The sequence below is a fragment of the Micromys minutus genome, assembly GCF_963924665.1.
Source record: "Micromys minutus genome assembly, chromosome: X".
Taxonomy (NCBI): Eukaryota; Metazoa; Chordata; class Mammalia; order Rodentia; family Muridae; genus Micromys; species Micromys minutus.
The window spans coordinates 38,821,599-38,893,687 of NC_137970.1; the positions used below are offsets into that span (position 1 = coordinate 38,821,599).

A 72,089-nucleotide genomic window follows, 5' to 3' on the forward strand; every position below is an offset into this window, starting at 1 on the left:
AATGTCTGCTGAGAGGTTTCAGTGGATGGAAAAAGATGAAGAGACCCACAGCCAAACAACTTGGAAAAGCTGTGGAAGAGTGGGGAATAGGATTTGAGAGAACTAGAGGTCTCAAGGACACCTATAAAATCAACTAAACTGGGATTTACATGGATGCTCACAGAGACTTAACCACTAACTAAAGAGCATACATTGGCCTGGACCTAGGCTCTCCATGCATTTTTATCAGATGTGAAGCTTGATCTTCATGTGGATACCCGACAAATTGAAGCAGGGTCTCTCAGTCATTCTGTTGTTTGCCATTAGATTCACTTCCACTAGCTTGGCTGTATGGTTGGGCCTCAGTGGGAGCAGATGTGCTTATTTCTGCGGCAAATTGGTATCCCAGCTCAGGCTGGTTCCCAATGGGAGTTCCCTTTCTCTGAAGAGAAGGGGATGGGTAATTGGGGGGTGATTTAGAAGATAGGACTGGGTGGAGGTACTGTGAACAAGAGAAACAGTGAAAACATGAATAAATTGAATTAATGAAAAAGAACAAAATCCTTAAATTAGCATAAAAACCATTATTATGAAATGTGGTGGAATTATAATACCACATTCCTGGATTGCTGACCCTAAACAAAAAGAATTACTCTTTCTTCCTCCATGCCCATCCCCTTTAGTATTCTCTCCCTCTCTTTTCCCCTGTATTCTCCCCAAATTTTCCCTCCCTATCTCCTCAACCCTCATTTCCCCGTTCTCCCACTTTTCTTCCTCTCTCTTCCCTTCTCACTCCTCTTCTGCCTTCCCACTTCTCTCTACACTTCTCCCATCCTTCTGTCTGTCTTTTCTCCCAATCCCTGTCTCTTCCCTACTTCTTTTCTTCCCTCCATTCTCTATAGGTCAGGAAGTATACTTTCCTCAGGAACTGGTATTCTATATACCCTGATCTGTAGTTCTAAGCCTCTGAGATGTTGAAAATTTCAATCAGTTAAGGTGGTGCATATCACCCACCCATTGCATATTTTGTTATAGAAGCTAGCATGGACTTGCATTATTCTGCCCCTTACCCTTCAAATAGACCACCACTCACATGGCCACTGAAAATTATATATCCTATTATGCTATTTAGTATTTTCCCAACATTCTATGTTTTTTTATTCAGTGTATTTTCACTTAATAACTTTCATACTGAGGTGGAAAGAATGAATGGGAGAGAGAGCACCTTCATGGAAGCAAGTGAAGGTAAAGAGGGGATGGGAGTAGGGAGAAAAGGGAAAACATTTGAAATGTAAATATAAAGAATATCCAATAAAATAAAAAAATACTCTCATCCACATCCTCTCAACCTTAACCAATAAATGGGTATTGAATATCATAGTGGTTCATATACTTAAACAATATAAAAGCAACAGCTAATGATTTATCATCGCGGTTTGACCAATGACTTCTAAAGAATAAGTGATTGGTAAGTGGTGAGTAACAGTCATTAAGAATAAATTTTAAGTCATAACATTTATTTTTTACACATTCTTTGCATAAGCCAAGAATAATATTCAATTTCATGTAACTTTATGAAACCACATAGTAAAACTAGTGACAGTAAACTAGGTTTGAACATCTTTTAATCCTTCTAACTATATGTATACTTTATATTATCAAGAAAAAAATGTGATACATTTTCTTGAGGACAGGAAAACTTTAAGTGTCAACAGGGGTGGTAGAAGCTGCTGGTGACTTTTCTGGGGAACCTTCAGCAGATTGGTCAGTGGCATCAGTATTATCTTCATCTCTGGCCTCAGCTCGCTCTTGCTCATCTTTCAAAGCCTCTTGGTAAAGAGCCGAGATGGCACAAGGTTTTGTTTTGTTGATCTTGGCCAAATACTCCAGGACTTTCATCTTGCTTGTTTCAGCATAAGCTTGGGGACCCCACAGGAACTCATAGCGTGGGGGATCACTGTCAGCCACCTGCCGGTACTCCAGGTACTTGAGCTTCACCAAATACTGGGTCATGAGCTTCCGGGGCTCGCCAAAGATGCGGTGCTTCTTCCCTGGATAGATTTGCTTCTTCTTGAGGATTTCCCACATGTCTTCTTCACTGGTGCTGTTGCCCTGAATGAAGATGATGCCCAGGATACTCATCAGGAAACCGGTCTTGGGTAAGCCTTTGCCTGCACGGATCCGCCCATTGTTGGGGAGCTTCAGCTTGCTGATGAGGTTGTAAGAAGGCTGACTGGAGTTGACTTCCCTCACTTCCACTGCAAAGGCATCCTCGAGCTTCTCAGAGGCTTTCCTGAGGATCTCAGGAAAGTCTTTTTCATACTTCTTGGTGATAATCTTCATCATTTCTTCCTTGGTAGTGAGCTGCTTCAGATTGTAGTTGTGGAGCAGGGACTGCAGCAGTATTATCACCCGCCTTGCGATCAGATCTTGGTGCAGAAAAGGGCGATCCTTTTGTATAGTTGGCTCACTTTCCTCATGTGAACTTCCATCTGATTCTGAGGAAGAACTACTCAGAATAAGTGTGGCACCTGGTGTTGCGTTCTGACTTGCCTTGGGAATGCTGAAAGACTGAGCCTTAGGCTCGCTTTGGGAGGTGGCAGAGGACTCTATTGCTGCCTTTGGTGTCTCTTCTGCTGTCGCCTGATCATCTCCACCAGCCTGAGCCTCACCTTGGCCCTGGTGGCTTTTATCACGGGCATGGAGCTTACTTTTCTGACCACGAGGCATGGTGACTCTGGTTAAGATGAAATACAGGACGTGGTGGATGGGTGCTAGAGATGCAAACACCTGCATGGGACAAAAAAAAAAAAAAAAAAAAAAAAAAAAAAAAAAAAAAAAAAGATGATATGAACACACAGACAGTATAGCTTAAGGTTACCTGTGCAGGTTTCCATGAACACAGTGCTTTATGAATCCAACATACTCACATTCTAAAAAGCTGAGAAAAAAGGTGGACACTTTTTCAGCCTGAGACTTCTCTATCGTGCCTGTGTTGTGCTTGCCTAATAAGTCAGCATCTTTTTTCAGATTCAGGGAAACTCAGTCCCTCTCATCATATCACCCACTGAAGTTTTGAGCTAATTCCTGTCCAGATAATAATCTTTAACATAGCTCCCTGAAATACTCACAAATCATTGTAGTGTGGGTTTAGTTCAGCTCCTTTCCAAAAAACAAAAACATAAACAAAATCTGTCACTACTGTTTTATAGCACTAGAGTAAGCCAGTGTCTCTTCCATCAGTACTGCCCAGTCAATTCAGGTTACCTTTAATGGAGGGCTTCTATAAGCCTTCCTGCTTCCTTACCTTGATTTCTGGGCATATTTAAGATACTTCTCTATGGTGATTTGAGGTCCTTCTACCCGCATTGGTTTCCTCATATCCCCAGGTTAAAAAAATATATATATTGGTTTTTGTTTGTTTCGTTTTTTCTTTTTCTATTTTTTTCTTTTTGTTTTTTTTTTTTTTGTTTTGTTTTGTTTTTTTTTTTTTTTTTTTTTTTTTTTTTTGATACTCCCAGGACTGATAGCAGAGATAGGCCTCAAGCTTCCTAACTCTCTTATGATGGGTGATTTCTTCAGAACTCATTAGACATTTTGACTTTTAATTTTCTAAAGAACATGGTACTCTTTTGCTTAATGGAGGCTGCTTTACTTTGAGGCTAAACTCTATATACAACCCACATGTTTATGATTCTAGGCTACTCAAATGATCTTAATGCAATCTTTACCTCAATAACTTTCCTTGCATTTCCTCTTATGAGCATGGGGTTTTTAACTACCGCTGCTCCCTAGTTTTATGTACTGTGTAATTCAAGAAACCTTAGAAGCAAAATGAGTTTGGGTCTTTACTGGTCCACTTACCTGAGGACTTCTCAAGTGTGAGGACAGTGGAGCATGAGAAATGGTTCTGTGGTTACAAATCCATTCTGCTTTGACCGAAAACCCCAAGTGGCATTCTCAGTACCTAAGAAAAATAAGTTTATAATCACTAGTAACTGGAGCTCCAGGTTATCTAGCACCCTCTTCTGGCTCCTGCCATTAACTGTTTCCATATACATATAGTCACATAGAGATACACATAATTTAAAATGAAATAAACCTTAAAACAACAACAACAACAAAAAAACCCAAAAAACATCGAAAAACAAAACAAAAGGAACACTGAGAATAAGGGTGCAACTTGGGAATCCCGTGGATGGGAGTGAACACGCAACTTTCCAAAATGGGAGATTCGACTTCCTACTTTGACCAAGAACGTAAAAACTGTAAGCTACCGCAACCCCCTCTGCCCCTGTTCTACCCCACTTTAGTTTGTAAAGTAAGGACTATCATCCAAGCTGGCAGAAAAGGAAAACGTCACTTATTAAAAGGGCATAGCTTGCGGGTTTGAAGATTATGAACTAGGAACACTTTTCTCTGAGTCTGGCCATAACTTTCAAAGAGGGCACGCACAGGTCGGGCCAAAAGAAAGACGCGGCCCAGTGAACAGAGCATCTTCTGAGGTAAATCTCTGAGAACAGGTTGCCTCTTGTTTAAAAAGAAAACAAAGCTCCTACCCCAGCCCCGGGGGGGGGGCCTAGATTAAGAATTAAATCCAAGGTAGTATGTCTATGGTAGAGTGTTAGAGGTGTTAGCATCTGAGGGCATCCAAGCCTAACACCGATGGCACAACTGACTCTTGCGAGGGCTCTGGAAATGGAGAACGCCCCGTTGTTCGTTCGTGTAACTCTTGGGGGCAAAAACCTTTCTCGGGAGCAAAAAAACTTTTTTCGGGGAACGAAGAAGAAAAATAAAGCTTTAGGGAGTCTCTACTCTACTTTGGGCATTTCTCAGTCTTATTCACCTTCTTACCTTGACTCCGGCGAAACTTGGGCCTATTTCTGGCTTCTGTTAAGTAGAGCTTTATGCGTCTCCTCAGCCACGCATGGAGTTTTAAAGCTTCAAGGAGGAAGTGACCTATGTCACCAAGGAAAGCAACCCGAAGGGAAGAGAGGCACACTACATAGGCTTCTCTTTTGGCGCCGCCTCTGGTGTGGGGTGAGTGGGCTCCCTCACTCTCATAGAAGTCTGAATATTTGATACACTGTAGTGCTTTAGGTTGAGTCCTCAGCAGCTCTTGCACTTAAGACTTTAAGATGTTTATTTCTCAGATGTTCGTTAGGGAAGTCTACACAAAAGATGAAACTTGGTCCTTTTCTTCTAAATGCAGGTAATGGAAAGTCTCTGTACCTTTATAATTGGCTGTTTTTAGTAGCTATCCAGGTTGCCATCTTGGGTCGGCTTTTTTTTTTTTTTTTTTTTTTTTTTTTTTTTTTTTTTTTTTTAATAATAGATTTCTTTACAAATGGCAAATTTCTCCATACTCTTGTGAATACTGGAGCAAATATGTTTCTCAAGAGTTTTGAGTGATAGGGAAGCTAGAGAATAAGGTAGGTAGGCTTGGCTTAGGAAATGCCATTCGGGGTACTTATTTTTTTCTTTTTATTTGTCATGCACATTCAATTTTTATTGTTAATTCTCAGTTAATACAGGAAAATGATGAATTATTTTGTTAACTACTGTTTTTCCTCATAAAAATCAAGATTTATTATTATTATTATTATTATTATTATTATTGCTATTATTATTTTGATTTGGTTTATGGGAAGAAAAGCACTGTTTTAAATGAAACAATGTTTTCGGTAGGATCATTACTAAGTTAAATATAATTTAATTATTCTTACCAAATAGAATATATTTAATAAACTGACTTAAGGAACAAATCCAGGCTGAGAGTAGCCTAAAGATCAATATATGTTTTTTTTTAAGTATTGCAAATTAAATCCATATATATATGTCCATATATATGTAAATATTTGCAGCCTATAATCCTTGAGAAATAGAACTATCCATAAAATGTTCAAAGAAATTTGCTCACTTTAAGTTTAACTTTAATTTGAAAATGTAATACCATAATTATTATATTTATGTTATTTCCACCTTTACTTCCACTTAATCCTTTGAAGCAAAGTAACATTATCTTGGATATCTGTTTTGTTATGAAAAATGCGTTACTTATTATTTACTTCCCTCATTTATCTTGATGTTCTTTTTCTCTAGTGTGGATCCAATCCCAATACTTTCAGCAAATGATATTTTTAACAAATCAACTGAAATATACTTAAAGCTATTGAGGAGCAAAATTAATAAAGATCTGTAGGTTAATTTCAAGGTGGTACATGACTGGACAGTGCAAAGTGGGTGGAGACAGAGTTCTGGTAATGAGAGAGGAGGTGGAAAAAGCAGGAGATTTGAGAGGAGGTAACATGGAAGCAGACATGGATGTTTTTCTCAGTGCATATCTATATAGATAAGGTTATTATGATTATTTCTAAATGTTTCTATGGGTCAATTTATCTTACCTAGGTGGGCAGTTTATATCATTGTTAACTGGTTGTAAGTTTTCTGAAGGAAAGGTTGTGGGTTGAGAATTTAACATATATACCTGTTTGATAAGTGAATGATTGTGGAGTCTTGCTTTTACTGGGCAGTGGAGGACAGTGTGTGAAAGCAACATGCTGGGGCAGTCATGGACCATCCTTAGACAGACAGCCAGGGGCAGGTGGAGTGGACCATGCCTGGGTCAAAAGAAGCCAGTGTCAATGAGAACTTAGAGGTGGTGTGGAGTCACTAGGATACAGATACGTCACAGTGCCATGTGGCCCTATGAGAGCTTGCACTAGCATAGGATAAAAGCTTGCCATATTTAATAATTACCACTACAAAATCAGTATATATATTTAACTGTGGCTTTAGTGGAATAACAACACCCTATATGATTTCCGATTAGTGGTATATTATTGCTCCATCACTACCTAAATAACATGAGAATCTTAAAGTTTATGTTTTACTTATCACCCAATTTTGATAAGCATTTCAAATATTATCAGTGTCTACATTCCTTAATACTGACATAGACAAAACAGGATATTGTTTTGTCTCTCTACGTTTGTGTTATATTATTTATTGTTTACCAGTCCCATATTTTGTCCTGCAAATTTTATTTATTTTTTAATTATTTTATTTATTTATATCCCAAATGTTGTCCTCTCCCAGTTTTTTTTTTTTTTTTCTGACAGAGTTCTTCCCGCAATTCTCTCTTTCTTTTGCCTCTAAGAGGCTGAACTCCCAATAGACCCTCACCCTGGGACACCAAGTCTATACAGGCTTTTTTTCCTTTAATTCAAAGTATCAGATTTGTTGTTGTTTTCTTTATAGATTCATATAATTTTGTTGTGTATATTAAGTACATTTTTATTATCTATTCATCTGTTGATGGATAGCTAATTAATTCCCTTTCCTTGTTACTGTGAACAGAGCAACAAGAAACCTGAATGTGTGAGTATCTTTTTAGTTAGATGTGGAATCTTTGGAGTATGTACTTAAGAGTGATGTGTACCTCAGCCATGTTTTCCATTATTACTTTTGGGGTCTTTTTATGTTGCTCTAGCTAATATTTAACTCATTATGTAGCCCAAAAACTCACAAATTTTTCTGATTTTATTGACTTTAACATACAGCTTGAATTACAGGCCTCTGCACCAGCATGCTCAGTTCATAAGTTTAACATTGATTGCAATGTGGTAGTATTAGGAAATAGACTTTGGAAGATAATTGTACTATTTGAAATTATGTCAGAAGGACTTCTATAATGTTTTTTATAGTGTTCTTTTTTTAAGAGCAAGCCATAAAATTTGAGGACATTCACTTTTGTCTGGAAAGGAGACCTTACCAGATTACGATTTTGCTAGCACCTTGATCCTGTAAATTCTAGCCACTAGAATATCAAGAAAAATATTTATTTTTAAAGCAACATAGTCTAAGATGTTCTGCTATAAAAGCTCAATTATATCAAATTAATAGTGTAAGATCATTGGAATATATGACCTTTAGAAAGCCTAATCATAATGACTGGCAAATATTTTGTGTTTAATGAAGTTCTGGTGAAGTAATTTTTTACTCAGATAAAAATCAGCATCATATCTGGGTATTTATTTTAGATCAATAACAAATTATCTGAGATAATTCTAAAAGCCAAAAAATGAGTTTCTACTTTTCAGAAATCCCAGTTGAGTGTACACATGGGACAGCTGCTTCAGGTATATTATAGTGCATTGAGATAAGACAAAGATATCACCAATTCATGGCTATTGGGTGCTGAACTGTTACTTTCTCTACAATTCATGTTGAATTTTCACCATTATTAAATCTGAGTAATATTGAAAGATAAGGACTTTAAATAATTAAAAGCTAATACTGAGGTACTGGACTGATCTTATATGAAAGTATTGCTGTGCAAAAAAGACACTCATTAAGGAATCATGAATACAGAATATTTGTTTTCTCTTTAAACATGTAATTTTGACAAATATTTTATTTTATAATATGTAAAAACTTTGAGAAAAATTGCAGATACAGTGGAGCATTATACATGCCCACGCCCTTGTTTTCCTTGTGAACACTTCACAGTAGATGCTTGTACATTTGTCAGAATTGATGAATCATTATCAATGAATATTTAACTAAACCAAACAAATTTTGTGCATGGCCATGATTTTATATAATACCTTTTATTTCAGCATGTATATCATGTGACAACCTCTATTAGCCTTTGTCTGATATTTTTCTAGTGGATTTACCATGATTTGGAGCTTGAAAAACAAAATGATAGAAGTCAAAATAAAAAGATACTCAGGATGAACATGCACAAAAATGCTACCATGTGAAGAGAGAAGAAAAAGAAAAAAGAAGATAGAGGTCTTATAGGAAGTCCATAATGATACCAACTTTATCATGAACTTCTAGCTTTATATAACTGAGAAAATAAATTTATTCTTTTAGGTCACTCAGTTTGTATTATTTTTAAGGAGACTAAAATTTGAATATGTTATCATGGTACATATTTATTTCTAGAATCAGTGTGATTATACAACAATTTATAAGAATATATTTTTAAAACACAACAATTAGAAATTAACTAGACAATGGTGGAAGGAAGGATAAATTTGAGAATCATATGGATAAAAGAAATAATGGAGGAAAATGAAGGGAACATGAGAGAGAATATGGACATTCTATAGTATATGTACTATCATTAGAATATAAAATGTGACAGGAACTGTGTTTCTTTGTACCAATGTTAATCTTGCAAAACTTGGCTTTCTTGCAAAAAAAAAAAAAAAAAAAAAAAACAAAAAAAAAAACAAAAACACACACACATAAAACACTTGCCTGGGCCTTGAATAACAGTACACAAAGCTCCTGCACATGGGGCTGTGGAACATTTCTTAGCAGGAACAATACCTTTATTCATGGTTTAAATTTTTGGAACCAATTTTAATGGGATTTTTATCCATTTGTCTCAGAAAATACATGTACTTCATTGTGTGGCATATATACTGTATTCATCTTCAGTAGGATATAAAAATGGACTCTAACAATTTCTATCACTGACAAGATTTCCTCTTGGTGTACTCAGATTCCAAGAGACATTTATGATGTATTTTCTGTTCTAGTTTAAACTTTAAGCTCTGTAAAACACTAAGTCATATTTGCTTATCAACTCACTTTACTCCAAGGGGCTCATCTTCTGAGCATCTGACCTTGCTCATCAGTCCTACAGACTCATGCAAACAACCATGCTGTAAATTACTTGCTATTGACAGAACTGAAAATGTCCAGTGCTCTAAATTACCTCAATCAGATAATGTGTAGCTATATTGAACCAGAACTTCACTCTTCCTAACACTTTCTCTTGCATGTCCTTCTTTGAGACTCTTCTATCCTCTTTCTTTTTTGTATAGGTGCTAGCAAATTCCAAATCCCTGTTGGCAGAGGTGAATCTTTGTTGTCATTGACAGTAATATCTGTGGGGAGGTGTTATCAAAGGGGTGATATCCAAAGAATGATTGAAGAAATAATGAAAAGACAAGAAACCTGGATACGGGGCTTAATTTATCACTTGTGGGTGGATCTTTGCTGTTTTCAGTTTGTATCCCAACAGTAAAACTCCTAAAATAGTAGAGATACTCAACTTTTAAAAATGTGTCATTTCATAGATCCAGCACATAATGATTAGTGCTGGTTGTCAACCTATCAGGATTTAGAATTATCTACAAAACAATTTTCCAGGAATACCTGTGAGAGATCATTTATATTAAGTTATCATCTGTGTATGCCAATGGGGAATTATCATGATTAGATTAACTGAGTTAGAAACACTCACTCTAATATCAGGTGGCAACCTTTCTGGGGCTTGGATACTATCCTACATTATCTGACTAAAGCTAGCTGCACCATAGCACTGGTCTCCCCCTGCCACTAACTGCCAGTGTAATATGCCCAACTCCCTCAAGTTCCTGCTGCCAGGACATCCTCATCATGATGGACCATAGCCTTGAAATGTCAGTCCAAACAATACATTATCCTTGAGTGTCTTGTTTTAGCGTATTTTACTACAGCAATAAGAAAAGCAACAAATATGATGGATAACTTTGAGTGTAAATGAAGATTTTAATGTACTTAACTTGAAATTCACCTCTCTTTAGAGACATCCTTTAAATCTCCAGTTTGCTTTTGTCTGTATTATGAGTCAGTGTATATCGAAGCATTCATGTAGTGATACCAGGAACACAAAATGGGATTAAAATAGATGAGGTTTTCTCCACTTTTATCTCTGATCCCAAGGAAGTTTTGAACAATTTTCTCATGTATTTCCTCCTTTGTTCAAAACTATTAATTAGGCTAAATTCTCAGTACAAGTTAAAAAAAGAAAACAGAAAAAAATCAGATGCATTGAAGTTATGTGTTTTTTTTCCTGTTTCTGTTTTTATCTTTTAACTTAAGTTTGTGTTATAAGATATTACAGGTGTGGGGGTATGGGGATGTGGAGACATCCCCTTTGGAGACAGGGGAAGTAGGATGGGATAAGAAAGTGTCGGAGGGCAAAACAGGAAGGGGATAATGGCTTGACTGTAAAAAAAACAAAGATTAAAGATAGCAAAAAAGGGAAAGGCGGCTCGAAAAGGCTGAGCAACTGGTGAGTGGGAGACCTAGGCTGCGGGGGAGCAAAGGGATCTCTGCGGAGTGCACACGGAAAGGGCACCCCCTGCCCTGAACTGCCCTGTCCTCCCCAATCCAGTGACCGGGAACAGATCTTAGGAACTTCTGTTCCCACCCGGAGACGACTTCAGGACACAGAGCAGAGCCTGGCCCACCTGCCAGCCAGAAAGGCGGCTCGTACAGGCTGAACAACTGGGACTGGGAACAGATCTTAGGAACTTCTGTTCCTACCCGGAGACGACTTCAGGACGCAGAGCGGAGCCTGGCCCACCTGCCAGCCGGAAAGGTGGCTCGGAGAGGCTGAGCATCTGTGACCAGGAACAGATCTTAGGAACCTCTGTTCCCACCCAGAGGTGACTTCAGTACGCAGAGCAGAGCCTGGCCCAGCTGCCACCCGGAACGTGGGCTTCCAGGGAGTAGAGAGATCTCTGCAGAGTGCACACGGAAAGTGTACCAGGGACACAGACCAGATACAATAGAAAGGCAAGAACATATCACTGACAACAAAATGGCAAGAGGAAAGAGAAAGAGTATATCCCAAGGAAACCAAGACAATCTAGCAACACCAGAACCCAGCTCTCCGATAGTAGCAAACATCGGAATTCCAAACACTCTAGAGAAAGAAGACACAGACCTGAAATCATGCCTCAAGACGCTGATAGAGTTACTTAAACAAGAAAGGGAAGAAAAGCAAAAATATACAGAAGCTTTTAAAGAAGAAACAAGAAAAACACTCAAAGAACTCAAAGAACGAGACGAAAACAGAACCAAAGAAATAAAGGAATGGAAGAGGGAAATTAAAACAGAAATTGACACAATAAAGAAAGCACTAAAAGAGATAACCCTAGAGTCAGAACACCAAAAAAAGAAATCAGGAGTCACAGAAGCAAGCATTTCCAATAGATTACAAGAGATCGAGGAGAGAATCTCGGGGACAGAAGACAACATTGCAAACATAGACAAAACAGCCAGAGAAGATGCAAAAAACAAAAAGCTCCTAACCCAAAATGTCCAGGAAATACAAGACACAATGAGAAGACCAAACCTAAGGATAATAGGAATAGAAGAGGGAGAAGAGTATCAACTAAGAGGCACAGTAAATATCTTCAACAAAATCATAGAAGAAAACTTCCCTACCCTCAAGAATGAGATGACCACGAGCATAAAAGAAGCCTTCAGAACTCCAAATAGGTTGGACCAGAGAAGAGATACCTCCCGACACATAATAGTAAAAACATCAAGTGCCCAAAGTAAAGAAAGAATACTAAAAGCAGTAAGGGAAAAAGGTCAGGTAACATATAAAGGCAGACCAATCAGACTCACACCCGAATTCTCAACAGAGACTATGAAAGCTAGAAGAGCCTGGACAGACATCATGCACTCCTTAAGAGAGCACAAGTGCCAGCCCAAGCTGCTATACCCAGCAAAACTATCAATCACCATCGATGGAGAGACAAAGATATTTCAAGACAAATCAAAATTCACACAATATCTGACCACAAACCCAGCACTACAACGAATTATAGGTGGAAAACCCAATACAAGGAGGGAAAATACAGCCTAGTAAAAACAAGAAAACTCCTAAACAAGAAAACTAAAAGAAGAAAAAAACACAGACACAACTCAACCCAAAAAAGCAAAAATGGCAGGAAACAGAAACAATTATTCCTTGATATCTATTAACATAAATGGTCTCAACTCCCCAATAAAGAGACATAGACTATCAGACTGGATACATAAACAAAATCCAGCCTTTTGCTGCATACAGGAAACTCATCTCAGAGACAGAGACAGACACTATCTGAGAGTGAAAGGGTGGGAAAAAAACTTCCAAGCAAACAGCTCCAAGAAGCAAGCTGGAGTGGCTATTCTAATATCAAATAAAGTAAATTTCCAACCAAAAGTTATCAAAGATAAAGAAGGACACTTTTTACTCATTACCGGGGAAATCTGTCAGGAGGAACTCTCAATCCTTAACATATATGCTCCAAATAAAAAATCACCCACATTCATAAAAGAAACTCTACTAAAGCTCAAAAAATACATTTCACCCCACACAATAATAGTGGGAGACTTTAACACCCCACTCTCACCAATGGACAGATCAGGGAAACAGAAACTGAACAAGGACACTGCAAAACTAGCAGAGACTTTGAACCAACTAGAATTAATAGATATATACAGAACATACTATCCTAAAGTAAAAGAATACACCTTCTCACCACCCCATGGCACCTTCTCGAAAATTGACCACATAATTGGACACAGAACGAGCCTTCATCCATATAAGAAGATTGAAATACTCCCATGCATCCTCTCAGATCACCATGGTCTACGGCTGGTCTTTAACAACAACAAAGACAACAAAATGCCCACATACACATGGAAACTAAACAACGCTCTGTTAAAGGATAGCAGGGTCAAAGAAGAAATAAAGAAATTAAGGACTTTCTAGAATTCAACGAAAATGATAACACAACATACCCAAACCTATGGGATGCAATGAAAGCAGTATTGAGAGGAAAACTCATAGCCCTAAGTTCTTCCAAGAAGAAACTGGAGAGAGCTCACATTAGCAACCTGACAGCACAGCTAAAAGCCCTAGAACAAAAGGAAGCAGATATACCCAAAAAGAGTAGACGGCAAGAAATAATCAAAATTAGGGCAGAAATAGACCAAATAGAAACAAAAAAAAAACCATTGAAAAAATCAACAAAACAAAGAGTTGGTTCTTTGAGAAAATCAACAAGATTGATAAACCCCTAGCCAGGCTATCTAAAGGGCAATGAGAGAGTATCCAAATTAACAAAATCAGAAAGGAAAGTGGAGACATAACTACTGAAACTGAGGAAATTCAAGAAATCTTCAGATCCTACTACAAAAACTTATACTCCACAAAATTGGAAAATCTGGAGGAAATGGACGAATTCCTAGACAGATACAAGGTCCCAAAGTTTAACCAGGACCAAGTAAACCATCTAAATAACCCCATAACACCTAAAGAAATAGAAGAAGTCATCAAAAGCCTCCCAACCAAATAAAGCCCAGGTCTAGACGGGTTCAGTGCAGAATTTTATCAGACATTTATTGGGGATATAACACCAATATTCGCCAAACTATTCCAAAAGATAGAATCAGATGGAATATTACCCAACTCATTTTTTGAGGCTACAATAACCCTCGTACCTAAGCCACACAAAGACCCTACAAGGAAAGAGAACTTCAGACCAATCTCACTTATGAACATTGATGCAAAAATACTCAACAAAATCCTTGCAAACCGAATCCAAGAACACATCAAAACCATCATTCATCATGACCAAGTAGGCTTTATTCCTGGGATGCAGGGATGGTTTAACATAAGGAAATACATCAATGTAACCCACCATATAAACAAAATTAAAGACCAAAATCACATGGTCATCTCACTAGACGCTGAGAAAGCATTTGACAAAATCCAACACCCCTTCATGTTAAAAGTCCTGGAAAGTACAGGAATCCAAGGCCCATATTTAAACATAATAAAAGCAATATACAGCAAACCAACAGCCAACATCAAACTTAATGGCGAGAAACTTGAAGCAATCCCACTAAAATCAGGGACTCGACAAGGCTGCCCACTCTCTCCCTACCTATTCAACATAGTACTGGAAGTCCTGGCTGGAGCAATTAGACAGCAAAAGGAGATTTAGGGGATACAAATCGGAAAGGAAGAGATAAAAACATCACTCTTTGCCGATGACATGATAGTGTACTTGAGTGACCCCAAAAATTCCACCAGAGAACTCCTACAGCTGATAAACAAGTTCAGCAAAGTGGCCGGATACAAAATTAACTCAAACAAATCAGTAGCCTTCCTATACTCAAAGGACAAACATGTGGAGAAAGAAATTAGGGAAAAGGTACCCTTCACAATCGTTACAAAAACTATGAAATACCTTGGTGTGACTCTAACTAAGGAAGTGAAGGACCTGTATGACAAGAACTTCAAACCTCTAAAGAAAGAAATTGAGGAGGATCTCAGAAAATGGAAAGATCTCCCATGCTCATGGATTGGAAAGATCAACATCTTAAAAATGGCCATCCTACCAAAAGCAATCTACAGATTCAATGCAATCCCCATCAAAATTCCAAAAAAAAAAAAAAATTTTTTTTTTTAAAGGCCTCTAGCCCCTTTAATGTCCATCTCCCAAACTATGAGATTTGGTGCCAGCCTCCATATTTCCCCACCGCAGCCCAGTGGAGTGAGTAGCATTCTGGAAAGGACTGGGAAGAGTTGCAGCCTTGTAGGTCTTTAGTTGGCTTCTCCAGGATCTAGGTCTGGGTCAGAGGACCCCACACAACCTTGCTGAGCCGCACAATTTCCTGGGATAGAACTTCCATGTCCTTGTGCAAGTGCATGTTCTTGGTCAGTTGCTCCTCCAACTTGTTCTGCAGCTTCTTGTTCATTTCCCGAAGGTTCTCATCGCCTGGCTTCACTAGGTCTCTCAGGACACTGCCCAGCCCACTTCGGTCTGTGTGGCCTTCTGCCACAGACACATCAATCCGGCTGTCCATGATATAGGTCTCAATGATGGCGCTTTTCCGGCAGAGGTCTTCGGCCATAGAGGTGCTGCTCACCTCCAGGTGTTTCACCTTCTCTTCCAGCATCCATTTCTCTTGCTGTGTCTCAGCCAGCCTCTGAAACAGCTCAGCCACTTCCTCATCTGACAGCTCTGCTTGCCGAGGGGGCTGGCCTGAGGACTGCTGTATAGAGACCTGGCTGGGATGGCCGAACTCTCCTTTTCCTTCAAGATCTCCCGGTAGCTGAAGGAGGAGACGCTACTGCTGTCCCCTGTCTGGGTCCTGCTTGGTGAGTTCATCTCAGAGAGAACCAGCTCCTCAAGGCCTGTGCGGCTCTTGCTATTGGTGAGGATCTCCTGCAGCCGCTCCTGCAGCTTATCAGCCCGTTTCCGCTCCAGGTGCAGCTGCCTCTTAAGGTCTTTGAGCACAGCACTGCCTTTCTTTTCCAGGATCCACTGTCCATCCACTGTGTCCTTTACCTCCTGCTTCAGGTTGCTGATGGTCTTTACATGGCCATCTCGTTCCTCCTGGGCCTGCTGGAGCTGGTCCTGCACATTCTGAAGCTCTTCCTCCTTGCCCTTCAGCTCGGCAGCATGCTCCTCCCGGCACTGCTTGAGGGTTTCCTCTTGTTCCTGTTGCTGCTGCAGCAATGTTTCCTCAGCTTCCTTCAAGCGCCGTTCAAACCAGCCTTTGGCTCCATCCATAGAGTGTACCTGAGCCTGAAGTTCTTCCACTGTGTGCTGAAGATTTTCTAATTCCCTTGTTGGAGCCTTCTCCTCGCGAATCTGCCCCCGGAGCTCCTCCTCCTGCCGTTTCTTGTCCTCATGCAGCTCACGAAGCTCCCGCTCATAACGGGCTCGCACCCCCAGCATCTCCTTCTCATGCCGTAACTGGACAGCCCCCAGTTCTTCTTTGTGCTGGGTCTTCTCCTGCAGTGTCTCCATGGCTAGCTCTTCCAGCATGACCTTCCTTTTCTCAGCACTCTTCCGAGCTTCCTGGAGATCCTGGGTCAGCTGCTCCTTCTCCTGCCCCATTTCTTGAAGTTGTTCCAGCAGCCGGCTATTGGCCCTTAACGATTCCTGGAGCTGGGAGTTGAGGTCGTCCTTCTGTCCCATGAGCTCTTTGTATTCAGCCTGCCGATGCTCTAACTCAGCTGCCAGTTCAGTGTTCTGTTCCCGAAGCATATTCAGTTCTTGTGTCTTTGCTGTCTGGATCTGATCTTGTAGGGCCCGCAGTGCTGCTGCATGCTCCAGGCGCTCCCCCTGCCGCTGATCTCTTAGCTCTGCCAAGCTCTGATTGGCAGCCTCAAGTTCCTGCTGTAGTTTTTGGGTGCGAGCCAACTGGGCTTTCAGATCAGCTTCCTTCCGCTGTTGTAATTCTTCAATTTTGTTTCTGCTGTCATTAAACAGTGTTTCCTTCTCTGTCTGCAGACGGCAAAAACTTTCTTGTTTCTTTTTCAACTTCTCAGAGAGCTTAGCAAGTTCCTCCTGGAGTCTAGAGGTTTCAGCTTGCTTTCAGCTCTCTAAGCCTTGTAGCTGTTCCCAGAGCAACTTTTTTTTCTTCTCTCTCCATTTCCCACTTCAGCTCCACTTCTGCCAATGGCATGGGGGCCAATGAAGTGGGGAGTACATCTCCCGGGGGATCCCCTTGGCCCTCACTGACAACGGAGGGCCTTACAGCCTCTTTCCCATAGCGTTCCTGCAGTGCTGCCATGTTCTTCTGCAAGGCTGTGTTCTCTGCCTGCAGCCTCAGCAACTCCCCGTCCACATGTGGTCCAGCTGTTCCAGCTGTCCCTTCCTTGAGTTGTCTGTTTTCCAGTTCCAGCTGCTCCAGCTGGCTGCAGAGCTTGCTGAATTCGGCCATAAGTGTACTGTTCTGCAAACGGAAGTCCTCCTCCTGGCTGTGCAGCTTTGCCTGCAGGATCTCATTTTCACTCAGCAGTACCTCCACTTCCTGAGCTTTCTTGCTCTTGCTTAGTGCCTTTTGAGCTTTGCTGAACTCCTTATCCAGGTAGGCGACCTTCTGTCGAAGACTGGAAAGTTCAACACGATTATTCCGAAGTTCATCTGAAAGCTGATAGTTATTTGTCCGGAGTTCCAGGAGCTGTGTCTGCATCCGTTGAAACTCCTCTTCAGACAGAGCTTGCGCCATGTTCCTCCCCCCACCCCCTGCAAGCTTCATGGAATTGGAAAGATCAATGTGCAATTTCATATGGAATAACAAAAGACCTAGAATAGCAAAATCCATCCTCAACAACAAAAAAACATCTGCGGGAATCACTATCCCTGACCTCAAGCTATATTACAAGGCAATTGTGCTGAAAACTGCATGGTACTGGTACAGAAATAGGCAAGTGGATCAATGGAATAGAATAGAAGATCCAGAAATGAGCCCTCATGTATATGGTCACCTGATTTTTGACAAAGGAGCAGTAAACATTCAATGGAAAAAGGACAGCCTATTCAACAAATGGTGCTGGTCCAACTGGCACTCAACATGCAAAAGAATGAAAATAGACCCGTTCTTATCTCCTTGTACAAAGCTCAAGTGTAACTGGATTAAAGATCTCCACATTAAACCAGATACACTGGAACTATTAGATGAGAAAGTAGGGAAAACCTTAGAACACATAGGCACAGGAGAAAATTTCCTGAACAAAACACCAATGGCTCAAGCTCTAAGGTCAAAGATTAACAAATGGGACTTAATGAGATTGCAAAGTTTCTGTAAGGCTAAGGACATCGTCAAGAAAACAAAACGGCAACCAACAGAATGGGAAAAGATCTTTACCAACACCACATCAGATAGAGGCCTAATATCCAAGGTGTACAAGGAACTCAAAAAGCTAGACACCAGAGAATCAAATAACCCTATTAAAAAATGGGGTACAGAGCTAAACAAATCATTTTCAGTTGAGGAACACCGAATGGCCGAAAAACATCTGAGGAAGTGCTCAACATCCTTAGCCATCAGGGAAATGCAAATCAAAACAACCCTAAGATTCCAACTCACACCAGTCAGATTGGCCAAGATCCAAAACTCAGATGACAGCAGATGCTGGCGAGGCTGCGGAGAAAGAGGAACACTTCTCCACTGTTGGTGGGGTTGCAAGCTAATACAACCACTCTGGAAATCTGTCTGGCGATACCTCAGAAAATTGGATATAGTACTACCTGAAGACCCAGCTATTCCACTTCTGGGCATATACCCCAGAGACACTTTAATACACAACAAAGATATATGCACCACAATGTTCATAGCGGCTCTATTTATAATAGCCAGAAGCTGGAAGGAACCCAGATGTCCTTCAGAAGACGAATGGATACAAAAATTGTGGTACATATACACAATGGAATACTACTCAGCCACCAGAAACAATGACTTAACCAAATTCTTAAGAAAATGGCTGCATCTAGAGAAGATCATCCTGAGTGAGATAACCCAGTCACAAAAGAACAGACATAATATGCAGTCACTGATAGTGGGATGCTAACCCCAGAGGCTTGCACTCCCCCAGAAACAACTCACAGACTGTATGAAGTCCAAGAAATAAAGAAAACAAAAACTATACATATATTCACAAAACAAGAAGACTTTGACTATTTCCATGTTGCGTTTTGTTTTGCATGTACTTTACGCTTATTGCAACTAGTACGTTTTCAATGCATACTGTCAAGCCCTTGAAAAAAATCAAGTACTGACTAAAAAACATATTCACATGGTTTTATGTAAAATTTATTTTAATGTCTGAAAAAACAGTACTGACAAAAATGTATAATTTTAAGCAAAAAATGTTTAAAATCTTTACATTTATCTTTGTTTTGCAAAATAAAGTTGTTTAAAAAAAGATAGCAAAAAAAAAAAGATTTTTACATCATCATCATATTTTATCTAGGTGAAGGTTAATGGTGCTTTGTGTCTTAGGATACAGAAATTCAGGCTCAAACATGTGAAACTTAAAAAGCAGGGAATGAAGGAACTGCCACATCCTTGTCATTGCTGGTACCTCTATCATGTTCTATATGTAAAGCACCTGTATAACAAACTGTTGAGGGCAGATAGAATCATCAAGTCAATCTGAAGAGTAAAGTGTGTGCTGACATCAGTCACCACCCTAAAGTTTATCATAAAATAGTGGTTTTCTTATAGCCGTCAGGTGCCAATGTGTTTCTTCTTCCAACTGTGCACACTCCTTAGTCCAATCAGGAACTAGCTGCCTATAATCTTCCACTATAGGAAACATGAGCAAAGATGGGTCATGTTTATATTTGGAGGCTTTTAGTCAGGTCTGTAATCCTCATGCAGAATCTTGCTGCTGTGAAATTAAAAGCCTTGTCAACACTGTACCATTTGTTGAAGATGCTTTCTTTTCTTCACTATGTTGTTGATAAGTCTGTCAAATATTAAATTGTTGAAGATACATGTTCTCAACTTTGGGGAATGGATTTTGTTCCATTGGCCTACATATACATTTTTGTGCTAATACCATATTGTTTTTATTACTATACATCTATAATTTGTCTTGAAATATGGAATGGTAATCTGTCCAGTATTGTTCTTTTTGTTCAAGATGGTTTTTGCTCTCTCTGCTCTTTTTTGATTCCATATAATTTTTAGGATTTTTTTCTCTTTCTGAGAAGAATGAGATGAAGATTTTGATTAGATTGCACTGAATCTATAAATGGCTTTTGGGAAAATGGTCATTTTCACAATGTTGATTCTACCAGTCTATGGGCATGGGATATCTTTCTATTTTCTAGTGTCTTTATCTTTTTCTTGGATGTTTTAAAGTTTTCATTACAGAGGTCATTCATCTCCATTGTTAGACTTATTTCTAAATAAGTCTAACTTATTTCTGAATATTTTATTTTCTTTAAGACTATGGTTAAAGAAATGTGTCTATGATTGTTTTCTCTCTATGGTTGTTATTGATGTATAGAAAAGCATTGACTTGTGCCAGTTTATTCTGTATCCTGCCACATAGCTGAATTTATTGTTTCTAGATTTCTGTCTAGTAAAAGCTTGGGAATCTCAAATGCATATTATCATGTCACTCTAAAACAGGGGTAGATTTTTTTTCCTATTTGTTCTCCTCAATCACCTTCTCTTGCCTTATTACTCCAGCTACTGCCTCAATCATAGTACTGAAAAGAAATGGGGGGGGGGGACAGGCAGGAGCTAGCTTTTTGGCAGCTACAGTGCCAAAAAGTTGACCAAGTATGTTGGGAAGAAATGGAAGAGAAAGAGAAGCTAAGTAGTTTGAACATTATGAAAAGAAGCAGAACTAGAGGTAACCTGTTGGTGAAGAACAGCCTGATGTGAGAGGTCTGTGCTGACACCTTAGGCCATGGTGACCTCATGGGTCATGTCTATGTCCATAGTCCTACTGTAACCTGAACCTGTGTTGATGTCATTGCCTTAGGTTAACAATGAAGGCTATGCAAATGTCTGTGGCCTGTTCTACTGCCTGAAGACATGTTGATATCTGATAAGGGGCTCTACTCCTCACCTGCCACATTAGAGTAGTACCCTGGACTCAGGAGAGATGACCCCACCTCTTGCCTTGCTTGTGTGGAGATGCTGAACCAGATGTATGGAACAGGTATAACTGACAGGCTAACCAACTCAGCTAACACTCAGGCCCATGTCCAGGGCTTTGAATTGGCCCACAACACCACCCACCCCATCTATGAGCTAATGGAAATGGTAAGGAGCTAGTCATGCAGATCCTTCTGCCAGTATTCTTTTCTGGCCCTTGCTCTGATCCAGGGTTTCGTGTGCATGTCCAAACCACTTCTCCAGCTGCCATGTTTTTCTGAAGCTGGTGGCAAAAATCCCCTCTCTTGGGCCAGTTCCTCGGCAATCGCCCTGATGTGGTAGGGCTCAAATCTACAGCAGCCGCCAGTGTACCTGATCCCCCAGGTTGTAGGCCTCTCTGGCATAATTTTGAATATCCCATATGGTGGCAACTCTTGGCTCCAGGCTAAAGGGGAGATCAATAAATCTCTGTTTGCCACAGTCAGGGCAGGCCAGGGGCTGACTCATCAAGTAAGCTTTCAACCGAGCAGCTTCCAAACCCTTCTTCATGAGCTTCACTATCTGTAAGCTGGTGCTGAGGTCGAAGTGACAGTTCACACCAACAATGGAGGCGCCTGGTTTCACCAGATGCACTGCACACTCACCAGGAGACATGCCATGCAAATTTCCTTCAAACCAAATGCACATGGTAGCCGCAATAGGCTTACCGGATGTTTTTGAGGCCTCTACTGCCCACTCGGCCTCTTCAACATATTCAAAATACTCCGCAGTGAGGAAATCTGCATTCTTCTTCATGAAGACTTAGAGCGGCTGGTGAAATAGTTTTTTTAAAATAGTTTTGTAACTTCTTTCTCACACTTGCAGCTAAGGTATGAAGGTATCTGGCTCATGCCTCTTGCCACCAAAGCTGTCCCCTTCGTCAGCCACTTGCCGAGCAATGTCAAAAGCAGCTTCATTGACCTTCTGCCCAGATATCTTCTCTGCCATGTAGTTTCCTGTATTTCAGCTTGTCTTCACTTGCATAGAAAGTGAAGGTCTGCATGATGTTCGACCCAGCTCTGAGGAACTCCCAATGAAGCTGGCGAACTGCCTCCAGGTGCTCCTCAGCAGTTTCCAGGGTCCAGGGTCCAGCCTTGACATAGCCTCTCTTTTCAAGTGCGAAGAAAAATCCTCCGTCTCCAATCACGGCTTCCCGGGCATTTAAGCGTTCTAAGTTTCCCTTTTTGGCCTTTTTGCCAGCAACCGGAGTCATTCATCCAGAGTAGTGAGTGGTCCTGAACATAGCTACAGACTGAAGGAAGGCTGCCCCCAGCAAAGTCTGTCGGTTTGAGGTCTTTTGTTGAAAAAATATTTGATTCCATAGGATGGTCTGTTGTATCTGTAACTGGGGCCAGTTTTCTTCATCAAATTCTTCCACAGGGTGGTTCTAAGTATCCTGGCTGAGTATGGTAGTTTCAGGCAGGCCTGGTAGAAGATGATAAAGGCAGCAAAGATAAGAATACCTGCAACAAATTCTTTCAAAAGGTGTAGTGCCTCTAAGAAGAGCACAACGGCAAGTCTGCACAAATCAAACCCTCAAGAAAATCCAACACAGAGCTCTCCCTGTTGCCTCGCCTGCCCCTTATTAATGATGTGTCTCCAAATACTCTTTGGGACCAGTATTATCATAATTGGAGTACAGATGAGATAACTGAGGTTTATTTTAAGACTCTAGAGACATTCATATTCTAAACAAGAATGTCTTATTTGTAACACACTTCTCAAGGACAAAGTTGAAGCCAGTTCAACCCAAGAAACCCAAGATAGCCACCAAAGGACCCTAGGCCTCAAGCAAATTGCCAGAGTAGGAAAGGAGAGGAGAGTAGTACAGTTGAAGTTGTAACCAGATCAGAAGTCCATGTTTGTAGCCTGGGGAAGAATGGCTATTCAGCCTGGGGCTGTGAATCACTGTCCTCTTCACACTTCTGTGGAGACCTGCCTGATACAAGACTCTAGATCTAGGGGTTGTGCAGTCTACTACTAATTGTTTCTTGCAGATAATACAGGCTGGATTTGTCTGCAATTTTATGCTGGTCAGATCTGGCTTCCAGACACTTTAAAAAAATTCTCTCTTCCTGTTACTACTCTGTGTTCTTCCATCCCCAGGAGTGGAAGATAATGTGCTATGTCCCAAATTGTTTAAACCAAGGAAATGAGAAAATTTACAAGAGAGATAAGCCATGCAGTGCACTACAAAATGCTACTCTCAAATATGCTGACTTAGATGATGTCAGGTTTTATTTTGATATGAAGGGAATGGAAGAAATAAGGAGAAATTTTTGGTGTTCCCTCTAATAGCTCAAAAGACAAACGAGAAAAACAGAAAACAGGACATTAATCTTCAAAAATATCTTCTCCTATCTCTACCAGAACAAACAGTAGAGAGTCTGCAGATAGCTATCTATCTAGTAACAACTTGCTAAATCTACTGATGGCCTCACATTAGACTTGATAAATGCTTAGCTATCTAGGGAATAATTTTTAGTGGGTTTATTTTGTTGTACTTATTTTTTTTAAAGATTGTTTTGGGGAGTAGTAAAGTAAATTAGTAAAGCAGAAAGTATCCATACTTTCCCTTAAGTTTCTTCTATTAAAATCACATTGTGATACTTTAAAAAATGGCAAGTGTATTTTTAAAGTAAGGTTTTATCATGTAATGACTCTAGCTTGCCTGGAATTTAATAGGTAGAACAGGCTAGAAATAACTTGAAGTGGCCCTACTGAGTGTCAGGATTACATGTCTCCACCACTATCCAGCCAATATTCATATATTATTGATTATAGTATATATAGAGTTCATTGCTTGTGGTTTAGTTTATAAGTCTTGTCAAGTGTCTGGAACACCATACCCTTGAAATCATATAGTATGTTACTGTTCAGATTGGCTTTTATCTAGCAAGATGCATGTAAAAACTTTTTTTTAATGCCCAAAAACGTGTCTGTCACAGTATTTCTGTGTGACAAAAAAAAGATTGTTAACAGGTATCAATGTTGCTATGCAACATTTGCTTTGTTCTAGAAGTTCCATATTTTTAGAAAAATTGGCTCAAAGCAGTTCATTTTCTCAGGATCAGACAATAACATGGTTTTTGTTAGGATTGGGGGGGTTTATAAATTTGTATATTTGTCCAAAGTTCCGTATGAAACCTCTAGTGCATTTGTAAAGTATTTTGATTTCAGCACACAAAGTTTTGTATTTGGTAATAAAGTAAAGGAAAGAAAATCTAATAAATCTGGTGATTTTTTTAAAGATTTGTTTTATTACTTTAATTGTGTTTTGTGGGGGGGTTATATTCACATGAATGCAAGTGTCCACAGAGGACAGAGTTGTAAGATATTCCTGGATCTGTAGTTACATGCAGTTGTAAGCCTCCTGTTGTGGGTGCTAGGAATTAAACTCAGGTCCTCTGAAGAACAATATGTAACCACTGAGTCACCTCTCCAGCCCAACAGTGACTTTTTCAATACACACACATGTACACATGTATGCTATGTCAAAAGACAGGTGGAGAAACATATGAGTAATTTATTTATGGTATCTAATCACATCTGATTATCTTATTCTTATCCATGTTTAAAAAGCAACTTCATGGATATTCTTGTACATGTTTGTGGGTTTATTGAATTTTAGGTCATATTTCTGCAGGATACCTTTCACCTTAAACTATATAAGCTTCAGGTGATGTATCAGGTCTCTTTTTTCTTACTTATCTGATTTACCATGACATTCTTCACAGTAGTAGCTTCTTTACATAGACTGTGGATTCCTGCTAGTTGGCTCCATACTAAATATATAAGGAGATGCTGCTTTTTATTCTTTCTCAACTGTTTTCTTCACTACTAACTCCAACTAATGAGTAAGTTTTATTTTTTTTCCTACTCCACTTCTTTGTCCAAACATGGATAGGAAATGTGTAGCTGAATATTGTTCTCTGGATGAAGGACCCCACTATATTAGGTATACTGGGGAGAAATATTGGATGCCAGGTATCCCAGGATATTGATAGTATTCCCTTTTCATTCTTGCTGCTTATAATACAAAATAATTTTTCAGGAATCTGAAAGACATATGAGATCCAGGAACTCCCTACCTTAGTCCTTTTAGGATAGCTGGGTTTACCACCCATCTGCCTTCTTCACCTGTGAAGCAGGAGACTTCATTGAGTATCTCCTGTATACTTGGCAGTCTACCTGTTGTGGATGGGTGGCCATAATTTTATGCAAATGTTGCTTCAGAGTGTCTGTCTCACAGGTGAGAACACAGGTTTGGTAGATCTGTGTTTGCCCAGGATCCATTCAAATGAGTTTCCTATTGAGTTTATATAGAACACTAGCTACCAATCAAGTATAGAGGGCAGTGGGCCTACATTCAGGCTTTTAAAGTGATAAAGTTAATCTTGGTAAATCTATATATTGTTCGTTTGCCTGGCCATTTCTCGAGGGGTCTACATTTGTCTTCATATTTGTTTTTCCTCCTTTATTGCTAATATTTCTTTCCAAACTCAAGGAAGTAATATAAGTATATAAGAATCTTATGTCTCTCCAATTTAATATTTCTTTTTGTTCCAGGATAATTCTCTTCATTTATTAGGTTATTGAATGGTTATAGAATTATAATCATTTTTTGTCTTGAAAATGAAGACATTTTCTTTTTTTTCTCTTTTATTGGATATTTTCTTTATTTACATTTCAAATGTTATTACCTCTCCTGGTTTCCCCTCCAGAAGGGTTTGCTTGAACCCTGCCAGCACATGCCACAGGTCACTCATGCTGAATCCTGATAGTACAGCATTAGCTAGGTAGACAGAGCAGTTATTGGACTGTGACATCCTGACCTTGGCACAGGAAAGTCTTGTCAATCTGTCTTTGGATGTTCGTCTGTATGTGACAACTGTTTATCCTTTCCATTCCCAAAGCTAGTGGCAATATAGGAGCTTAGCGGCAAGTTGTGCTTTATTTGACAGATTAAAATAGATTAGGAAAAACAAGGCCAAGTTGATATTTAGAGAAATTTTATGTGTTATATTCCATGCCAGTTGTATCATTTATTTTTTATTTATTATTTTTTATCAACACATTTTGATTTGGCTCCTTGTTTGGAGTCTTACCAGAACCAACAAAGGGGCTGACATACCAGTTTTAAAACAAGGTCAGCGATGTGGCTGATGCTGCCCTGCTTAGTTAGACATTCTGCTGCCTGAATGCCAGCCTAGGCTGTGTTCCTGCAGTAGGGCAAGGCCAAAGCCTCATAGCAGTTATAAATTTTGACTTTGTAAAAAGTCATACCTTTTATTTATTTATTTATTTATTTGTTTTTTTTTCTTTTTATTATTTTATTTTTTTTTTATTTTTTTAACTTTATTTTAAAAAAACAAAAATAAATGTACAGATTTTTAAGCCTTTTTGCATAAAGGTATACAGATGCATTTTTATAAGGTTGTAATTAAGTATTTGTGGGTACATATACATACACATATGTATATATGTAACAATAATATAGGAAAAGAGGTTATTAATTTGAGGAGATAGGAGAAAACTGGGAGGGGCTGTAGGAAGGAAAGGGGGATGTGATACAGTTCAATTTTAATTAAAATACATTCTTTTTTTCTTTTTTTTTCTTGATCTTCACATAGTCTGTGGGTTGTTTCTGGGGTGTTCAGAGCTCTCTGGGGTTAGTATCCCATTATCAGTGACTGTATATTACGTCTGTTCTTTTGTGACTGGGTTATCTCACTCAGGATGATATTCTCTAGATGCATTCATTTTCTTGAGAATTTCGTTAAGCCATTGTTTCTGATAGCTGCGTAGTATTCCATTGTGTAAATGTACCACATTTTTTGTATCCATTCATCTACTGAAGGACATCTGGGTTCCTTCCAGCTTCTGGCTATTATAAATAGAGCTGCAGTGAACATTGTGGTATGTGTATCATTGTTGTATGTTGGAGGATCTCTGGGGTAAATACCCAGAAGTGGAATAACTGGGTCTTCAGGTAGTACTATGTCCATTTTTCTGAGGAACTGCCAGACTGATTTCCAGAGTGGTTGTATCAGTTTGCAACCCCACCAGCAGTGGAGAAGTGTTCCTCTTTCTCCACATCCTCGCCAGCATCTGTTGTCATCTGTGTTTTGGATCTTGGCCAATCTGACTGGTGTGAGTTGGAATATCAGGGTTGTTTTGATTTGCATTTCCCTGATGGTTAAGGATGTTGAGCACTTCCTTAGATGTTTCTCAGCCATCGATATTCCTCAACTGAGAAATTTTTAAGTCTGTACCCCATTTTTTAAATAGGGTTGTTTGATTCTCTGGTATCTCGCTTTTTTGAGTTCTTTGTATACCTTGGATATTAGGCCTCTATCTGATGTGGGGTTGGTAAATATATTTTCCCACTCTGTTGGCTGCCTTTTTGTTTTCATGATAGTGTCTTTAGCCTTGCAGAAACTTTGAAATCTCATTAAGTCCCATTTGTCAATCTGTGACCTTAGAGCTCAAGCTATTGGTGTTCTGTTTAGGAAATTTTCTCCTTTGCCTATGAGTTCTAAGGTTTTCCCTACTTTATCATCTAATAGTTTCAGTGTATCTGGTTTAATGTGGAGATCTTTGATCCACTTGCACTTGAGCTTTGTACAAGGAGATAAGAACGGGTCTATTTTCATTCTTTTGCATGCTGAGTGCCAGTTGGACCAACACCATTTGTTGAAGAGGCTGTCCTTTTTCCATTGAATGTTTACAGTTCCTTTGTCAAAAATCAGGTGACCATATACCTGAGGGCTCATTTCTGGATCTTCTATGCTATTCCATTGATCCACTTGCCTATTTCTGTACCAGTACCATGCAGTTTTCAGCACAAATGCCTTGTAATATAGCTTGAGGTCAGGGATAGTGATTCCTGCAGATGTTTTCTTGTTGTTGAGGATGGATTTCACTATTCTAGGTCTTTTGTTATTCCAAAAGAAATTGCACATTGCTCTTTCCAACTCAGTGAAGAACTGGGTTGGAATTTTGATGGAGATTGCATTGAATCTGTAGATTGCTTTTGGTAGGATGGCCATTTTTACAATGTTGATCCTTCCAATCCATGGGCATGGGAGATCTTTCCATTTTCTGAGGTCTTCCTCAATTTCCTTCTTTAGAGGTTTGAAGTTCTTGTCATAGAGGTCCTTCACTTGCTTAGTTAGAGTCACACCAAGGTATTTCATAGCTTTTGTGACTATTGTGAAGGGTATCTTTTCCCTAATTTCTTTCTCCACATGTTTGTCCTTTGAGTATAGGAAGGCTACTGATTTGTTTGAGTTAATTTTATATCCAGCCACTTTGCTGAACTGGTTTATCAGCTGTAGGAGTTCTCTTGTGGAATTTGTGGGGTTGCTTAAGTACATTATCATGTCATCTGCAAAGAGTGATGTTTTTACCTCTTCCTTTCCAATTTGTATCCCTTTGATTTCCTTTTGCTCTCTAATTGCTCCAGCCATGACTTCCAGTACTATGTTGAATAGGTAGGGGGAGAGTGGGCAGCTTTGTTGAGTCCCTGATTTTAGTGGAAGTGCTTCAAGTTTCCCACAGTTAAGTTTGATGTTGGCTGTTGGTTTGCTGTATATTGCTTTTATTATGTTTAGGTATGGGCCTTGGATTCCTGTTCTTTCCAAGACGTTTAACATGAAGGGGTGTTGGATTTTGTCAAATGTTTTCTCAGCATCTAGTGAGATGATCCTGTGTTTTTTTTTTTTTCTTTGAGTTTGTTTATATTGTGGATTACATTGATGGATTTCTGTATGTTAGGGTTAGGGTTAGGGTTAGAGGGGGAAGTGGGGGATTGCATGCTGGCTCACAGCTGGCTCACTGCTGTTTCTGGTGGCAGGTGATTGGAATGTGGTTCCTCACTCCTTGTCTTCAGGCTGGGAATAGCCAGATGCAGGGTTACTGGTTCCCTGGAGCAAGCTGAGGCAGGGAGGGGGAACCATGGGACTGCACACTGGCTTACCCCTGGCTCACTGCTGATCCTGCCAGTTGTATCATTTAAATATCCTTAATATTTTGTTGAGTTATAACCGTTTTAAATGAGAATATTATTTGACAATATCTAAGGCAACAGGAAGTTGAAGAACTCAGAATTCCATTATTTGTACTTAGCTTAAGTATACCTAATCTGAAAGTTGTTTCCTTTTCTTTTTCTTTTTCTTTTTTTTTTTTTTAACTTAATCACTTCACATACCATTCACTGCCCTCCTCTTGGTCATGCAATTACACAATACTTCTTTCCTTTCCAACTCTACTTCTTATCTGAGATGGTTTCCCCCCCCCCTGCTCTGTCCCCACCGTGTAGCCTCTCACCCTGGTACATTAAACTGTGAGGCTAACCATATTCTTTCCTGGTAAGGCCAGACAAGGCAGCCCAGCTAGTAAAACATATTTTACATACAGGCAACAGCTTCTGGGATAGCCCCCACTCCTGTGGTTCAGAATCTACAAAAGATGATTCAAATTTATCTTAACCCAGAGATCTTTTACTTCAACTTTCATACTTCGATTGCAAACAAAACCCCACTGAGTTCCTTGTTGTTTGGTGCATATAAAATATAGTCATGGGAGGAAATACAGGGTTCATTTTCCCAGTGTAGGGGAATGCCAATGTGCTGGGGTGGGAGTGGGAGCATCTTCATGGAAGCAAGGGAAGGGGGATGGGAGTGAGGGTGAAGGGGATAACATTTGAAATGTAAATAGAGAGAATATCCAATAAACATAAAAATATAGTTTTTGTCTCGAAGGGAAGTAACCTATGTGTGCCTGTTTATCTGAGAATTTCATTCAGCAACTCAGTATCTTCTAGGACCAGTCCTATCTGCCTATATGTGATACCTTTATTCAAAAAGTCCTTATTTTTAAAAGTTAAGAAAACTTTTCTTTACAGATTAAAAAAAAAAAAAATACCACAGCCGATTATAATGTAGAGCCGTAGAGCCCATCCCGATGAATATATCTACATTGTGGAAGAGGTAGCTACAAGATTATAAGAGCCAGAGGAACAAAGACTTTGCTGTGAAATTCTGTCTCCCATGAAAGTTAGAAACTATATTCATTACATCTAATCATTGTACACATACTCATGATCTGAACAAGGACAAGAAACATGAACATGTAACATGAATGTTGGAAAGTTCAGGAGGCCTCACCTGTAAAAGAACTACAGACTACTAAGAGATGTTAAGAGTGGGAGAAATAATTTTCCTCAGAGAAAAGAATACTGAGTGGTTACCTAATACCAAATGATTGCCCCAGAAAATGTATACCTAAAAATAACATAATATACACTAAGCAGGTTTTATTTATACTTTTAGGAATATGCATATTACATTCTAAGTGTATATGAATATACATGTATGTAACCACAGTTGATTTAATAAGAGGTCATGAATTTGAAAAAAAAAGCAAAATGGAGTACATTGGAGATTTAGGTATGATAAAATAGAGAAAAGGAGTAACATAATTGAAAAAATGTTTGTTAAAGAGAGAATAAGAAACTACATTGGTGAGGCATGGGGGATCTTGGAGAAATTGAAGGAAGGGGAAGCATAATTATAGTATATTGTCTAAAAATAATTTAAAAAATTAAAACATCAAAAATAGAGATCACTATATATAAACACCAAATAAGACATGATTTGAAGAACTAAAAATGAATCATAATAGTCTTTACAACTAAAGACCAAACCCATGAGATGAAACTTAGAAATTAATTGTTAGCAAAATTGACTCTTAACTCATGATCTTTTTACATGGTTTCTTGTTTAAATCTGGAAAGAACTTGATTTTCAATACATTGTAATAAGTGATGCCTATTCTAGGTCTAAAATCTATACAGTCATATGTATACACACACACACACACACACACACACATGTATATAAAACAGATAAAGTTCTTCTACACATGATTATTGAGTCATTTTTATACTTTTATACCATAAACACATATTTCTTATAAAAATGGTCGTTTGTAGCCATATTTGATTGAAAATACTCATCACACTAATATTTGGAAGATTGATACAGAATCAAAAATTCCAGGTCAGCAAGACTGTCTCAACAAAAGAAAAAACTAAACAAAACACCCAATTACTATTTAAAAATTAGAGCTGAAAATACATAAATTTAATTCATTTCATTAGGATTAATCTTTGATTCTTTAATAATGTCATTAAAATATTTTGTTTACTATCACTTCTTTCTAAATTTTATTGTGTCTATTGGTTTATGACTGACTATGCCATCATGAGGCTTCTTCATGTACTCTTAGGTTTGTCTAACCCACTTCTCTTTTTTTTTTTTTTTTTTTGTCTAACTCACTTCTGTCCTCCCCTTTACCAACTTTCTATCTCCACCCCCAATTCAAATAGTAACTCACAGTTTCTGGCTCATTGTTATTTTAGACTGATTCTGTTCTATTATCACAGGTTTTTTATTTGTTTGTTTTGATAGTAAAACAATAGGTCCCATGTATTTTTTTATGCACACATTATTTTCATTAAACCTTATCCTGTGCTCATTTCTACACCATTATCACTCCACTGCCAGCTTGAACCTCTCCTTCCACAACATTCCCCTCTAAAATCTACTATCCCACTCCCTAAATGAATCTCCCTACTACTAGCCTGTTAATAGTTTCCTCTCTTCAACAGTTTCTCCGGGTATACAAATTAAAACACCATATTTGAATAATGCATATGAGAAACACATAATGTCAGTTTAGTGGAGCCTGGTTGACCTCACTTAGTATAACTTTTATTCTACTTCCAACAATTTATGTACACATTGTTGTTTAATATGATTCAGGTATTCTGTATGGCTATTGTTTTATTATGTGCTAAGTGGACTTTCTTTTCTGGACCTGTTGTTTTGTATGCCTCTTGTAACTTTATAGGCATGTGGTTTGTTAAGAATATTTTCTTCCATATTTTTGTTTAAAATATTTTTCTGAATCTTTAAAATGGGATTCTTTCCTTCCTCTACTTACATTATTCATTTGGTTGTCATTATTTTGTTTTTGTTACATTGTTTGTTCCTGTTTAGTGCCAGTGCGTTTTAGAGCTATCATTTTCTTTGACCAATATTTCCCTGTCTTCTATTGTATTTTAAATGCCTGGGCTTTTTTTAATTCCATCTCCTGTATTCTGTTGTTGAAACAAATTACAATTTCTTTTTCATTTTTAGAATCCCTTAATTGAGTTTTCTTTATGAGTCTATCTCTTTCTTAACCCTTAGAAGTTTAATTCATTTCTTTCATCTGTTTGTTTCTATTTTCCTAGGTTTCTTTAGGGGGTTCATTCATCTCTTTTTAAATATTCCTGTTACATGCATTTTATTGGATATTTTCTGCATTTACATTTCAAATGTTATCCCCTTTCCTCAATCCCATCGCCTCTCCCCCTCCATTGCCTCCATGAGGGTACTCCAACTCCCAACCACCATCTCCCAACTCAGCACATTGGCACAACACAACTTCACGGGACCAATCTCTCCTCTCATTGATGCCAGAGAATGTTTTCCTTTTCTGCAAATGCACCTGGGGCCATGAGTCTCTCCTTGTAAATTCATTGGTTGGTGTTTTAGTCCCTGGGAGCTGTGGGGGTTTAGTTAGTTGATAATGTTGTTCTTCCCATGGGGTTGCAGACCCTGTCAGCTCCTTCACTCCTTTCTCTAGCTCCTTCATTGGGGTCCTCCTGTTCAGTATAGTGATTAGATGCAAACATGCTCCACTGTATCAGTGTGGTTCTGGCAGAGCCTCTGAGGAGGCATCCATATCAGGTTCCTGCCAGTAAGCACTATTTGGCATCAGCAATAGTGTTTGGGTTTAGTGGCTGCATATGTGGTGAATCCCCTGGTGAGGCAGTCTCTGGATGATCTTTTCTCCAATCAATGGAGGAGTGTTCCTCTTCCTCCATATCCTCCCCAGCATCTGCTGTCATCTGAGTTTTTGATCTTAGCCATACTGACTGGTGTGATATGGGAATCTCAAGGTTGTTTTGAATTGCATTTCCCGGATGACTATGGATGTTGTCAGAGATTCAATATCCCTCAGTTGAGAATTCTTTGTTTAGGTCTGTACTCTATTTTTAATAGGATTATTTGATTCTCTAGGGCTTAAACTTCTTGAGGTCTTTGAATATATTAGATACTAGCCCTCTATCAGATATAGGATTGGTAAAGATCTTTTCCCAATCTTTTGGTGGCTGATTTGTTCTTTTGATAGTGTCCTTTGCCTTATAGAAGCTTTGCAATTTCATGAGGTCCCATTTGTCTATTCTTTATCTTAGAGCATATGCCATTGGTGCTCTGTTCAGAAAAATTTCCCCTGTGCCTATGTGCTCTAAGTTCTTCCCCACTTTCTGTTCTATTAGTTTTAGTATACATGGTTTTATGTGGAAGTCTCTGATCCACTTGGACTTAAGCTTTGTACCAGAGATAAGAAATGATTGATTTGTATTCTGCACAGACTGCCAGTTGAACCAGCACAATTCCTTGAAGATGTTCTTTTTCCATTGAATGTTTTTAGCTCATTTGTCAAAGATCAAGTGACTATAGGTATGTTGGTTCGTTTCTTGGACTTTGATTTGATTATATTCCATGGATCTACCTGCCTGTATTCTGTTCCAATACCATGCAGTTTTTATCACAATCTGTAATACAGCTTGTTGTTAGGGATGGTGATTCCCCTGTAAGTTTTTCGTTTTTTTTTTTTTTTTTTTTTTTTTTTAGTTTTTGCTATCCTGGGTTTAATATTAATATTATTCGAGGTGAATTTCCAAATTGTTCTTTCTAACTCTATGAAGAATTGAGTTGGAATTTTGATGGGGATTACAATGAATCTGTAGATTGCTTTAAGCATGATGGCCATTTTTATGATGTTGATCCTTCCAATCCATGAGCATTGGAGATCTTCCCAACTTCTGTGGTATTTTTCATTTTCCTTCTTTAGAGACTTGAAGTTCTTGTCATACAGATTTTTTACTTGCTTTGTGAGGGTCACCCCACTAATGAGAGTGGGGTGTTGAAGTCTTCTACTATTATTGTGTGTGGTGTAATATATGCTCTGAGTTTTAGTAGTTTCTTTTATGAATATGGGCATATTTGAGTTTGGAGCATAGATAATCAGGAATAAGAGTTCAAATTGATACACTTTTTCTGTGATGAGAAAAAAAAAGTGTTCTTATCTTTTTTGATGACTTTTAGTTGAAAATATATTTTATTTGATAGTAGGATGGTACTCCAACATGTTTCTTGGGAACATTTTCTTGGAAAGTTTTTACCAACTTTTTACTCTGCAATAGTGCCTGTCTTTGTTGCTGAGATGAGTTTCTTATAAGCAGAAAAATGCAGGATCCTATTTACCTATCTAGGCTGATAGTCTGTGTCTTTTTATTGGGGAATTGAGTTCATTGATGTTAAGAGATATTGAGGAATAGTGATTGTTGTTTCCTGTTATTTTTGTTGTTAGAGGTAGTATTAGGTTTGTGTGCTTTTCTTCTTTCAGGTTTGTTGCAAGAAGATTAATTTCTTGTTTTTCCTAGGGTGAAGTTTCCCTCTTCATGGTGGAGGTTTTTTTGTTTGTTTGTTTGTTTGTTTGTTTTGGTTTGGTTTGGTTTTAATTATCCTTTGTAGGACTGGGTTGGACAGATATTGTGTCAATTTGGTTTTTTTCATGGAATATCTTGGTTTATCCATCTATGGTAATTGAGTATTTTGCTGGATAAGGTAACCTGGATTGGCATTTCTTTCTTTTAGGGTCTGTATGACATCAGTCCAGGAACTTCTAGCTTTCATAGTCTCTTGTTGCAGTAAATATTAAAAAATAAAAAAAAAATTGGTTTATCTCTTTACTGGCCCTGAGGTCTTACTCCTCAGGCCCTGAAAGACCCCTGAAGGGAGACCCTCACTCAAATCTCAGGAGAGGCGCGCACCCAGCGAGGCACTGAGACCAGACTTGCTGCAATCGCACAAGGAAGTTTATTGAAAGTGAAACAGAGCGAGATCTCAGGCCAGCATGCTGGGGTCGAGACTCGTACACCACGCAGGGGTAGAGGAGTTCGACCCCGGCCTGAACTTGTGACGGGCTTATAAAGGCAAAAACCACAAAAGGGAGGACAGGAGGAGAATGAGGAAATTCAAAGGGGAAGAGTCATACATTTTTTATCAGTTAAACCATGTGTCACATGAATCATACACCTGGGGCACACCTAGGGCATTGAAACATTCCACAGAGGTCATCGGGACCTTCTGTGGTTATTCTGGGAACTCAAATCTCAAGAAAGTTCCGGGTGCAATTAGCTGCAGAGGATAGGATCCTAGGGCAAGGAATCAGTGTCCTTTAACAACTTTTTTACTTTTCATTCCCTCCTTTTTCTTTTTGTAAAAAGCTCTAATCTTAGAGTGATCCCTCAGCTTCTTGTAATATCTGGTATTGTTGTCTTAGGACCATTACCTGTACAGCACTTACTCTTCCTTTTATAAAAGTCACCAGTCTATTGAGGATGCATGGCCCAAAGTTTAGGATTAGCATTAAAATGAGTAAAGGCCCAACCAAAGTGGAGACTAGCGTAGAGAACCAGGGTGACCGGTTAAACCAATTTTCATACCATCCTTGGTATGTTTCTCTTTCTTTTTTTCTGTTTTCTAGCCTTTCTCTAAGCTTTGCCATAGAATCTCTTATGACACAAGAATGATCTACGTAAAAGCAACATTCTTCTTTTAGGGCATCACAGAGCCCTCCTTCCTTTAGAAAAAGCAGATCTAATCCCCTCCTGTTCTGTAGCACTACCTCTGATAATGAAGTCAATGACTCTTCTAGTTTGGTTATGGACTGTTCTAATGCTCCCAGGTCCGCATCCATGGCTGCTCTGAGTTCATTATAGTAGTAAGGTTGTTGGATGAGGGCAGCTGCTCCTGTTCCAATTCCTGCTGCCACTCCGAGTCCTAACAAGACAGCTAAGGTCAAAGTTATAGGTTCTCTCTTGTATCGAGTATGGTGGTCAAATTCATCTATAAACGAGGTATCATCATGATAAATGACCCTGGGCACCAGTTGGACTAAAACACAAAAGTCTTTAGTATTGTTAAATAGTGAAGTATGAAGGCAGGGGGTCAGGCTGGTGCCACAAGCCCACCAGGTATCAGGAGGGGGTACTAGGTATTTATCTGGACCTGCTGTCAGGTTGGAGATAGTTACATTACAGAGGGGCTGGTTTCTGGTAGGTACTCTTCCTATGCATAGTCCAATTCCTGACACTGCAGACAGGGTCAGCTTTCGTTGGCTTCCCCAGGGGCAGCGTGAGTGGTCAGAAGTAACATTATAGCTTCGTAGCTGAGCTATTCCTTCGTAGTAAGGGGGATTGGAAGCAAAACACAGCCAGCAGGACTGAGTAGCGGCAGGGTTAGTGCGGTTTAAAACAGCAAATGCACTATCAAGCAGATTGAACAGGTGGTCCTCAGTTCTCATAGGGAGATAGGAGGGTGTGGTCAAAAGGGGATACGAGTCCTCCTTTGATGACAGAGTGAGATGAGGAGGTCTCTCAGGCCTGGGTACAGGGTTATCAAGCACCGAATTGGAGCCTACGGGTCATGTGGGCGGACACTCTATCTTAATAGCAAAAATGAATCCAGGGTCCCCTCTGCCAGTATAGACTCTCCATCCCCAACGGTTTCCTCTTACCCACTGACGATCTTGTTTTCCCTGTGGGGTGAAGCTGATATTTAGAGGGTTACAGTAACTGTCTTTTCATGGTCCCTGAGGGCTACCCGAGCTTTCAGAGGCACACCCAGTCCTATAAGCCGGGTATTTGGATGGATCTCTTTACCCTTTTTCTGGCTCCCCTGGCTTACGACCCTTTTTAACTATAATTAGATCCCAAGCGGAGGAAGGGTTCCAGTAGGCTTCTCCCGTGGTCTCACATCCCCATTTACTACAAAAATAGTCTGAGGCCCCTCCACACCGTCTCTTCATTTCCCTGGTGTGTCCCTGTCCGGAGCAGACATAGAAGTCTGCTGCCTGAAGGTTGGCTCGGAAAAACTGTCCTGAACACCCCAATGTGCTCCCTATGCCATGAGGGACACACTGTTCTTCTGGAGGTGGCTTTTCTAAATTGGTATAACTGGAAAGATCCCAGGCCCTAGAGCCGGCTGCTAACTTAAAGACATCGGGTGCAAGATCAGGCCACCAAGTCCAAGGGGGGGGGGGTGCGCTGCGGTTGTTGACCACACGACGTCGCCCTCTTCATTAATCACTTCCCAGGTTAATTTTTGAGGGGCATGGGGGTTATTACCCAAGGTTGGGGCTACGATGAAGGCGCAGCTTAAGAGGATTGTCACCGGCTGCCACTGTCCAATTGTCTTCATGGTTATCTTTGCCTTGACTGGGTGTCTTCTTTACATGGGAGGCATGGACCCAAGCAGCAATCCCGTCGACCTTGACTGCTGAGGGGGTAGTCAACAGCACCAGGTAGGGTCCCTTCCACCGGGGCTCAAGCGTGCCAGCGCGATGTTGTCTGACCAGGACTGAGTCTCCGACCTGGAACCCATGGGGCACCGCGGTGGTTCCTGGATCGTAGGCTTCTTTGATTCAACTCCAGATCTGTGTTTTAATAACTTCTAAGGCCTTTAAGTGGGTAAATAGAACAGAGGAGGAGGGAAAGTTAGTGCTAGGGTCCAATATCCCGTAGGACTCAGTTAAGGGGGGGCGGTCCCCCATGTAGGATTTCATAAGGGGTAAGACCGAAATATCCCGGCGAGTTTCAGACTCTAAGAAGCGCAAAGGGGAGGAGGGTCACCCAGTCTTTGCCGCCGGTCTCAATAGCTAATTTAGTAAGGGTCTCTTTTAGAGTTCTATTCATTCTTTCTACCTGTCCTGAGCTCTGGGGTCTGTAAGCACAATGTAATTTCCAATTAGTCCCCAGTTGGGCAGCCAACTCTTGACTTACCTGGGCAACAATAGCTGGGCCGTTGTCCAACCCGATTACCTTGAGAATCCCGAACCTGGGCAGAATTTCTTCTAGTATCTTCTTGGTCACCACCTGAGCAGTTTCAGATCTTGTGGGAAAGGCTTCTACCCATCCTGAAAAACTGTCTATAAAAACTAGAAGATACTTATTACCGTACTTTCCCGGCTTAATTTCAGTAAAGTTTATTTCCCAATAAACTCCCGGTCGATCTCCCCTCATTCTCTTTTCAGGTTCCTTGAACGGTCGGGCGGCATTGGTTAAAGTATAGGCTTGACATGTCTCTACTACCAGTTTTGTTATGGTATGTAAGTCTTGAACATAGTATTTGGAACTTTTAATTAGGCGTTTAAGTTTTTCAGTTCCGAGGTGAATTAGTGATGTAATCTTTTTACATAGTCTTGCCCTTCTTTAGCCGGTAAGACAATTCGTCCATCTTCAGTCAGGGCACAGTCTTTGTGTGGGAGCTCAGGGGGCTCTGGTGGGTGACCTCTGGTTTCTTCTATTAGCACCGCAGTTCCATGGGTGGCTTGTTTGGCTGTCTGATCTGCCATCTGGTTTCCCCGTGTAACTGGGTCAGTCCCCTTCTGATGTCCTAAGCAATGGACAATGGCCAATTTTTTGGGTAGATGTATGGCTTCTAGAAGAGCCAGGATTTCTTCTTTGTTTTTAATGTCTCTCCCTGCCGATGTGAGCAGGCCCCTCTGCCTTTAGATGGCCCCATGAATGTGGGCGGGGGCAAAGGCATAGCGGCTGTCAGTATAGACCTTGATAGCCTTACCTTCTGCCAGGCGCAGAGCTTGAATTAGTGCCAAAAGTTCAGCTTTTTGAGCAGACGTCTTCTCGGGGAGCCTGCTGGCCCATAGTACCTGCTTCCCATCTACCACCGCTGCTCCTGCTCTTCTTTTTCCTTCCACCACGAAGCTGCTGCCATCCATATACCAGCTAGGCACACCTGGCCAAGGTTGATCAGTCAGGTCCTTTTTGACTCCAGTCTCCTCGGCCAGGACATCAGCGCATCGGTGCACAGGAGTAGAGTCACCTGCTTCGGGGAGTAGGGTGGCAGGGTTGAGGATAGCAGGGGGAGCAAAAGTTATTCGATCAGTTAGTAACAGGCTCTGGTAATGAGTCATTGGAGCGTTTGTCATCCAGCGGTGGGGGGCTGTCGTACAATACTTTCTAAGGCATGGGGGGGGGGGCGATTATAGTCACATGTTGATCCAGGGTAAGCTTGTCAGCATCTTTGACGAGCAGGGCTACTGCGGCAATGGCTTTCAGACAAGAGGGCCAACTGCTAATCTTCTTCAAGGGCCAGCACCTTGGGGCCCTTTTGTTTCTTTCGGGAGCATTCTCTGGCCCAATGCACTTTTTCCTTACAGTAGGCGCACTGGTCAAGTCGTGGTCTCTGTCCGCCCGGGGGTCTTCTTGCCCTCTTGCCCAGGTACTCTGACTGTCCTTTCTCTAACCTTTCTCCACCTACTACTGTGGCCAAAATCCTAGTCAGATTCCTCTCTTGGCAGCGATCACGCCGATTCTCTCTTTCTTCTGTCTCTCTCTTTTCTCTTTTCTGCTTCTCTTCCTCAGTCTCTCTCTTATGATACACTTTCTCTGCTTCTTTTACTAAATCCTGTAAAGGATAATCTTGGAGCCCCTCTAATCTTTGTAAATTCTTCTTGATATCAAAGGCCGACTGTCCTATAAAAGCCATGGCTACAGCCGCCTGCTGTCCCTCTGAGGAGGGATCAAATGGGGTATATCTCCTGTAAGCCTTCATCAAGCGCTCTAAAAAGGCAGAGGGTGGCTCCACCAGACCTTGCAGGACTTCTCTTACCTTAGCCAAATTCGTGGGTCGCCTTGTGGCTCCCTTGAGACCTGCCACTAGAGCCCGGCGGTAGACCTTGAGACACTCCCTACCTTCTGTAGAGTTGTAATCCCAGTCAGGGCGGATCAAGGGAAAAGCTGCATCTATAAGATGAGGGAGATTGGTGGGGGTCCCATCTGGTCCTGGAACATTTTTTCTAGCTTCCAGGAGGATCCTCTCCCTCTCTTCCATAGTAAAGAGGACCTGCAAAAGCTGCTGGCAGTCATCCCAAGTGGGCTGATGAGAAAACATCAGGGACTCAAGGAGTCCCGTCAGGCCCAAGGGGTCCTCTGAAAAAGAGGGGTGGTTAGTTTTCCAGTTATACATATCAGCTGATGAAAACGGCCAATACTGTAGCGGGACTAGTTCTCCCGGAGCTGGGGCGGGTCCATAAACCCGTAATGGTAGGGCAATAGCAGAGCCAAGCCCCGCGCAATTTCCCTCTGGACTACGACCCCAGCAGCTTCGGGTGCCGGCTGCCGGTCCTGTTTCAGAGGTCATCTGGGAGTCAGTGAGAGTTGGCATCTTTGGGGGACTTGCATGAGAAACTGGTTGAGGATATAGGGGTGGAGGGTGGTCGAGGAGAAGAAAACCATCATCAGTTTCAGGATAAATCTGTGTGGGGGCCGATGGAGTGGGTGCCGGCTTGTCTGGAGGAGGTACTTTCGGTTTCATGACCACGGCCACCATCGCCGTTTCTGCCCCTGCTGTTCTGGGTCTCACCCAGAGTGGTGGGTTTTGGACCAGGTCCTCCCACACGATGATGTATGGAACCTGATCAGGGTGTCCCCCTGAAGCCTGAAAAACAATTCGCTTGACAGCGGAGATGAGAGATAGATTAAAAGTTCCCTCTGAAGGCCATCCTACGCCAAAACTCGGACATTCGGAGGAGCAGAAAGTCTGCCACTGTCCTTTCCTAACTTCAACAGAAAGATTATGAGCCCTTGTGTTAACGTCCGTCCAATGGTCCAAAGTCAGTGTTAGTGGGGTTGTCACGGTCTGGCCCATTTCTAGTTCTGTCACACACACAAGAAAAACAATCACAAATACTACAAAACAGAGAGACAAAGTCAGTCGCCGACCTCGAGTCAACCAGAAATCCTGAAAAGAGTCAGATGGTCTAGAATTGGCCCTCTGACACAGATCGTCAAGGAGAAAAACTGATCTCCTGACTTTCCCCGTGGGGGTCCACCAGGCGTCCCTGGTCCTCCCCCTGTCCTCCTGGGACGTCTCCCAGGGTGAACAAACGGCAGACACCTGGATACGTCTATCCCCATCCACTCCGCTTTTCCTCTGGAAGAGCAGACTCGCTTAGAGCGTTTGCGAAAACTGAACTGTGATCGCACCAGATCTCTGAACAATCCACAAACACAGAATCACAATTTACAAACACAGAATCACAACAGGACAATGAGGAAAGAAGGGAAAGAAAATCTTTACTTCCAAGTAGGTCTAGGACCCCTGGGTGGTCGGGCAAATCCAGGATGAGCCCCCAAATGAAAGACCCCCGAAGGGAGACCCTCACTCAAATCTCAGGAGAGGCGCGCACCCAGCGAGGCACTGAGACCAGACTTGCTGCAATCGCACAAGGAAGTTTATTGAAAGTGAAACAGAGCGAGATCTCAGGCCAGCATGCTGGGGTTGAGACTCGTACACCACACAGGGGTAGAGGAGTTCGACCCCGGCCTGAACTTGTGACGGGCTTATAAAGGCAAAAACCACAAAAGGGAGGACAGGAGGAGAATGAGGAAATTCAAAGGGGAAGAGTCATACATTTTTTATCAGTTAAACTATGTGTCACATGAATCATACATCTGGGGCACACCTAGGGCATTGAAATATTCCACAGAGGTCATCGGGACCTTCTGTGGTTATTCTGGGAACTCAAATCTCAAGAAAGTTCTGGGTGCAATTAGCTGCAGAGGAGAGGACCCTAGGGCAAGGAATCAGTGTCCTTTAACAACTTTTTACTCTTCAGCCCAACCCTGATACAGAGCCGTGTACACCTCTGGAGCCTGGTCTGAGCCACCATAGCCCAACTCGTCCATGAAACTCCCTTCCCTCGGCAGTTTACTACAGTCTGTTCTCTGCCTCTCTCCAAGGGTATTTCTGTACCACAAAAATCTCACACAAACACAACTCTACAGCCCAATAGTTTTTCATACAGGTTTATATATTCAACTCTCAATCCGCAAACCCTCTCTACACAACAAGATTTCATCAAATAGAAAAAAGATACAAATTGTCCTTCATATAACATGCTAGACCTATAACATCCTTAATCTTCATAGCTATTTAATGCCAATTAATATCACCTGGGTCTAGATAGTCCTTGGGAAACTCCATGTTGCCATGATGACCTTCATCCTCCGTCCTCTGACCTCATCTGACTTCTCAGCCCTCTCTACTTCCTTTGCCCCACCCAGTCACTGGATTTCCTTTATTTTACTAATTAAAATGGGAAGGTTCAGTTGGAGTCCCAGAAATGGGCAGCCCTTCTTGGCGAAGTGGAATTAACATTAAAATACTATCAGTTTTAGAACAATCTACAGTCTCTATTGAAAAGTCTAGGGTAATTCTTATTGATATGCCTTTTTATGTTATATGTCCTTTTTATTTTACTGCTTTTAGTGTTTTTTCCTTTGTTTTGAATATTTGATGTTTTGACTATTATGTGACAGGAAGAATTTATTTTATGATCAAACCTATTTCAGGTTCTGTAGGCTTCTTGTATGTACATGATCATCTCTTTCTTTAGGTTAGGGAAGTTGTCTTTTATTATTGTGGTGAAGATTTTTATTGGGCCTTTTAGTTGGGTGCCTTCGATCTCTTGATACCTATTTGTGGGAAGCCACTGTATTCGCCATTACAAGATGGCGCCCAGCCTGAAGGGAGAGTGGCCAGTTTTGAGATAAACAACCTAAGTGCGCATGCATGCCTGCCTGTTTTTGCTGAATCATGGTGACTCTGAGTATGCTAATTAGGGCGCACAGAATGCACCAATCAGGTGGCGGCACAGTCCTCCTAAGCATATATAAGGAGGGCTGGTTTCTGGGCTCGGGGTCTTTGGCTACTTCAATCAAGCCCGCAATAAACGCCTGTAGAAGGATCCTGTTGTGGCACGTCTTCCTTGCTGGCGAGATAGGTGATCGCTACACCTATTATCCTTAGGTTTGGTCTTCTCATTGTGTCCTGGATTTCCTGGATGTTTTGGGTTATAAACTTTCGATTTTTGTGATTTCTCTGACTGTTGTGTCAGTGTTTCCTAATGTGTCTTCTGCCCCTGGAATTCTCTCTTCCATTTCTTCTATTCTGTTTGTGATTATTTGCATCAACAACTCCTGATGTCTTTTCTAGGTTTTCCAACTTCAGGGTTGTCTCCTTTTGTGATTTCTTCATTGTTTCTATTTCTGCTTCCAATTCCTTCACCTGTATGGTTGTATGTTCCTGTATCTCTTTTAGTGGTTTTTGTGTTTTCTCTTTATGGGCTCCAACTTTTTGTGGGTGTGCTTTTGGCATTTCTTTATTTCTTTAGGTGTTTTATTCAAGAGCCTCTTGAGGATCTCCATCATCATTAAGTAGTATGATTTTAAGTGTAAATCTTGTTTTTCTGGTAAGTTGAAATATCTACCATTTGCAGTGGTGGGAGAACTGGGTTGTGATGTTGCCAGGTTGTCTTGATTTCTGTTTCTTAGATTCTTGTGCTTGACTCTTGCCATCTTATTGTTGGTGCTGCCAGGTGATCTTGTTGTCTCTGACTGGAGCTTGTCTTTCCTGTGGGTCAGTGTGTCCGTGGTCTCTGGAGGGGGATTGCTCCTTTGTGTTCTGCTGTCTGGGTAGGCTGTGAACTCTGATGGCAGTGCTTGGTCCTGATGCAACTGGTCTGGACCTGGCCTTGGGTGGGAAGTGTCTGTTCCCAAGCAGCAGTGTTACCTGGGCCCTGAGAGTTCTGGGAGGCCTTTCTGGAATAGTCAGTGAGGAGGGAGTGTGAACTCAACCCTATGCTCAGGAGTAAGAGCCCTCCTAAGGCTCTCTAGGTTCCCAGCAATCTGTGAGCAGGCCACCAGTATTGATGAAACTGGGCCGGGTCTGACCTTTTCTCCATTTATACCACTTACCAAAATTAAATTAAGATCAGATAAGCAATTGAAATAGACTTATAACTTCCAGTAAAATAAAAACAGTCATTAATAGTCTCCAAAACAAACACACAAACACTCAAACACACAAATGCCAAGGGCCAGATGATTTTAATGAAGAGTTCTAAGGGATATTAAAAAAAGAGTTAACACAAATACTTATATAATTATTCCACAAAATAGAAACAAAATTGCCTACTTTAGTTAGGACACAGTTACCCTGATATTCAAAACACAAAGAGCCAACAATAAAAAGTAAATTACAGATCAGTTGGCCCTATGAATAAAGATATTTGCACACTGAATCAAAGAACACATCAAAAAATTATACCCCATGATCAAGTAGGCTTCATACCAAAAATGTAGGAATACTTCAATATATGAAAATTAATAAATATAATTTTTGCGTAAAAATGGAAAGAAAAAAGCTACAATTATTTCATTAGATGAAGAAAAAGCCTTTGACAAAAGCCAAAACCCCTTCATTTTAAATATCCCAGAAAAATACTAATAGTAAGAACATTCTTAAACATAATAAAATTGATTTACAAGAAGCATATAGCCACCACCAAAATAAATAAAAACTTAAAGCTATCCCACTTAGATAAAGAGCAATACAAGGCTTGTCCACTTTCTTCATACTATTCAGTATAGTACTTGAAGTCTTAGCTAGAGCAATAAGAAAACTGAAGGAGATCAAGGGTATAGAATGTAGAGAGAAAGAAGTCAAATTATGTTTATTTGTTGATGATATAATGGAATACACCTTTAACGCTCCACAAGGAAACTCCTACTTCTGAAAAGCACTTCCAGCAAAGTAGCTTAATACAAAATTCCCTAAACATTGATAGTCTTGGTACATACAAGTAAAAAACAGAAAGAAAAATTACGGAAACAACACTTTGTACAATAACCTCAAATACTATATACTTAGGGTAACTCTAAGAAAGACATGTATGATCAGATCTTCAAGTCTTTGAATAAAGAAATTGAAGATAGATTATTGTATGCTCATATATCAGTAGGAATAATATGGTAAAAATGGCTATCCTACAAAAAAACCTACAAATCAACAGATTCAGTGCAATCCCCATCACAATTCCACCACAATTCTTTAAAGATATTAAAATGACAATTCTAAATTTCATATAGAAAAAGAAAATCCCAGGATAGCTAAAGCAATGCTGTTTAAAGGAAAGCCTGGTGATACACCGTTTCTGATTTTAAGTTGTACAACAGTGCTACAGTAATAAAAACTACATTTTATTGGCATTAAAACAGACACATTGCTCAATGAAATTGAAATGTAGTCCCAAACATAAATCCACACACCTAAGGATACCAGATATTACTTTTTATATTTCAAGGCACATTTAATTTAATATCAAGAATGTGATACAAAAGGTCCCAAATACAATGAACATTTAACACCAAGGATAATGCTGTTTAACATGTTCCTGTTGAATGGGATGAGGGTTTATTGAATAATGGGAGACTCATCACAGCCAAATACCATATACAATTTAGTTGTGAGATGGATGCTTATAATGCTTCAAACAGTTTAAACCTGAAGTGTAAGACCACACCTTCATGTTTGTACATTCCTCAGATATGGTTAGCTATGGTTTCCACAACCATTCAAAAAAAAAAAAAAAAAAAAAGAAAGAAAAAAGAAAAAATAAACTGTTGATTAAAAAAAACACATAGATTTAAGGCTTTGTTATGTAATGGAGCTAAGGATCAATATATGCACTACTTGTACTGGTAGCTAAAATGTTATTGTCTCATGGCTATAAGACATTAGTTCTTAGCAAGTAAATCTTTTAAAGGCAAAATTCACCTCATTTGAGTTTTGACCCAGTAGTTCAACACTCATGAAGTCCACAATCTTATTGGCATAACTGATGTACAGTGAGTGTCTCTAATTCACTGTGCTCATGGTTAAGAGCGATGCATATTCCATTTTTACATTTTACTGGAATTTTACATGTTCAATTCATGATTTAAATCCTCCAAACTGTCTGAAGACACCATGTACAGCAGACTTAAGAATTCTGTTTTTACCTGTTTTCTTCAAACAGAAACATTTCTCAAGTGTCTACATGTCCTAGAAGGGGAATTTTTCAGAGGAGTTGGCCTCTTCTTCAGAATAGTCCGACAGCATCAGGCCTGTGAAGCAAGGGGGAGGGGAAGAGAAAGAAGCTGAAACACAAGGTTGATCTGGTAAGTTTTACATTAACCATTACAAGCTGGACAGTATAAGAATGTGGCTGTTTTGGCTCAAAAAGTCTGTCTGAATCTTGGTGTGGAAATGAGTACTTGGCTGTCCTACCACAGCTTTCTCGAGGTGGGACTGTCAGGGAAGTCTTGACTGGGGAGTATGATTTGTTTACCTATCAGGCGTAAACTTCCAGGCATTCAGTTCATTTTGGGCTTGTTCTAGTTTGTCTTTAGTCTGTTCCAGTTCACCCTTCATTTTTAGGAAAAACAAGTTGATCGCTGTGTCTACCATTGCTGATCTCAGTTGGGCCACACTCGGCTGCTGAACTTGCTGGAGGTACTGGATTTGAGTAGTGCACTTTCGCCTCTCCTGCTCCTTGGTTGCTAGCCGCATGACAAGAATGTTCTCCCCGCGTGCAGACTCCTGCTGTTGCTGCTTTAGTTTTTCTTCAGATTCCCTTAAGCCAGTCACATCCTTTGAATTAAGATCTGTGTACTTTCCCTCCAAAGCTTGAACATACGCTTCATATTTTTTCCTTCTTAGAATTAACTCATCCCGTACCCATAACTTGAAGTCTGTTTCGCTCAGTCGGACTGTTTTAGGAAGAGGTTCTTCGTTGGTCATCTTGCACCCAAGACGGACCATTAGGGTGCTGGGCGCCTCTGGCAAGAAGAGGCAAGGGTAGGCCTGCTTGACGTGCTCAGGGTCTGGGGCACAGAGGGGCAGCAGCACTCTGCCGCGGCACCGAGACCGTCTGCGGAGGCCCACAATATCAGATATTTTTATAAAGAAGGCAGAAATATACACTGAACAAAAGACAGTATCTTCAGTAACAGCAAAACAGAATGATTTACATATAAAAAAGAAATCTAAGCAAACAAACATTTTAAAAATTATAGCTGGATCATTTGGTTGATGTTTTAAAATATTTGTTATACTTTATTTGTTTTTATATGCAAAGTGGAAATTATTTGCATATGCTTTTGTATCTGTGGAGGTCAAAGTACAAATTGAAGGAGAGTTATTTTCCTTCCACTATGAACATCTTTTATACTGAATTTATGTTGTCAGGTTTAGCAAAAATATTTTTACCTATTTAGTCATATTGCTGACCATAGATTTAAACTTATTTTAGGATCTCCATGACAACTAGAAAAATAAGAACTCACCAGGTTTGTAACTTTCCTTTTTCTAAACTTTACTCCAGAACTTGTGGATGAATGCTGTCTTGATCTGAGTTATTCTGACTGGAGTAAAATGAATTCTCAAAAAATTCTTTTGCATTTTAATATATTTAAAGTATTAGTACTCTACTTGAGAATTATTGGCACAGATCAACTGACTATCCTTTGGGTGATTTTTAAAACTTTAGTGTTCATTTTTTTTACCTCTTTATTCTCTGTATTTGTTTGATGTGATGTCAGATTAATGACATATAATAAACATTTTCCACTATTTCTTTCTTCAGTTTATTTTTTTTTTATTTCCTATGTGGAAGCTTTTTAGTTTGATTTTCATTCAGCAATTCTATCATTTCCTCAACTGTTGAAATTTTTTTAATACAGGATTTTTCTAAGATGACAATGTCTTGAATTGTTTCCAATGTACTGTCCTTTAATGTCTTCAAAGTAGTCTGAATAGCCCCTTATCCAGGAGTGCATATCATGGGTGTTTTTGTGACTGGGTTACCTCACTAAGATTATATTTTCTATTTACATCCATTAGCCTAAGAATTTCATGAAGTCATTGATTTTAATAGCTGGGTAGTACTCCATTGTGTAAATATACCAAAATTTCTATATTCATTCTTTTGTTGAAGGACATCTGGGTTCTTTCCAGCTTCTGGCTATTATAAATAAGGCTGCTATGAACATGGTGGAACATGAGTCTTTGTTATATGTTGGAGCATCTTTGGAGTGTATGCCCAGAAGTGGAATAGCTGGGCCTTCAAGTAATACTATGTTCAATTTTTTGAGAAACCACCAAATTGATTTCCAGAGTGGTTGTACTAGCTTTCAGTCCCACCAACAATGGAGGAATCTTCCTCTTTCTTCACATCCTTGCTAGCATCTGTTTTCACCTGAGTTTTTGATCTTAGCCATTCTGACTGGTATGAGGTGGAATCTCAGGGTTGTTTTAGTTTGCATTTTTCTGATGAGTGGGAATGTTGAACATTTCTTTAGGTGCTTCTCAGTCATTTGATGGTATTCCTCAGTTGCGATGTCTTTGTTCAGGTCTATACCCCATTTTCAATAGGGTTATTTGATTCTCTGGAGTCTAATTTTTTGAGTTCTTTGTATATAATGGATATCAATCAGTCTTCTATCACATGTAGGATTGGTAAAGATCTTTTCCCAATCTGTTGGCTGATGTTTTGTTTAGATTAATATTGATAGTAAGATATATTCTAGAGCCTGTGACATCCCCAAACATAGATGTTTCGCTCAGGCTTACAGTATCAACTACATATTTCTTCCTAAAATGGGAGTTTCAAGTCCAAATAGGAAGTAATTTGTAAGCATGATTCTGAAAATAGTGTGAATACCTTGGCGAATAGCATAATATGGTAGTACTAATTATCCACAACTTGGTGAGAACCTTAAGGTCTTCTGCCAGCAATCTGTGTAGCACCTTCTAACACTGCTAATATTTTATGGTTTGTTCCAGATTTCTCATTTGAACTTTATGATATACTAACTTATTGGTCCTTGTTTACATTTCCAGTTTGTTCACCAGTCTCACCATGCAATATCAGTGAAGCATTTGTCAACTGATAAAACTGCATAGTCAAAACTAAAGTAATGCATGCATGTGTGATTAACTACTCCACAGTACCTTAACTACCATATTGTACAATCTTTACTAAAATTTGCCTTCCTCATCCCACCTATTTTTTTCTTATTTGAAGCTGCTGTCAAACTCTAAAACTCCTACAAACAATGGCTGACCCTTTCTTTTCTTAATCATCTCCAGTACTGATAGGTGAGAAGTCTTCCAAAAATCAGGTCTTGTTTAGACAGAACTATTCTTGAGAGCTCATGGAGGAAGCATCCGTGACATGTGAAGGATATCCTGTCTCACAGCAACAGTTGCAGTATATATTTTATTTCCCTTTAAAAATATTCTATGTAAACTTAAGTCCCTTTGAAAATAATTAAGGTTATAAAACATTTTAATTTTTGTTTATATATATGGATTTTCTGATTAAATATATATGTCTGTGCACCATGTGTGGGAAGTACCCAAAGTGGTCAGAAGAGGGAGGACATCAGATCCCCTGGAACTGGAGTTACAGGTGGTTATAAGCCATCATATGGGTATTGAGAATCAACCCTAGATTCTCCAGAAGATCAGCCAGCACTCTTATTAGAGACTCATCTCTATAATTTACTTAAACGCAAGAAAAGAAAAGATGTGTACATCCTTTATGTCCCATAAAGTCTCCATTACTTAAAAAATTGTCAGTTCTTCAGACAGAAAGTAAGACTATACCTCAGGCCCAATGAGTTGTTTAATATGCAACTGGAATGAACCCTGGACTTAGCAACAGTGCCAGCCCTGACCATGGTGTTCTTTCCTTCTGCCTCTGCTGATGTAGGTATAAATTCAAAACATATGAATCTACTCTTCTTAAACAAGACACATCTCTCCCAATAAAGCCGTCAGCAACATATAACAGGGGAGGGAAATAATTTAGTTCAAAATTTCACATTGTAGTTCATCATTGCAGGAATTTCAAGACAAACTTGAGGAAAGTATTCACAACTACATTTAAAAGCAGAGATGTGAGAGAAAGAGTGACTGAGTGACTCATTGTGTGTGTGTGTGTGTGTGTGAGAGAGAGAGAGAGAGAGAGAGAGAGAGAGAGAGAGAGAGAGAGAGAGAGAGAGAGAGAGAGAGAGACTGTTTTATTGAATGCATGCCTTTTCTCAGTTTGCTCTCTCATCTTCTCTACAGTTACAGTTCAGTACCCAAACCCAGGGGACAGTGGTTAGACCTTCTCATCTTACTTAACATAATTAAGATAATCTTCCACAGATATATCCAGAGACAAGGACAAACTGATCTAAACAATCCCTCTTTCCAAGCAAATATAATTTGTATGAAGTTAACAATAAAACTAACTACTATACCTATATTTTATAGTGTGTGTGTGTGTGTGTGTGTGTGTGTGTTGCAAGGGATCACTAAGTAACCTAGGTTTGCTAGACTCTGAATGTAGCCTTAGAAAGCCTTTTATTTATACTAATTCTCCTGTTTTGCCATGTGAGTGCTGACATTACAAGCATGTTCCAGGTGTGATTCCCATTAACTTTCTTAGCTTCACTGGTTATAGGTGCCCAGCCACCACACTTCTGTTGATTTCAGGCCAACTATTCATACTAAAGTCTTTAATATTTGATATTCCTGATATGGAATATTGGTATGTTTCAGCTAACCACTTTGGCCTGACCTGATTGCTATAGGTAGGGGAAGGAGAGGAAACTCTGAAGTCCTATTTATTTTGAGGCAGGATCCCATCTGAGCTCATTTCATTTCTCTATACTGACTATTAGCAGGGAATATAGATACAGCCTTTGTAATATCAAAGAATCCCCTCCTCCAATCATAGCTGAGAATCTCACTTTCTCAGCATCAGTTGATTGTCTGTAGGTAATTTTCTGTGGTTATGGCCTTGTGAAAATTTCTCTTGTACACATTGCACCATTCACCAATATTGTCATTATGTAGGTCCTGTTTAGGCAACTTTATTGTTGAGATTTTATGTGCATGTATAGAAGCCACTGTTTTACAGTAGTAGTTCTGGTTCTCCGAGTCTGTCTTTGTCACTGCTCAATTGCTGTGAAGAGACACCATGACCGCAACAACTCTTATAAATTTAATTGAATTGGACTTGCTTGAAGTTTCAGAGGTTTAGTTCATTATCTTCATGGCAGGGAACTTGGCCACATGCAGGGAGCCAGAAATGGTTCAGGAGAAGTATCTGACAGGAATTCTTTATCTGGATCCACAGGAAAAATTGAGAGAGTATGTTGTATTGCCAATTAATCCTGCTCAAATCAACCAGATAGTCGTCAATATCTGCCCACACATACACACACACTCACACACACACACACACACACACACACACACACACACACACACACACCTACCTTATATTTTAGTATAGTTTAGTGGCTAGGCTACTCCCAAACTTACATGTGGTGAACACTTCCTGCTCAATATTCCTGAGTTATTACTTACTAAAATCTATATTTCATCTCTGCTTCCCTAGACCCAATGGGAAGGTGCTCTTTCCTGGATCTTACATGAATGGTATGCTCTCTCTTCTGCCTTCTCAGGCCTAGACCCTACTCTGTTCTGGCATAGTGGTTCATACTCCTACTTCTTCTCTTGCTCTCGTTGTTCATGAATCCTAAAGTCCTGCTTCTGTCTCTTTGCTCAGTCACTGGCAGCTTTATTTACCAATCAAAACCAACTTAAGGCAGGGACCTTCAGCATCTTACATGCTGATTCTCTTGCAATGTTGGGAATCCAATTAAGATAATACAAGTGTTAGACCCATTCTACAACAGGGAGGGGGGAGGAGAGGGAGGTAAGGGAGAGGGAGAGGGAGAATGCAAAGCACTGACTTAGGCTTTGGAAACCTCAAAGCCCACCCCCAGTGACATACTTCCTTCAACAAGGTCGTACCTACTCTTAAAAGGCCACACCTCCTAATCTTTTCAAATAGTGTTACTTTTAAGCAACCAAGCATTCAAGTCTACAAATCTATGAGGACTATACTTATTCAAACTACCACAGGCTCTTAATATACCCCCTCCTTCTGTAATGTTTCCTGAGCTTTATATATAGTGGTTGTATTGAATATGTATTACCTCTAGCTAGATATATCATGTCCACTTATTCTCTGCATTTTGATCAGTAGTGGCTTTTTATAGCAGCCCATGTCTGCTCAAAAACAAGGAGTATTGAGGGGAGGTAAGAGTTATAATATGTGTTTAAAATACAATAAGAAGTTTTATGGATCTAGGAAGATAACAGTAGAAATTGCTAGTCATGGATCCTGGGCTAGGAAAAAAAAAACAAAAACATAAGGCATGCCTTCCTATATTGAGTGGGCTTTAAGTCTAGTTAGATAGATATTTTTTATCCCCAAGATGAAAGTGCCATTATTCAATCCATACTAGCCATTGTTAGTGATCACAGGCTTTCGAGCCCGATAGTACTGTTGATATTATTTCCTTCTTTGGCAAAGAGCCTACTACCTTCTGATGTTCTGAGAACTAGACCTAAGAGAGGAGACTTCTAGTCAGTACTAGCTTGATTCCTCCAAGTTGTGACCAAGGTAAAAATAATAGTAGGTTAATGCTTTATTTCACACAAGTTAGAGTGGCTATCAAAAAATGCATTCTGTTGAAGATACAAGGAAATATAAACATTTAGATATTTTCCTAAGAATGTAAATTAGTCTAGCCACTGTAAAACTCTGAACCATACTGTGTCCAAAACTTACAAATAGAAATATCATATGATACACCTATAATGCTTTTAGGTATACACACTTACATAAAAAAATAGAGTCCAGTTACACTTGGATAAATGTATGCTCACATTTATTGTGGCACTATTCACAGTGCCCAACTAATGAAATCAGCTTTACTGTTCATTATCATTGTATATATATATATATATATATATATATATATGTGTGTGTGTGTGTGTGTGTGTGTGTACATATATATATATATATATACATATATATAGTATATACCTATAGTGAAATAAAGAAGAACAAAATAATACAATTTTCAAGAAATTGAATGCAAGTAAACATAAGCATACTAAACAACTTAAAGTCAGATTTAAAAAGATAAATAGTATATATTTCACCTTAGGTAAAATTTATTTTAAAGGTTATAAAAATAAAGGGATCAGAAGGGGATAAGAAGATATTAGGTTTTATTTGTGGGGATGGAGATGAATATAATCAAAATATATGCATAGATGAATATTTCACATTGAATGCCATTGTTATGAATAGTTAACATGCATTATTTGAATGTATGCTTACAAACCAGTAACTGGCAAAGAAAATATGTAAATATATAAAGCAGTTTGGAAAGTGGACATACAATTCATCACTATAGTAAAATCAGGAGGATTGTCACATGAAAAAAGTAAACAATTAGAACATTTATGTACATTGTTAAATATAAAAAGAACATTCAGTGTATACCTAACCAAAACTGAAAGACATGCACAAGTTCTTTATGTAAACAAGTGTAAAAATTTTCTGATAGACTCAGGAAATTTATGTATCCCATAAAGGTGTGCACTACTTTTATCTTTTAAAAAAAGAGAATTTTGTGAAAGTGTCAAAGATTTTTCACAGTTTAAAAAGATGTATTCCTTTGCACATGGCTGTGAAGATGATAGTGATGCTCTAGTTGATATTTCCCATGATTGGAACTCAACCATGAAATAATAGAAAGGCAAATAATAACATTGTCAGTAAGAAAAAAAAAGCCCTTAATCTTTATGAAACCAGAACCTATCTATGTTGCCTGAAGTGGCAGCAGATCTGTAGACTGAAACATAATGAAAGAAGAGAATTGGATAGAGACAAATGTTAAAGAATTGGCATTTATGCTTCTGACTATGGTCAGAGAACACACATATTTTAGTGCTTCAATAAAGATATCTGAGTTGCTGATAGCATGGAAGGCATATTAGTACAGTGCAGACATTTAGATTACTTGAAAAAGTGTGAGTCCGCAGATTATACTAAATCACTTGAAACCTATTTAGTAGATGAAGATTATTCAGTGCTTTCTTATCATTATAACACAGTGTAGCTACAAAAATTTTGATAGTAAAATTTTACCCCTGAAAATTTGAACAAACACAATTCAGTCAACAGACTATCTAATCATGACTGACAGGACAAACAGGTTCCATGCTTTCTTCCAAAATTATCTCTTAAGAAAGAGATAACATTTAAGAGAAAACATTTAAGAATGCTAATGCATTCTATAATGTTGTTTGTTTTCAGTTCATAACTATAACATTTTATAAAGAAGAAAAATATAGCCTTAATTCTGGCCATTCTCAAACCTTCCTAGCTACATTTCTATATGCATATACATACACATACATGATACATGGACATATATAAAGTTATATGTTATAGGGAAATGTGATATATATCTGAATATTTGTTTCAGGTATCCAGTCATTGCTATTATAACTGTTTATCTCATCTCTATACATTTTAGATTTTTGTTTGGTTTTAAGTCTGTGAGGGTGATTTTTTTCTCCTTCAATTTAAACAATATAAATTGCAGCTGAAGCACTAGTTCTCTTCTATTCACACATTGGATCTGCCATGACAATATCTTCCATTGCTGTCTTCTATGAATAGATTCTGGACAGTTGGTGGGAAACAACCCCCCCCCCCGAATGACCTCATAATAAACATAAAAATCATGTTCTCTCATCTATAAACTCAACCTAATCCGGAAACATAATTTTTTTCTTTATATTATTGTTCTTTTTCTTGTCCAAAAGCAGATAAAAGTATTTAGGCATTGAGCATTCTACTCTTTAATGTATGAAGATTTTTTTTAAAAGTATTACTGATATAGAACAGGAACTACTGCCCTATGGAACTACTGTTCTTATGACTTTGAGACATAAATAAGAGTCGAAATAGGAAGACCCTGAACCAGGCAGACTTGCCTATGGTCTTCCAAGTACAATGGTAAGGCATACTTTGGTAATAACCTACAGTACAAGGCAGAAGGAGGTTTGCTATTAGAAAAAAAATAGGATGAAACAATTCAAAAGTACAAAGATCTTTTGATTTTGACTATCAAAAGTTAATTAATTACTATCAAGAAGTCTATAATAGAACTCTAAAGATTTCTGTTTTAGAGAGAAAAGGCAGAGTAGACTGACTTGGCAAGTTCTTGATGCTTTCATTTTGTCAGAACTGAATATTTATGTAATAAATATTGCTGCTATTGATTATTATTTTATTCATCTACTTGCTATCCTTTTATCTGTATTTTCACTGTAAATGTATATTTACAATTAGAAGAGAATCTTTTTCATTTCCTGAGATGCAGTTTGAAATGATGGAAATGAAAAAAGATTTAACAAAATAGTGTTTTATGTTAGGCTGCAGGAAGTGTAATTTTGGAGCTCAAGACAATCTATGAAGTATGTGCTTATGTACTTGTGTGAAATTTGCAAAATGTTTACTCATAGAGTTGTTGTGATAATCTATAAGTTCACTTAATATTGGAATATTTATTTAAAATATAAAGGATATGGGATATAAATTTAGAAGTATTAGAAATTTAATAATAGATAGTTAAATAGGTATTTTATTTTCAGACTTTACAGAGATTCACCAGTAGGATATGAGTGGTCTGTGTTATTAACAGGGTGGTTAGAGATACCTTAGTAGGGAACTGTGTGTGGCTTCATGCAGGAAGGGGTCCTCATAGAAGCCTAGAGATTGGCTACAGCATGAGTGAATATGGTCAGACTGTTTGAAGAATGGATGTGGGACCCTGAGGAAGCCAAGTGTTAGCTACATTGCAGTTGGGGTTTCCAGACTAGGCCTGGGCACTAGAAGTAGAGCCTATGGACAGACTGAGGATAAAATTGCAGTTTGGGAGAACAGGCATACCCTAGACTCTGAATGAAGATGTAGAAAATCTGGACATGTTGGCAGAGGCAGCACAAAAGGAGCCTTTGGTGATTGCAGGTAGGGCTGGTTCTGGCAGAAAAATAGAAGATGGCTGCAAAGCAGGAAGGTTGGTCATGTTACATGGGGGAAAGAAATTGGCATGTCAAGGAAGCATCTAGAAATAGGTTATACTAAGGGTAGAAATGCTTTGCCCAACCAAGGTCTCCCTCAACATCCACATAATAAATAGAGAGGAAATAGCTACAGTACCAAACTATGGTCTTTATGACCCAGAAGCTAGCAGGTACACATGGGAAAACAGAGCCATGTTCCCCTTAGGCCCTGCAAATGCCAGAGAAGATTTAGTGAGATCCTCTGAGTTCCCAGGGGTAGAGAAATGTAGGGCTGCTCCATGGAAAAAATCCAGGATATAGAAATATAATAGCTCACAGACAATGAATAGGAATTACCATCTCCTATCTATGCTTTGTACCCAGTCTGGATTTGTGGAGGAAGCAATTGATTTAACTGAATGTAAACTTTCCACGCTGCAGTAGAAATTCTTTCTGTTCAACTCTACTGTCTTATTAGTTCTGAACTTCTGTGGTCAATTAATACTTGCTCAGAACAGATGACAACAGAGTTGCAGAGTGTGTCACCAAGACTATCTTTGTAACCCACTATTTTCTATTAGATGATGTTTGGATGTTGTCTCTTCTTGCCAATTTTCTGCAAAAGGTTTTGTTATATAAATGGCATGATGCTAACCTTGGGGTGTTTTGAAAGTGTGAGAAACCTTTGGAAAGAAAATCAGGTACAACATTATTCCTATGTACCTTACAACACTACTATATAACTGGGTTAATTTAAAGGAAAAAAATTGAATGGTACTTTACATGGGTGGGAAAGGACACTCCTAAGGGCCACAATGTTATTGAAAGAAATGTCCAAAGGCTGAGTTAGTTTATCTTTTGTGAGTTTGCCAGAGAAGCCCCTGAGGCCTCACAAACCATAAAGGGTATTGCTACTACTGTTGGTTGTATGCCTGTGCTAGATTGTAAGACCCTCCTATTTCTGAAAAACATACTTTGTTGAGCATAGAGAAATTATGCTAGGACTGAACTGCAAACTCCAATCCTTCCATGGGGTGAGACGGGGCACATAGTCTGCTAGAGGAAAATTGTCCCAACACTCTTGCTTGACAGTGGACCTTACCTGCTAAATACAGACATGCCTAACAGAATATGCATACTTATACATTACTGACTTTTCTACCATGAGAAAGTCCAGTGGCTTTCTGATAGGATTTAAGGCTAGTTCCATAAGAGGAAAATCACATTTATATTCATAGATCATCACTGTGGACAGACTCAACTCATAACCATTACTAAAGCAACAAATGACTGTTGCTGTTGCACTATAGCCTAATACTTATTCATAGATAGATTACTATAATCAACACCCTCCAAGACTCAGGGTACATTGGAGAAGAGGGGACAGAAATAATTTAAGAATGTTTTATACCATATTCCTTCAGATCAAAATATTCCATCCTGCAGAGAAGCCCCTTAAAATAAGGTAAACAACACAAAATAGATTCAGGAAGTCTGTGAAACTTATCAGACTTAGGTCCTTGCCTCTATACAACTATATAAACAGTAAAGACTATTGTCTCAACACAAGCCAAGCTGCAAAGAAGACTCTGAGAATAGCCCCATGCCTAGTAAGAGCAGAAACCAGCCACAGTACCTGGAAGATGTTTAGACAAATAGAGTCACAAGGAAAGGACACTCTTCAACCTCTGGATCTGTCTGCAGGCTGAGCAGTGTGTTCCAGGTTTCCACCTTTGTGAGCTACCACCCACCGATGCTGGGTGGGCTTTGGTGATACAGCTGTCTTTGAATCATTTCTTCTTCATAAGTAACCCCTCATCCATATGCCTGCAAGTAACCTCAGCAAAACTCATTACTTCACCAAGTTGGACTTAAGTTTGTTCTGTCATGGACTCCCTATATGATGTGAGTATATCTCTCCAAAAAACATCTTCTCACACAACAGGCTGTAAAGCAGACAGTGGTGGTCATACTAAGACAGGGAAAAAGATTCGGGATCCTGAGTAAGCTTAGAGGTTGCCTGCTTTACATAAGGGGTAACAGGCATAGCAAGACAGGACACTGGTTGTTGGACCCAAGCTACATATGGCAAGTTTCAGAAAAGCTGTGGATCTGATGTCCAAGAGACTCACCATACTTGACCCTGGAGGAGTATCAAGTATATGGGAATCCAGGATGCAGGTTGTGTGGATCCAGGTGGAAGCCTAAAAAATTTTTTTTTTCTTTAATGGGTTAATTCATTGAGTCAAGAAAGAATGATACTAAAACATGTGTTTTAGTCATATTAGTCATGATGTATTTTCATTGATTTTAAAAATGCTATAATATGTTTTGTGATATTTTACAACCCTTTTCCCCTTATGGCATAACATCTTGTATTGTACTTCTCAGGTACTCCTGAGCTAGGATAGACACAGATTATCTGCATTGAAATCTGTATTGCATACAAAAATAGGGGAAGAATTTCATAATACTGCCCTTCATTTTAAGGTGGATATATCTTTTCCATTTACATGGTTTCTCATTGTCAGAGTCGTTAATATATAGTACAGAATATATTACCCTGTTCATTTATGGTTTCATAATGTGATGAGATTATAAAAACATTGGAAGTAATTAGATTGCAATGACACTGTGAGTGTGGATCCCAATTTTAAAATTATTGACTAAATAAGGAAGAAAAATACAGTGCTCTTAGCCATTCCCACACTCTCTCATCTCTTGTCCTTTTTCTCTCCCTCTCTAATTGTACCACTTCACCCTCCATCTTTTCCCTTTTCCCTTTCTCTGACCCTTTCTCCAAGCACTCTTTCTTCCTTACGTCTCTCCAATCCTGTTGTTACATTTCTTAAGAACTGGATCTATTTCTATCTTTGTCTTGTATTTCCAGAGCTATGAAAATGGGCTACTGCTCAAGTGATGCACTTGTCTCCATCATTTATTATAGTTTTCAGTTTTAAAATATTTTGTCTCACAATTCTTACTCATTCTGAATGTACAGAATTTACTTGCCTTATTCAGAAGCTCCATTATGAATCTCCCAGAAGAAATGAAAATTATCAACTACTGTTGTTAGGAACTGTTGTTTCCTAAAATGCCTCAACTCAACTACCTTGCTCATGAAATGTTCCATGGCTTTTCTCTGATAGAGCTAAACAAACATCTATAAGCTTCAATATGCAATATGCTGATATCGTTCCTCTCAAATCCAACTTATTGGACCAATAAATTTATTAGGGATTCTTACAGAGGTGTATGTGAGGGGTTAGGTACAATATCATAGATGATTCAAGGACAGATGCACAACTGAAAATCCTACTCAAGCCTGAGTAATGACTGCTTAAATAAACATGTCAGGAGCTCCCTGCACTACTCCCAGGCTGCTCAGCTGCCAGCTGTTACTTCTTATCTAACTGTGAGGAGAGACCTTGTATGTCTGGTTTCAGTTTTCTGACATTGCAGTTTTTTGGTTTTTTTTTTTTTTTTCTGATTTTTGTGAGCCTTCCTTCTTTTTGTAATAAGTATTTTATCTTGGAAGAAATTGCAACACACACACACACACACACACACACACACACCATACTCAGCCTATACTATGGTACCTGTGTGTATACAAGTACAAATTTTTAAAGGAGGACAGGCATTTTAGAGAGTGGGTGAAAGGGAGGTGGCAGAGCAAGAAAAGGGGAGAGGAGAAATGATGCAATTATATCATAATAAAAATTAGTTTTATCTGTAGAAAATGATATCTAATTTGTTTGTAGGCTTCTTTTCATATCCAGGTGTGAGCAACTAAGCTTCTGCTATGGTTCAGGGTTCAAAAGTACTAATTTAATGCTCTTTCCATCAAAATTACGCTTTGGGTTTGCATTTACCACCACCAAATTTAGATCTTGTCCTTGAAGACTGATAACATCCATTCTAAGAAACCTGGTTAAAATATACTTTAAAAATAAAATTTGGCTCTATCAGCTCATTCTAAGTAACAGAGAATTGTTTTCTAGGAACCTCATCTCAAAGTATTACCATTTTTTTTTCTTTTTATCTTTTTCTTTTTGAACATGATACTAGACAACAACAGGACCACTGAGGCATTCAGTCTGTAAGAAGAAGGAGATGCTGGGTTCTCAGACTCTCCAGCCTATAAACAATCATTATTAGAATATTTAGACCAAATCATGTAAGCTGATTTAATAAATGCCTTTTGTAATATGCAAAAAGGATAAAAAGAAGCAATAATTCCCCCCACTTGATTGTGTTGCTTATGCACTGTATTCACCTGCATTGGGAGAAACACATGGGCTCTGATCATTTCTATCCCAGGCAAGATTTCCTCCTGGTACACTCAGATGCTAAGGGACATTTATGTTGTATTACTTGTTCTAGTTTAAATTTACAGCTCTACAAAACACTAAGTAATATTTGCTCATCAACTTACTTTACTGCAAGGGGCCCATCTTCTGATCATCTGACCTTGCTCATCACTTCCACGGCCTCATGTAACCAACTATGCCACCCCTTAAATTATATGCTATTGAAGAACTGAAAATGCCCAATGCTCTAAATGACCTCAATCAGATCATGTGTAGCTGTATTGAATCAGAACTTCACTCTTCCGTGCCCTTCTTAGAGACTTTTCTTTTTACTTTCATTTTGTTTAAAATTGGGTATATTCTCTACTTACATTTCAAATGTTAACCCCTTTCCTGGTTTACCCTCTGGAATCACCATATCCCATTTGTTAGGGGAAGGATTCACTGAGGGGTGGGGTTTACAGAATCCCAACACCATTCCCCCTTCCCCTGCCTCTATGAGAGTGTTTCCTTGGAGCCTTGCACATCTGCCCCATTGTGGTTCATCCAGACAAAGTGGATTTATGGGAGTTCAGAAACTTATGATTCTTTGCATAATCATTTTGAGGCTTCCACTGTCTTCAACCTCTCCTATTTCCAACTTTTACCTTTCTGCTCCACATCCCCCCCAAACTCCCACACCCACCCACTCCCTCCTACCTCCTGGCCCTGGCATTCCCCTTTCACTGGGGCATTGAGCCTTCACAGGGCCAGGGCCTTTCCTCTCCTTGATGCCCCATAAAGACATCATTTGCTACACATGCAGCTGGAGCCATGGGTCCCTTGATGTGTACTCTTGGGTCAGTAATTTAGTCTCTGAGAGCTCTGGGGTGTATGGTTGGTTGATATTGTTTTTCTTCCTATGGTGGGGAAAACCCCATCAGCTCCTTCAGTACTTTTTCTAAATCCTGCATTTGGGGACCCATTCTCAGTCTTAGAGACTCTTCTATCATCTTTCATTTGTGTAGCTGCTAGTAAATTCCAAATCCCTTTGGGCAGAGGTGGATCTTTGTCGTCATTGACAGTAATATCTGTGGGGAGGTGTTATCAAATAATGATTGAAGAAAATAATGAAATGACAAGAAACCTGGATATGGGGCTTAATTTATCACTTGTGGGTGGATCTTCGCTGTTAGTGACAATAATGTCAGTGGGGAGGAGCTATCAAAGAGCTAATACCCAATGAATGACTGATGTGAATAATGAAATGACACAGAGACTGGATATGAAACTCAATTTATCAGTTTATTTTCTTACAGAATTCAGTAAGGTAATGGAACCAAGTTTATTTCTATTAAAAGTATAAGCTATAGGCAAAACCAAGAGTGGCAAGGATGAACTGACCACTTTACTTTGTTTGACCAATTGTAGCACATCACATTCTGTGGAACCTTTCTCCATGTCTTGTTTACACTTACAAAGAAGAAATTTGTAAAGGTTTTCCAATAGATTTAAAACCCCAAATAACGTAGCCTTGACAAAGCAATAAGCATGGCAGGCATTACATTAAGAAACATGGAAAACAAATTAATCTTCAGTAACAGGAATATTAGCATTGTTAGAAAGAAAGATAGGAATATTTCTCCCATACATAACAAAAGATATCTTCTTGATGTAACTACCCCAACTCACAAACACCCCACTACTTAGAAGACTGGCTCTTCCTGAGTGCAGTGACAGCTATCACAAAGAGCAAGCTAAGTGTGGGAGGACCTGCTAGGTTGGGCATGGGAGGGAATCCTGGCAGCATGGAAACCAACAGCCTCACTTCTCCTTGCTGCTCTCTCAGCCTGGTTACGGAGAGCCTCCTCATACTGCCTAGGATAGTAAGTAGGAATGCCACTCCTGATCTTATTTAAAACTTCCAGGACTTTCCTAGAAGTGGATTCCTCATGGGCTCTGGGACCCCAGAGGAATTCATAGGTTGGGGGATCACTGCCAGGAACCTGGCGGTACTCCACATAATTTTGTTCAACTAGCTCTTTGGTGATAAAATTCCGGGGCTCCCCAAAGATTAAGTGCCTCCTCCCAGGGTATATCCCCTGCATGTAAAGAAACTGCCAGACCTCTTCCTCACTGGCACGGTTGCCCTTCATGAAGATCATACCCAGGAGGGTCAGGATGAGCCCTGTCTTAGGCAATGCTCTCCTGCCACCCACATTTGCCCCAGGGAGGATGGGTAACTTGCTAACCAGGGAATAGGAGTGAGTGGTAGGGTTGTCAACCTTCAACTCCAGACCATAGACTAATTCTAGCTGATAGGTGGCTTTCTCCAGGATCCAGGGGAAGTGAACCTTGTACTTCCTGCTGATCAGCCTCAGCATCTCTGCCTCCAGAGGTTGCTCATCCTTCTGGTACTTCTCCAGCAGATAGTGAAGTATTTTGCTGGCCTTCCTGGTCAGAGGATCTCTGCGTGCAGATTGGATGGCATCTGCTATAATGGAGACATTTGCACGTCTCTCATCCATACCTGCAAAGGAACCCTGACCACCAACAGCCTGGACTGGATGGGACACATTTAACTCAGGAGAGCTATGGGATGCAGCCTCCTGGGACAACTGCAGAGAGCCTAAATCAAGGGAACTGACGGCATCTCCCTGGGCAAGAGCAGGAGATGCTGTTTCCTCCTCCTCCTCCTCCTCCTCCACAGTGGGTTGAGCACCCTGGAGATCAGGCCTCTCTGCCCGCATCTGCTGCCTTTTGGCCCTGGAGCGGCTCTTGCTCTTGTTGCCTCTAGGCATGGTTCTCTGGACTAATGGCCAGGATTGCTCGAAAGAATCTGGGGGAAAGAATGACACTATGTAAACATTATTAGGTAGAAAGCAAATTCCCTTTCAGCCCACTACCCCCTGCTGCTTTTCTCTGGCACCTTTATGGACTTAAAGGGTGTTCCTGTTCTCCTGTTCAGTTTACTTCTTCAGATATCTGTGGAGAGAACCCGGACTTGTTAGCCGATTGCCTGGCAACTCAAGTAATAGCTGAGTAGGTTGAAAAAGGGCTTGTACTAGGGTCCCATTTTGTTCCCCATGAACGTTTATGTTCATTTTAAACTACATCCTCACTACCCCCTTCTGCTGCTGCTTTGAAGTAAGCACTACGGTATTAATTAGTAAGGAAAAACTAGAAAGAAATTGAGGCAAGCTTTACCATCAATGTCCGATAACATTCTGTGGACACCAAATATGCCTATACTTTTGCGATGCCCCCACTCTGTTTCCTTCCCCAAAATAGTTTCCACTAATTTCCCACCTCCTCTTTTTCAAAGGACAAAGCATCTTAGCCGTTAGGCCCGCCTGACCCTTGACGTAACCTATGGAGCATTTGGGAACAATTTTGTGTATTCAGTCACATACAACATGAAGTCTTCAATTTTCACAGTTCACCTCCTCTTAAATTTATAGTCTATAACTTTGCCTTTCCATAAAACCATTCCCAAACCTCTCATCTAGATCTTTCCTTCCTGAGAAACACTAGGAGCATTAACGACATTTGGGCCTAACTGCCGCATCCAGGAATTCTGAGGAACAGGGCATGGGCCAGGACAGGGCAGCGGCCAGGAACAGGGCAGGGGCCAGGCTGTTGCTGGGGCAGGGTGGATTATGAATTTAGGAATCTATAATGGGATGTCATAGTTTTAACTCAAGTCATCAACCAGGAAAGATTCTTACCGGCGTTAAGACTTCTCGGCCCAAGACCCAATCATACAGGCTGAGCGGTCCTCAAAGAGGAAGTTATGATTGTCCACTTCCGGCCCCCACCCACGACACGTGCCTGTCGAGCTCTGGTCATCTAAACAGAACCCCGTGGATGGGGGTGGGAGGGAGCGGGGCGGAATAATCCATCTTGGTTCTAGGGGAGGGGAATTCCCAGAGATCACATAAAAAAATTATTTTTCTGGACTTTGAGTGGAACTAGAACTTTAACATTTTAATTTGGGTCAGAGGGTCTCATGCAAAAGATCGAATTCTTATCAGTGTCATGAGTATGAAGTACTTGGAGTGATTACTAGTCCAGCGTGGATGCTGAATACTCCAGTATAAAGATAACAATTCAATCTATATGTTTGTGACCCTGGTTCATGACTGCATTTTTCCATTCTTCTTTCCTCAATTTTCATCTCTCCCGTCACTTCCTCTACTTTTTTCTTTTCCATACCCCCTTTTTTTTATATATGTACCTCTTTTATTCTCCTCTTTATTACAGTAAATGGCACTTTCTCCCTATGTAACTTGGGGCTCAGAATCGCTAAAAATTCACTATCCTCTTACCTCTATGTCCCCAGTACATGTATTATTTGTATATATCACCATCCTTTGCATCTTTTATTTTTCCTTACAAGTAATTGTGTCATTTTATTTGGAGGTTAAAACCAAGTATTTCTGTACAGTATAGACTGTTCTATAAACTCCTATGTAGCCTAAAGTGTACTTAAAAGGACAAGTCATCTGCCTTTGCATGTCCTGTGATGGGATAAGAGGTATAAATCAACACCCTTGGATTTCATGAACTTTCTGATGTTTATTGCAGTAGCTGAAAATTTTACATTCCCGTTTATATATATGTATATATATATATATATATATATATATATATGTATATATGTATGTATGTATGTATGTATGTATGTATGTATGTATATTTTCCCTTGTATTCTAACCAAAATTACTTTCTTTTTTTTCCTTTATTTTAAATCCATGACATAGCAATAAAACATTTATTTTATTGAAAATAGTCTTTTATTTACCATTCTCGATACAATTTGAGGAAGTCACAATGCTATAATGATTTGTTTTCCTTATGGATAAAGGTATTCTGTTTTTTTTTTTTTTTTCATCCATTTATTGGCTATGTGTACTTCATTTGAAATGATGTTTCCCTTTATCTTCCAATTTATTGAATGCTATTTCTATTTTGCTATATATTTTTCAGTTCTTTCTATATTATCTATATTACATTCTGGGTTATGAATAACTGTCAAAGATCCTATGTACTTTTCCATCTGGAAGGTTGTTCTTTGTCTGTTCAGCACTTTCTTTTCTGTGACTCTCATGCAGCAAATTGTGAGAATATGGTACAGATTTTGGGTCCAAATATTTAGAAATTTATTAACTGAGTATATTCACTGAATTCTTTCTTATAAATTTCCCTCTAGAAGTTTCAAGATTTCTTTCTTACACTCATTTCTTTGTTTCATTTCCCACAGACTAGGAACTAAGGATGTAGCTTTCGTCTTTTTTTTTTTTTTTCTTTTTAAATGGGGTATAGCACTAAACAAAGAATTCTCAGCTGAGGAATACCAAATGGTCAAGAAACGCCTAAAGACTTGTTCAACATACCTAGTCATCAGGGAAATGCAAATCAAAACAACCCTGAGATTCCACCTCACACCAGTCAGAATGGCTAAGATCAAAAATTCAGATGACAATAGATCCTGGTGAGGATACAGAGAAAGAGGAACACTTCTCCATTGTTGGTGGGGTTGTAAACTGGTACAACCATTCTGGAAATCAGTCTGGTGGTTCCTCAGAAAATTGAACATAGCACTACCATAAAATTTTATATTTGAGTGTTGTATTTTTATAGTTTCTCCCTCTATTACTACCATACAATTCACTCTAATTTCCATGAGTTCTCAAATTTGCAGCTCTATTTTAATCATTATTTTTATATATGTATATACATACATAAGCATATAAGTATACATTTATAAGTAAAACCTCCTGTGTTAGTGTTGTTCATGTGGATGCCTATGTGTGTGTGTGGGGGTGTTTAAAGCTGACTGCTTAGTATTGGATTACCCAGGGCTGGAGAGATGGCTCAGCATATAAGTGCACTGACTGATCTTCTAGAGGTTCTGAGTTTGATTCCCAGGTACTGCACTGTGGCTCACAACCATCTGTAATGAGATCTGATGCCCTCTAATGGTGTGTCTGTTACAGAGCACTCATATTAATAAAATAAATAAATCTTTTTACAAAAGGATTGGATAACCAGGTATATAATCCCTGGAAAAGACTGGTTTTCCCTGTCTATATAGCAATTACTTGCCTGTGGTATTTTATCTATGGGTAGTAACATGTGAAATTACCTCTGTGTATGTTGGCAAGTCAATTAGTATTGACATTTTTCAAAGCATGTTTTGGCAACCACATTCTTGATATTTCGTGAGTGTAGCTTCCCCACCATATATAGAAGTCACTCTCTCTCTCTTGTTCCTCTGGCACTTCTGTGATGTTCTCTGAGTCTTAAAACTAGTGGCTGTGTTTTAGATTGATACACTGTGACTGAGGACTTCATATTCAGTTGTTCCTTGTGTTTTGAACAATGGTGGTTCTTTGTAGTGTTCTTGATCTCCTTAGAAAGAAGCTTCCTTGATGAAGGAAGACTATTACACTTACGTCAAAATAGTTTGGAATATTAATGTGCAAAGGTTGTCATATCTTTGATAAAATTTCAAGGTCTATTATTAGCATTGTTCTACTGGCTCCACTGACAGGAGTATGAGCTCCACCCTCTCTGGCTACTGTCTACAAAATTTATAGAAAATCCTTAGTTGTCTCTATGATCACCAAGGGATACCTGATGTAATGGAATCAATTGTGAAGCCTTTTGAAGCATTCAGGTTATGTGTACCTAGTTCTCATCAATAAAATGAATGTTGGAAAACTACCCTTTCTTATGTTTTTTTCTTTCTTTATCTCCCTCCTGGTATACAGGGATGGCCTGAGAACAATTCTTTTGGCAAACTTGGAACAGTGATTTCAAAAGACATGAGATCATGTACCTGTCATCCTCCTAAAGTGTTAGAAATACATTTAAAAATTTTTAAACCATTCATTCAATAATTTATTAATATTTAATTTCTCCTAAATTATTGAATTAACTATATAAATCTTAATATAAAACTATACAAATTTTTTACATAACAGTAAACTGAAAAAATTAAACATAAGGTTTGATTATCTTTTTAAACTTTTTATTGAATAGTTTTTGTATTTATATTTCAAATGTTATCCTTTCTTGGTTCACCCCTTAATGATGCTCCTCCCCCTGCTCCTATGAGGATGCTCCCCCTCCCACCCACCCACTCCCACATCAACTCCCTGGCATTACTCTATACTGGGGAAAGAGCCTTCACAGGATCTAGAAAGTCCCCTCCTATTGATGTCAGACAGTGCCATCCTTGCTATGTATGTAGATCCAAAGCCTCCCAACCAAAAACATCCCAGGACCAGATGGGTTTAGTGGAGAATTCTATCTGACTTTTATAAAAGTCCAAATACCTATACTTTCTAGACTCTTCCACAAAATAGAAACAGAAGAAATACCACCCAACTTGTTCTTCGAAGCCACATTATGTTCATACCTATACCACACAAAGACACTACAAAGAAAACTTCAGACCAATTTATGTCATGAACGTTGATGCAAAAATACTCAATAAAATTCTTGCAAACAGAATCCAAGAACACATCAAAATAATTATCCGCCATGACCAAGTAGGCTTTATCCTAGGGATGCAGAGATGGTTCAACATATGGAAATAAATCAGTGCAATCCACTATATAAACAAACTCAAAGGGAAAAAAATCCAATGAGGTTGCTAAATAAAGAACCTAAGGAGCTGAAAGGGGTTGCAATCTAATGAGAAGAATGACATTATCAACCAACCAAACCCTCCAAAACCTATGGACTAAAACATCAACCTTTGTGCACACTTTGAGAGACCTATTGATCCAGTTGCATATGTGATGAAGATAACAGTGTCTAGCATCAGTGTGAGAAGAAGCTTTTGTTCTAGGGAGGGCATGTTTATCCAATATAGGGAAATTCTAAGGCAGTAGGGTAAGAGTGTGTTTAGGAGAGAGTGCACCTTTGTGAAGGCAAATGGAAGGGGAGGGAGAACATCTCAAATGTAAGTATAGAGTATCTAATAAAAATTTTTAAAAAAGAAAAAAATACACATGGTATTCAGTCACTGATAATTGGATACTAGCCCTAGAAATATCTGAATACCCAAAAAAACAACTCTCAGATCATATGAAGCTCAAAAAGAAGGAAGGCCAAAATGTGGAAGTCTCTGCATATATTAGTATGTTACAAATTTTGTGATCTATAATAATATTTTATAAAATAAATTAATAAAAAAGAAGGTTGTCAAAGCAAAACTGATTAATGATTACAGGGTAATAAAAGAGTACAGGGAAGAGGCCATCTGTAGCTTCCCAGATATTAGCTCTAGAAGTTAATATTTAACTTTCATTAAGTTTGGTCTAGTCAAAAGTAAATATCATCCTAAGTGAGATAACCCAGTAACAAAAGAACAGACATAAAATGCAGTCACTGATAATGGGATACTAACCCCAGAAAGCTCTGAACACCCCAGAAACAACTCACAGACTGCGTGAAGTTCAAGAAAAAAAAAAAAAAACATTATGCTAAATCCTTATACACCAAGAAAACTTTGACTAATTCCGGGTTACATCCTAATCCTATTTTACATGTACTTTTTGTTCATTGTAACTAGTAAGACCTTAATGCACACTATCAAACCTTTGGAAAAAAAAGAGCCAAGCACTGACAAAAATGTATTTGTATACTTTTATGCAAAATGCTTAAAATTTGTTCATTTATCTTTCTTTTTTAAAATAAAGTTAAAAAAGTAAATAGCTGTGAATAGTAAATGAGTTGTGTTCTACTAAAGATTTTATGTTTAATATAGTAGCTAAATATAATGTGGCTTTTAAAATTTCAAACTGAATTGGTTAAATTTATATATGCTAGACATCCAATTCTTTCTGTAGTAATAGTCATATTTAAAACGTTCACAAGGTGAACGTTTATTTAGCTAAATATCAAAATGACCTGGCTTAGTCTCAAAACATCTGAATACATGTGCCTAAATGCCATGTGGTCTTGATACTGCCCACATAGATCTCTTACCTTATAAATGGATTCCCACAATGAATCTGTCTTAAAACTAATTTTGAAAACATAAATCCTTTCATTGAATCCAGCAATGTAATAATATGGTAAATCTATTTTAACTCTATCCAGAGAAATATAAGTAGATCCAAAGGAAAAAATATATAATTTTATAATTTAGCATTAGTTTGCCCATTAAAAGGAACAAATTCTCTGTGATCATAGAAAAATGTATATGCTGTTTTTTATTGGCTAAAATCAAATTTTGGTTCTAATTACTCTATAGAGTTGTATCTTGAAATATTTTCTTTTAGAATTATTTTATTGCCCCACATTTTTCTATAATTAAAAGATATTGCAATATTTTTCTCTTAGTAAAAATAATAAAGTTTGAAGTTTTAAAACATTGAAGAATTATAATCCTTAGTAGCATAATTGATAAAAAGCATTATATAGATGTTAAAATGTGGATAACTAAATATTATACATCAATGTAAATTTTTATTGTGAATATACATCTTAATGAGGTAAACAAATTTCCCAGATCATATATTTTAGGGTACATAAAATACTTCTTTATTGAAAAAAGCATGAGTTTGATCATGAGTTCAGATCTTAGTATGTAAAAAAAGTATAGTTACTATAAAAGCTTTTAAATAAAGTACATAAAATCTTTTAAAAGATTATTTTCCTGTTATTATTAAGTATATATAACAATCACTAAGTAATACCCATGCCTTTGGAGAAGATCTCTGCAGATCTACAAAGATATACTGCCTTATAGTGAAAGTTTATAGACAAATAGATGACTTAAGTCTTAATGATGATCTTATAAGAATCCCTAAAATAATATCAGTGATTATTATTAAGCTCTTTTATAGAGGGACTGCTAGTAGGTTCTTTTCTGATAGTCAAAATTGCAATGACAGTTCTGCCAGTCTCCCATGTGTTATCAGCTGCTCTTAGATAGTTTCTGGACTTTCTCCTACTAAGAGCACATTATAAGAGGTTGTAAAACAATTAACCAAAGATCATAAAAAATATGAGCCTGATATGGATGTCTCCTGAGAGTCTCTGCTAGAGCCTTACTGATACAGATGAGGATGCTTGCAGTTAACCATCAGTCTGAGCAGTGGACCACAATGGAGGAGTCAGAGAAAGGACTGAAGGAGCTGACGGGGTTTGCAACCCCATAGGAACAAAAATGTCAGCCAACCAAACTCCCAGAGCTCCTAGAAACTAAATCACCAATGAAAGAGTACACATGGAGGGACCCATGGCTCAACTGCATATGTAGCAGAGGATGGGATTGTCTGGCATCAATAGGAGAAGTCCTTTGTCCTGTGAATGCTGGTTTGTCCAGTGTAGGGGAATGCCAGTGTGTTGAGGCGTGAGTGGGTAGATGGGAGAGGGACTAGAAGGGGTAAATAAGAAATAGGGAGTTCCCAAAGGTTTAAAGACTGGTGAGTAGGGAATCTGGGCAGCCAGGGAGCAGAGAGATCTCTGCTGAGTGTGGTCGGAAAGCGCGCCCCTGCCCTGCCTGATCCAGGACCAGGAATACAGCATTGGGACCTCTGTTCCCACTGGCGGCCTTGGGGCACAGAACAGGGCCCTGCCCATCTGCCACCTGGACCAGCAGTTCCCAAAGGTTTAAAGACTGGTGAGTAGGAGATCTGGGCAGCCAGGGAGCAGAGAGAACTTTGCCGAGTGCGTCCATACAGCGCACCCCTGCCCTGCCTTATCCAGGGACCAGTAACACAGCATTGGGACCTCTGTTCCCACTGGCGGCCTAGGGTCACAGAACAGGGCTGGGCCCATCTGCCACCTGGACCAGCAGTTCCCAAAGGTTAAGGCCTGGTGAGAAGGAGATTCGAGCAGCCAGGGACAGAGAGATCTCTGCCGAGTACACACAGAAAGATCGCCTCTGCCCTGACTGATCCAGGGACTAGGAACCCAGCACTGGAACCTCTGTTCCCACCAGGCAGGTTGGGGCACAGAACAGGGCTCGGACCATCCGCCACCTGGACCAGTGGAGATCCAGGGACACAGACCAGATACAAGGGAAAGGCAAGAACATATCACAGATAACAAGATGGCAAAAGGAAAGCGAAAGAGCATATTCCAAGGAAACCAAGACAACCGGGCAACACCAGAGCCCAGCTCTCCCATAACAGCAAACATCGGAATTCCAAACACTCCAGAAAAAGAAGACACAGACCTAAAATCATACCTCAAGATGCTGATAGAGATCCTTAAACAACGGGAGGAAAAGCAGAAAGAATCAGAAGCTTTTAAAGAGGAAACAAGAAAAACACTAAAAGAACTCAAAGAACTAGAGGAAAACAGAACCAAAGAGATGAAGGAATGGAAAAACAAATATAAATGGAAATTGACACAATAAAGTAAACACTAAAAGATATAACCCTAGAGGAAGAACACCTTAAAAAGAAATCAGGAGTCACAGAAGCAATCATTTCCAATAGACTACAAGAGATGGAAGAGAGAATCTCGGGGACAGAAGACAACATTGTAAACATAGACAAAACAGCCAGAGAAGATGCAAAAACCA

The 72,089-nt window shown here is 39.3% G+C and overlaps 4 protein-coding genes and 1 pseudogene across 5 annotated transcripts; all 5 read right to left on the reverse strand.

The window, feature by feature from the left end:
- Positions 1-1,680: 1,680 nt before the first annotated feature.
- On the reverse strand, positions 1,681-2,709 carry LOC308414879 (melanoma-associated antigen B3-like; the record flags this gene model as incomplete). Its single annotated transcript, XM_080910070.1, has 1 exon — positions 1,681-2,709. One exon carries the CDS (start codon positions 2,707-2,709, stop codon positions 1,681-1,683), a length of 1,029 nt encoding a protein of 342 aa, XP_080766196.1.
- A 12,667-nt stretch (positions 2,710-15,376) lies between these two features.
- LOC308415558 (GRIP1-associated protein 1-like) lies at positions 15,377-17,808 on the reverse strand (the record flags this gene model as incomplete). The annotated part of the gene is given in 5 exon segments (XM_080910601.1): positions 15,377-15,426; positions 15,429-15,818; positions 15,821-17,159; positions 17,163-17,201; positions 17,203-17,808. Coding segments are annotated over 5 exon segments (2,412 nt in total). The 5' UTR covers positions 17,797-17,808.
- Positions 17,809-21,359: 3,551 nt separating this feature from the next.
- LOC308414880 (betaine--homocysteine S-methyltransferase 1-like) lies at positions 21,360-22,435 on the reverse strand (annotated as a pseudogene). Its single transcript has one exon. The product of its transcript is annotated as a betaine--homocysteine S-methyltransferase 1-like (transcript).
- Positions 22,436-46,313: 23,878 nt separating this feature from the next.
- Positions 46,314-47,051, reverse strand: LOC308415561 (pre-mRNA-splicing regulator WTAP-like; the record flags this gene model as incomplete). The annotated part of the gene is made up of 2 exons (XM_080910604.1): positions 46,314-46,377; positions 46,600-47,051. 2 exons carry the CDS (start codon positions 47,049-47,051, stop codon positions 46,314-46,316), a joined length of 516 nt encoding a protein of 171 aa, XP_080766730.1.
- A 15,241-nt stretch (positions 47,052-62,292) lies between these two features.
- Positions 62,293-63,336, reverse strand: LOC308414881 (melanoma-associated antigen B4-like; the record flags this gene model as incomplete). Its single annotated transcript, XM_080910071.1, has 1 exon — positions 62,293-63,336. The coding sequence occupies one exon, from the start codon at positions 63,334-63,336 to the stop codon at positions 62,293-62,295; it is 1,044 nt and encodes a 347-aa protein (XP_080766197.1).
- Positions 63,337-72,089: the final 8,753 nt, after the last annotated feature.